The sequence below is a fragment of the Eufriesea mexicana genome, unplaced genomic scaffold (genome assembly GCF_001483705.2).
Source record: "Eufriesea mexicana isolate 0111107269 unplaced genomic scaffold, ASM148370v2 scaffold13818, whole genome shotgun sequence".
Classification (NCBI taxonomy): Eukaryota; Metazoa; Arthropoda; class Insecta; order Hymenoptera; family Apidae; genus Eufriesea; species Eufriesea mexicana.
Genome location: NW_016921322.1, coordinates 3539 through 75627, shown reverse-complemented (window position 1 = coordinate 75627; position 72089 = coordinate 3539). Strand labels below are relative to the sequence as shown.

The 72089-nt window shown below is 33.0% G+C and overlaps 4 protein-coding genes and 1 long non-coding RNA gene across 11 annotated transcripts in view; 3 read left to right on the top strand and 2 right to left on the bottom strand.

The window, feature by feature from the left end:
* Positions 1-9121, bottom strand: part of LOC108553844 (trichohyalin) — a 12324-nt gene extending 3203 nt beyond the window's left edge. The window contains exons 1-20 of one of the 5 annotated variants that reach the window (XM_017908888.1): positions 8744-9121; positions 7816-8006; positions 7311-7409; positions 7102-7191; positions 6173-6324; positions 5997-6085; positions 5342-5425; positions 4986-5151; positions 4503-4728; positions 2759-2912; positions 2572-2701; positions 2113-2337; positions 1825-1998; positions 1587-1747; positions 1222-1504; positions 1033-1162; positions 848-962; positions 648-770; positions 226-573; positions 1-155 (exon numbers count right to left, since the gene is read on the bottom strand). The exon at positions 1-155 is cut by the window's left edge and continues 16 nt beyond it. In XM_017908888.1, the coding sequence (XP_017764377.1) occupies positions 1-155; positions 226-573; positions 648-770; positions 848-962; positions 1033-1162; positions 1222-1504; positions 1587-1747; positions 1825-1998; positions 2113-2337; positions 2572-2701; positions 2759-2912; positions 4503-4728; positions 4986-5151; positions 5342-5425; positions 5997-6085; positions 6173-6324; positions 7102-7191; positions 7311-7408 (2903 nt within the window). In that variant the 5' untranslated portion in view covers position 7409; positions 7816-8006; positions 8744-9121. Of the gene's footprint in view, positions 156-225; positions 574-647; positions 771-847; positions 963-1032; positions 1163-1221; positions 1505-1586; positions 1748-1824; positions 1999-2112; positions 2338-2571; positions 2702-2758; positions 2913-4502; positions 4729-4985; positions 5152-5341; positions 5426-5486; positions 5686-5996; positions 6086-6172; positions 6325-7101; positions 7192-7310; positions 7410-7815; positions 8007-8743 lie in introns of those variants that run through there. The other 4 variants (XM_017908890.1, XM_017908891.1, XM_017908889.1 and 1 more) reach the window with 4 other exon arrangements.
* A 1789-nt stretch (positions 9122-10910) lies between these two features.
* Positions 10911-12813, bottom strand: ScpX (Sterol carrier protein X-related thiolase). Its single transcript, XM_017908894.1, is given in 4 exon segments — positions 10911-11852; positions 11940-12065; positions 12067-12307; positions 12384-12813. Coding segments are annotated over 4 exon segments (1614 nt in total). The 3' UTR covers positions 10911-11035.
* A 1300-nt stretch (positions 12814-14113) lies between these two features.
* Positions 14114-18773, top strand: LOC108553826 (uncharacterized). Its single transcript, XM_017908868.1, has 9 exons — positions 14114-14378; positions 14693-15061; positions 15114-15190; positions 15277-15606; positions 15683-15751; positions 15822-16377; positions 16460-16718; positions 16827-17009; positions 17111-18773. Exons 1-9 carry the CDS (start codon positions 14222-14224, stop codon positions 18771-18773), a joined length of 3663 nt encoding a protein of 1220 aa, XP_017764357.1. The 5' UTR covers positions 14114-14221.
* An 8449-nt stretch (positions 18774-27222) lies between these two features.
* Positions 27223-55411, top strand: Mctp (multiple C2 domain and transmembrane region protein). Of its 3 annotated transcripts, XM_017908881.1 has the most exons (15): positions 27223-27524; positions 34611-34828; positions 34913-35231; positions 40843-41217; positions 42460-42735; positions 43238-43380; positions 43686-43877; positions 50829-50977; positions 51246-51651; positions 51813-51955; positions 52047-52406; positions 52663-52792; positions 53597-53716; positions 54007-54332; positions 54476-55411. In XM_017908881.1, exons 3-15 carry the CDS (start codon positions 35174-35176, stop codon positions 54585-54587), a joined length of 2790 nt encoding a protein of 929 aa, XP_017764370.1. In that variant the 5' UTR covers positions 27223-27524; positions 34611-34828; positions 34913-35173; the 3' UTR covers positions 54588-55411. The 3 variants fall into 3 exon arrangements, with proteins under 3 accessions (XP_017764370.1, XP_017764368.1, XP_017764369.1); XM_017908879.1 differs by lacking the exon at positions 34611-34828; XM_017908880.1 differs by having other exon boundaries at positions 34611-35231.
* Positions 47029-48956, top strand: LOC108553839 (uncharacterized). The gene is made up of 3 exons (XR_001890664.1): positions 47029-47527; positions 48219-48510; positions 48598-48956. It is a non-coding gene; the product is annotated as an uncharacterized LOC108553839 (long non-coding RNA).
* Positions 55412-72089: the final 16678 nt, after the last annotated feature.

Here is a 72089-nt window from a genome sequence, read left to right as displayed (position 1 = left end):
TGCAATTCAGATACTTTAACATGACTTGCTGATTTTTCAGATACTAATTCAGCTTTCAATCTAGATGTCTCTAATCTTGTTTCAGAAAGCTCATCCTCCAAGCTATTAATTTGTCTTTCTAGAACTAATACACTGGCACCAGATACTTCCTCATTCTAAAAGAGACGAATGTTTCATAAATAATAATGTAACAATTATTTTTAAACGAGATTAAGAATAACCAACCTCATCAGTCTTCCCAGATAATGTTGTCGACTGTTTACCTCTAACAGATTTTAACTCTGTGATAGTTTTTTGAGCACCTTCTAGCATATGTTTGTATGTATCGCGTTCGCGTTTGTATCTAGATAACTGATTTTGAATAGCTTGAATTTCATCATTAATAGCAGTGATTCTATGCTCGTATCGCATTTTGCACTGAGCTAAGTCTGCTTTCTTTGCCTTTTCCATATTTTCAAGGGCATTTTTTAATTTTCGTATTTCTGATTCCAAAGCTGTGGTGTCTGGCGTCAAAACTTGATGGATTTTTGATACTGCTTCGTAGTCTTTTAATTTGTCAGAAAGGTCATCATTCTGTGAAGTATACATTTTTAAATACGTTTATTGTATAACTATATTTACAAATAAATATCACTTAGTTTCCTTACCGCTTTTCTCAAATCTTCTAATCGTGTTACTAGTGTATTGTTTTCCTTTTTTAAATTGCTTATATCATTGTTTAAATCTGTTATTAGTGCTTTATTTGGTAACTCACTTTCTCGTATACGATGCTGGAAAATTTATATATCTTTCACCATTCTATATTTTAAAATATATAGTATAATATCATGCATTAATATATACTCACTTCTAAAGCTGACTTTTCTGATCGCCATTCGCTTTCTTTTAATTTTGTGGACTGACGCATTGATTCTAGTTCTTTGCGAATACTTATCAGTTCACCGTTTTGTTCTCGTAATTTACTATAAATAAATTTCATATAAAAATACTATATTATTTTATTGTAATTAAATATATAGCATTATTAATTACCTATTTAATGTTTCATTATCCGATTCAAACTGCTTGTTTAAATTCGTCAGTTCTTTGAATTTTTCGTTCAGTTTGTCATACTCCAATTGACCTTTCTTTAGTTCATTCTCCAAGTCTAAAATATAATATACTGTTACCATATGTAGACCTTTCTGTGACGCTTTTCGCCGCCATAATGAAGCAACTTACTCAAAATTTTTTCACTATACGTTTGTCTCATTTCATTCATGCGTTTTGTACTCAATCCAGTTTTCTCCAATGAATTAATCTTCTTTTTCAACGTAGATACTTCAGTTTCTTTCGATTGTTTCTCTTGATCAATTTGAGACAACAAATTTTCCTTTTCTTTTTTGAGTTCCGAAATCTCTGTAGTTAAATCATTTATTTTTGTAGAATTGGAAGATTTTGTATTTTCTAATTCCTTTTTTAAACGTTTTACTTCAGTATCGAGCTTAGTCTTCGTTTGTTCGACCTATATTAAAAAGGAAGAGAAAACAACTTTTAATCATTGTATTAATGGTAATACTTTAATTTTCATATAAAATAATAATCACTGATGTCATTGACTGTTTCATTTTTGATTCTCGTTCCATATATGCTGATAAATCATCTTGCTGCTTCTTGAATTTTTCTCGTTCTTGAGACAATTCTTTTTTCAATTCATTTATAGTTTTTTCCATCTTTGTGCCTTCATTTTCCGATGATTTTGCCGTTTCTGGGTAAAATAAGGAGAAAAGAAGCGAATGTTTCTTAGAAAAAGATCAAGTATTTTGTTTAAGATAATTTGTATACCTAAATCTTTTTTTAATTGTACAACTTCGTTATATACTTTAAGTTTTTCTGCAGATAGAGAGAGCAGCTTCGATTTTAGTTTCTCTTTTTCTTCGAATAGCGCTGTTTTCTCCTGGTCCCACACCTTCCGTTCCGTTTCTCTTAATGTCGTTACCTCGTCCAATTTCTTTTTCACTAAAGTATTTTATAATGAAATAAATTTACGAGAAATAATACAATTAGAATATTACAATTTTCTTTGAAAAAGATTTTAAAAATTCAGTTAACAAATCTAAAATATTTACTTACTGCTTTGCAAATCCGTATTTTTATTGTCTATTTTGATATTAGATTGCGTCTTCTTTTTTTCTTTTTCATCTGATAATTCCTTCGACACAGAATCGAGCTTTTCTTTAAGTAATTCATATTCCTTTAAAAATTTGTCATACTTCACGTGGTTATCTTTCAATTTCATATTTTGAATATCCACATCTTTATTATCAGAAATATTAGTGAAGACAGTCATCATATCTCCTAAAGAATAATTGTATTATTTCCTACATTTCACTGATATTTAAAAAAAATTTTAAAATGCACTTTATTGAATTTTGTAATTAAAAACGGAAGTTCTAAGGAATCTTTTCCCTATTATATAGTTTTTGTCGAATCGTTCAATTTGATTTACACTTTTATATGTTATCAAAGATTATTTTTAATGTCTGTATATCTTTAGATAATCAGAAAAAAGAAATGATACTTATAACAGACCTATTTCCTTTTCCATTTCATCTACCATTTTTTTTAATTGCACTTTAGTTGTAAACTCAGTTGCTTTTCTTAGAGGTCTATTTTGGAATTCCCCTTTAATTTTCTGCAATGTTTCTTCTATCTTTTTCACCTAAAATAAGATATTTCTATTATTAATTTTTCGATTTGAGTTTAACCAAACACTTGCCTCTTCGTATTTTTTTTCCAAAGTAGTCTTGTCAATCTCTAGCTCCTCTACCTTTCGTTCGACTTTCCTTAATTTAAACGATAAGATTCGACAGTTCTTATTTGACTGTTCCAAACTTTTTCGCAAACGAACATGCTCGTCTGCTTGTTCATCCCTTAACAATACAAAACATTCTTAAGACTTTAAACAAAACTCTTATTTGAGAACTATACCACATTGGAACGGGATAAAATCATTTCATTAACCAGAAATTCATAATATAATTTCAATTAGTCGATGATCACATATGTATAAGCTTCAAAAGTCAACAAACATCTGAACATTTTCCACAATAATATATTCAAGACATTACAAATTACATATATTTGTGTTTCTTTTATAAATTATCCTGTTCCGCAAGGTTCAGCTGCGTGTTATAATTACCTCAGTTAATCGGTCACGTACACATTCAATTAAACGGAAGCCGAAATGCCATTCGGGATAGGCGGAAGCAAGAGGAAGCGTATGCGTAAAAAGTGTACAAAGATCGAAAGGGTTCGATGACAGTATAACGTTCCACATACTGCTGTCTGTATTAAAAATGCTATTTTACTCTATGCCTTGTTTCTCTGCCCTTAAGATTCAAAACGTGGGACTCGCGATTATTCTTTTAAACACCTTCCTTGAATATAAAAAACGATAAGAGATAAATGTCGGTGATAGTACTTGTTTTACCAAGCAATGAAACGTCCATATTCGATCCAGTTTTGGCGAAAAGCAGTGCCTTTCTCGTGTTGGAATCTTCCGTCCAAATCGATGTCCTGCAACAATTCAGATAGCTCATTTTGCTAAACATTTTTGGGCTGAGTGTCCTTTCTTTGTAGACACTATGTGGCAGAGGTGACAGTTTTATTAATCTTTTTGATTTTTGCTTAAACGTTCCTCCCGAGTATGAATTATGAAAAAAATTCGATTTACTTCTCTGAGTATTTCATTTTTATATGATTTATTTGATAATTTTCTTTAAGAGATTACTCCAAAGTAAAGTTCTTTTTTCTGCTTCTATTCCCGCTGCAGTAAGTGGAAATCCACTGTATTCGAGCCCCTTCAAAATACTTCATATTTAAACGATTTTATGTTTCTTCCAGGTTGATAACTTTTCTGCGATGGCACGATATTTGTACAAAAATACTTAGCGTTATATAGTGTCAAAATCGGTCGCGTTTATTAATACAAACAGACATATATGTTATTGATAAACACGAAAAAATCACAAGAGAGCGAGTCATAATACGCTTTTGTGACAATCATTTTCCATACTGATTGGTTAATCAATTTGAATTCAAACAAATCAGTTAGTAAAATGGGTTGAACTCTTCTTCTCCTTAGAATAATCGTTGTATTTTGTTTTATTCCAATTGTCAATTCTCCTTGTCATAACTGTTTCATTTACGAGATTTTTATTAAAATATTACAAAAATTGCACTGTACATGAAATTACAGGGCGTTAAATCGAATTTTTTTGTTCAAAGGTTTGTCTTCATAGACTACGATTGCTTATGGAATTTTACTTTAAGGGATAACATGTACAATAAAAAGCAGTTAAACTATAAATATTTACCTTAATAATACATAGGTTTAAAATATAGTAAAAAAGGCATTATGAACTGAAAAAGGCCAAGGTAAACATGCGTGAGTGGAAAGAAAATTTAGATTTTTACACGTAAAAAAATATATTTATAGTAAATAGAAAACGTAACATTACCTAAAAGTGTCTTGCAATTCGTATATCTCTTCTTCCAATTGTCTAATTTCCTTCTTCATATCTTCATTTTCATCCATTAAATTCTCACATAAATTCTCTGCTGCTTTTAGTTTTGAACGTAACTCATCTTTTTCTCGGTCTCGTTCTCCTCTGAATGTTTTAGAGTTTACTTCTTTCTCAAGTTCTCTTATCTTAGTCAAGAAATTTGACTTTTCTTGCATAAGCACTAAATTTAATTAATATTATTTTTAACCATTATTTTTTAAGTACTTTAATTTTATTAAATTAAAAGAAATAATTTATTTGTATTTAAAATTCGTAAAATAAAATAATACCAAAAAAATATTAACAATAATTTATTGCTTATTAAAAAATAGCTCGTCTGAAGAATCTTTATAATTAATCTTTGTTAACAGCTGTTTTATTCGAATTGGATAGATTTATTTTCGATTCTTTATGGTTTATTATTTTTTTCGTAAATACCTTCATTCTTCTTCTGTAATTTCTGTACTTCATTCGGTGAAGCTTTACTTGATATGGTTTCCATAGTCGTTAACCGTCTCATTAGGATCTCGCTCTTCTCCTTTTCCGCCTTCTCGCATCGTGCTTGCAATTCCTTTATTTGTTCCTTTAACTGTTCCAGCTCGTTCTAACGATAAGAGATTCTATCATTATTTCTTTCATTTTCATGTACATAGAGGATTCTTTAATAATCTAGAGCACTATAATTATTATTGCTACAAGCGTACTATATACGAAATAATTAGTAAAATTCACGAGGAAACAGACAATGAAAGAAGAAATATTAGAAATGAAATGAAGAATGCTGGTATGGTTACTTTTTCCGTCCACTCTTCTTTTCTCGTTCGTCTTTCTCCATTTTTTTCGCTGCTTTTCGAAGAACCAATCTTCGACTTCTTCACCTGAATAGAAAAAGCAATGTACAACAAAAAATTTTCTGTATGCGATTGCATACTTCTTTACCATAAATATATTGCTCGAGCAGTACTAGAAGATAAAGAGTGTCAGAACAATGACAGATACCGAAACAGTTAAAAATTATCGAAAGAAGACTGTTTCATAGTCACGTGTATTTCAGCCAATATTGAGTTCAACGAGCAAAGTTTGTAATACGAAGTTCACATATCCTTGAACTTGATGTCGTAATTGGAACATATATAATTAACACAAAACATCCGAGCAGTTTAAGTTCGAATTGAATGAAAATTGTTCTGTCGGAAAGCTCAAATTTGTCGCTTCAGTTCGTGTTTTAAATATTATTCCAGATACTGATATGAATAACTCGTATAGATTTTAATTATTATAAAGTCATAATTCGAAATAAATTCATTTCAAATACTGAGTATATATATTCAATTCGAACAAAACTAGCTTAAATTTATATACAGTAACAAAACTCTATTACAAATAGGAGTTATAACATCGCAATAAGCAACAACTAAAATAAAAAGATCACGATAATCTCGAGTTTACCTGAATTATGAACTCAACATCATTCTCTGAGGCGCTTTCATTGCTGTTATCTATAACCTCCTTAATCTGCAGCTTTGTTGGCCTCCTAGCTGTAATAATGGAACGAATTTGATAACAAAGAAGAGACATTTGTTAAAAATTTAAATGGAAATGAATATTTAATTGTATGTAAGTACCTTCCAATCTTTCTTCTTCTTTATCGATCGCAGTAAGATCCATGAGCGAAGTCCAACCGGCAGACGCATACGATGTCTCCGAGCTTCCTTTAAAGTCATCTTTTGCTAAATTAGTTGCCGAGGACCAACCGCGTTTTCCATTTTCAGCAGATCTATCAATTAAAATTGTTTTACAAAATTTGTTTGCGATTTCAATAATATTTATCTTAGAAAATCCGAAAGATTAGAGTCCCTGAAAATAAAACTGAGATGATCCTAAGCTAGAATTAATTCAAAGTCGTAAAACTATAAAATTGAAACAGTCCTCAACTACTCCAGGGTTTCGATGCTTCGAAATTCATTTTGGGATGATTGTGCTCCAGTTTTTCATACCAGGATCATACTGTACACGTTGAATCTCTTAAATTCAGGATGATTCTTGGTTCTTTTTGGTCTCTCGAGACTAAGATAGTTCTAGTTAAGACTTTCGACGTTATTGTCTTGACCATTAAGATTTTACAATTTCGTGGTGAGACCAAAGACTCGTTGTGGATACCATAGTTCTATGTTTCAGGTCGTAATATGGTTACAACTTTGATATTCTGACATTTCAACAATTTCGCGATCTTCGAAATTAATTTTCATAATTTTGAAGTTATTGTTGCCCATACTTACTTATTTGATATTTCGATATATCGAATCGATCTTTTTTGTGTAAGTTTTAATACGTGTATAATTTTCAAGAGATATGTACATTACACATGTATTAATTTTAAGAATTTTGTATAATGATCAACTTGTCCAATTTACCTTTATAATGCTACATGTAGTTATAAGATTATTAGAATATAGTTTCATAGCTAAAAAGTTTGAATTAGTAACCAATATACATTTAATGTGACATTTCAATATCATATTTCAGATAACGCGAGGGTTGTTTAATTGCTTACCGGCCTGAGGATTGATCAAACGTAAGGCTGGGTGACGACGATGTAATATCTCTCAAGCTATCTCTCTTGCCGCCATGTTCCTTGTAATCTCTAAACATATTTTTACTTTAAATACTCAATTCGTATATCTTTAAATCAGATTTAATATCTTTATTCTAGTACTTTTAAGTTAGTCATTTTCAGTGAAAAAAAATATGACAAAATAATACCTGAAACATCTTTTGCAACGGGTCGGCCATCGCACTTGGGGATGGAAACCGAGAGGACAGAGGGGATCTCCTTTTTTTGAGGAATACATGTGGTGCATTCTATATATAAAAACAAGAGATAAGATATTGTCATAAACATACTGCAACTTATATTTCTGAACGTATTAGCACACATTAAGTATTCTGTTGTAAACATATAAACGCCTCCGTATGTCATACTTCAAAACGTGCGCATGCGCACATGGGTTAAATCGACACTTGGTCGCCGGTGTCAGTTTACATCGTACCAGTAACGTGCGAGTAGAAATGACTGTTCAAAGAAACAAAAACATTCACGCTTATCTTGAGAGGGATCACGATATCTCATTATTTACAATCAATAGACTGTTATTACATCAGTCATTAGATTTAATTGGATTAGAACGTAAATGTATGGCGTATATAAAATATTAGATATTGTTAATGTAAACACGACACATCACGAAAGTCCTGTTAAATTCCGTACCACCATAAACGCGTTACGTGAGAAATGTACGAAGTTGGAAATCGAAAATGCCAACGATTTCCGACAGAGCATATTTCGTAAGAGCGTCACATGGGGCGCAGATATATCGATCAATCTTTCACGAATCTAACAGCTAAAGGATTGGATCGAAAGCTCGAAGTTCGACCGATAACAATCAGAGTAGAATCTACCTAAAAACGAAACCTTGAATTAATAAAGGAGTACGAGTTTCGCAAGCTGAAAAGACGAGATTTAAGGCGAGGCTTGGCTTTCGGTAGATCGTGAAATACTTGGCAAGGGATAAATGAAATTCAGCTTGAATCTCTGTTTTATAGATCAAGTATCTATAACATGCATTTGGAAACCTTGATGGAATCTACATTCTGTACATCGACACGGTTCCAAATGTTCTTTTGTCTATTGGCGATGACGTAAATTGGTCTGGTTTCTGATGAATTTGTTGAGGAAAGTAAATAAATATTTCTGTATTTATAACGAATACAAAATGTGTTATGTGGAATATTTTACGTGAAACTAAGAATTTTTTTATTTTTTTAGGTATCGATTTTGGAAAATTCAATGTGATTTAAAAATATGATTTCATTAGATTCGATTGAGTTTAAAGCACAATATTAATGTCAAATTGAAAGAAATCATTCAGATAAAGTGGTAAGGCAATTTTTATATCAAAATCATTTAACCCACGCCAAATTCATATTAATTTTATAATATTATTTTTTATTTTATAAAAATGTAACAGCTTAATGGATCATATTTTTTAATTTCATATAAAAAATCAATTACGTTTTTATGCATCGAAAATAATCGTTAAACGACATTCGATTGCTAAATAGTCATTCTTCTTATCAATCAGAAAAATTTTTTCTGTTGATCTTACGCAATTCCATGTCGATCGTTGTGTACTTACTTGATCGATGTTCATTCAAATGCACCAGACGGCTGCGATTAGATTTGCCTTAACCACCGTTAAGAATACTTAAAGGCGACGTTTGTGAACACATCTTCCATTTCAAGAATACAAAATAAGGATAAACCCCCCGATCTCATAACAATGAATACAAAAGATAAACGTAGAATAATCGAACTATAGTCTATCACTACATACGACGAGTGCACTTCTTCAAAGTGTTTCTCTACCGGTAACTCATGAAATTCGTAAACCATTACATCTTTCGATGTTTTTCACGCACAATCTGTTTTATCTTTTTTTCGCTATTTGCGATGATCGCAACGTCGATAGACGTCACTAATAGCACTGACACGCTGCTGCTATTACAAGGGTTAGGCCGTTACTCGCTTCGGACCTGAACGTATGATAATTTGGACTATTGCCAGAATGTATATTTATCTCTAGCTATAAATATAGTACGTTTCTTTACAAGTATTTTGTGCATACATATGTACACGTGGGGTTAAAGTTATCCTAGAAAATCTGTTCGATAGTAGACAAATTCGAAGCAAAAACTGGCGGAATGATTCGATATATTACGAATTTGATATATTTCCATCTGTAACATATACTTTTTCACGTCGATATAACTTTATTGCTGATAATTTCGTAGATGACAGTCATCGTGATTAAATATACATCGAATGGCACATTACTCATATACATATTCTCAATTTATGCATATTTTTTTGTTAAATAATTTCAAGAAATGGATATATTTTCTATATTTATGATGTTATAAAAAGAGATTTATTGTCAAAAAAATAAATATTATTTTCCTTTTAAGAATATTACTTTATGAATTACATTTTGAATCGTAATTAAATTATTTACTATAAAATTATTAGACCTAAATTTAATAACCTTCACTAATGCTTTTCTTTCAAACAATGAAAGTTTCATCAAAGTATTCCATCTTTTAACTTCAAATAAAATATCAAATCGAATAAATTTCGTTATTCAGGATGTTTTTAATATGAAATTTGTAATATTCGTTATATTAAATTGTAATTTATATGTTAAAATTATTTTTCTTATTCACTTTGCAACTTCCTTACGAATTCTATCTCAATAATAAAATAAAAAAGAATTATTTGCAAATAAAATGATGTGTCAGTAATTCAGGTATAAAGAATTTATTTTCTACAAGTTATATGCATTGAATAATATTTCCGCGATGGAAGTAAATTGGTTTCGGTGAAAATTGATTAGCTTAAATAAGCAATCGCTATTCAATGGGCAATAAATATTTTTATGGAATTAAGGAATAAGAATCAACGTTTTAAGAAATACATTTCAATATTTTCATTTCATTTATTTTGTAATAAAAAATAATTTGTTAATAAATTGGAAACCCTACACCTTTTGTATAAAAATTTTTATATAATATATTTCATTATACCCTGTTCCGAAGTATTATGCTACAATACATATAACAATGTTTTTTTTAATCACTTGTAACAAATACTCTTAAAGAGTCAAATTTTTAAATACATTTTCAGTCAATTTAGTTAATAATTAGAGAAATATTACTCTAACTTTTATATATAAATTTAATTATATTTTTATAAAAAGTATTGAGTCTCAATAATTTTTATGAAGTATTTCTATAAAAAAAACAATATTTATTTACCATTTTGAAACGGATGGCTCTTTTAAATGAAAAAATTATAATATGATAATATAATATAACAATACAATCTTTTTTTAAAAGATAACCAAATATTATTTTCGGTGTCTAATTGTATTAATCTATTTAATAACTTGATAAGGCTGATAAAAATACAGATAATTAGCATCAAATAAAGGAATCACTGATAGTAATTTTTATTTTTTATCATTTGTTTATCATGTTATATCTTCATATTTTTTTTATTAGATTTACTTTTTTCAAAAGAAATAGTTTTTATAAAAATAGAATTTTAAGACAAAATAGTAACTATTAATATATCTCATACAAAATTTCTAAAACTCTTTTCTTTTTATTATATAATAACGTTAATGTCTTTCAAATAATTAAATTTCTTGCACGTATGCATAACAATAATTAAAAAAGATGTATTTTGTACAACAATTTTAGATAGTAGAATGAATGTACAGATTTTGAGTAAATTTCAATCTCGAGTATGGTGATATTTTGATTCTATGAGTATATAATATATAATTCTCTGCTCTTTAAAGCTTATTTACGTTATTTTCGGTAGCGAAACATAACTTTCCTTGAATTGAAGATTTATAGATCTTTGTTTTTTATAATTTAGATTGAAGACTAACGATCTTTTTGGCAGCATACTTTTGTAACTCAATCAATTTCAGTGCCAGTCCCATATTACCTTGGATCTTAATCTTTCCTTGGAAAAATGCATTCTGTGGATTCAATTTTCCAGAAATAAAATCGACGATATCCGCATCACTAATAGTGATAACTACATCGGGTTTGGTTTTTCCATAATATTCTACTTTTCCTTTTCCCGTTTTAGCATCTACAACCCAATAACCTTCTGCACCGGCTGGTCCGTTAGTTACTTTAAATCCGTATATTCCACGAACTTTTTCAATTAGATTATCTTCATCTTCTTCCATTGCAATTTCTAATAACTTAAATAATGAATTTGCTTTGAAATGCTCTGGATCTGCAGTTCCATTTACATTCCTCTTAGTTATAGATTGCTGAGGGAAGCCCATACGATACAAAGCAACAACAACTGCTCCACCTAAACCTATATTATGCTGTAAAGCAAGTTTTGCTTTTGGTACTTGTCGTTTTCCAGCCTGTCCTCGAAGTTGCCAACAAAGTTCAGTACATTGTGCCAATCCTGTTGCTCCTAAAGGATGTCCCTTTGAGATCAAGCCACCACTAGGATTTATTACATATTTGCCTCCATATGTATTATCTCCAGCATCAACTAACTTTCCACCCTGACCTGGAGGACAAAGACCTAATGCTTCATATGTGACAAGTTCATTAGTTGAAAAGCAATCATGTAATTCTATAACATCCACATCAGTTGGTTTATAAGGAGTTTGAGTAAACACCTTTTCAGCAGCATTTTTTGTCATATCATAGCTAAAAAAACAAAAATATAGTAATATTATTCACCTTTATCCTTAATAACTAAAGCAATTATTTATGGCATTAATTTATGTTTTTTACCCAATAAGTTTTATAGAACTCTTTTCTTTAAATGTTGAAGCTGAATCTGTGGCCATTTCCATAGCTAAAATTTCTACTGCCTGAGATTCAAGTTTGTGCTTATGAACAAATCCTTCATTAGCTAATTGCTGAACCATCAGATGTTGGACAGCACTGAAGTTTTGTAAGTGGTCCAAATATTGTTGGAGCATTCATTATCTGTTCCAAAGAATATTTCTCTTGGAATTGTGAATATGGATTATTAACAGAATGTAAATGATTCTTATAAGCAATTTTTGCAAAGTGCTCAGGTTTGGTACCATATTTTTTCATATGTTCCAATCCAGCATTTCCAAACAATTGAGCAGTGATTGGGCTTTCATTTATGCCTGACATTAAAAGTATAAAAAGATAATAAAAAAAATAAGTTTTTTAAGCATGTTGAAATAATTTATAATAGCTCACCAGCAATATTAGACATAAGTTCAATATGTTTATCCATTGGATTGGTACGATCCAAGAATTTAGACATTAAAGAACCCTTTTCCATTTTTTCAAAACCAAGAGCCAAGACACAATCAGCAGAACCAGTTTCAACAATTTGTTTAGCCATTAATAAGGCAGTTGAACCAGTTGAACAATTATTGTTCACATTGTATATGGGACAACCAGTAAGACCAACTTCATATAATGCTCGTTGACCACAAGTAGAGTCCCCATAAACATATCCAACACAGGCAGCTTTTACAGTATCATAGGTAATATTTGCATCTTGTAAAGCTTTCATAACTGCTTCTTTCGCCATATCTGGATAATCAAAATCATTCCGTTTTCCTGGCTTTTCGAATTTTGTCATCCCAACACCAATAACATAAACTTTCATTCTCGGTAACATTTTAATACTTTCTTAATAGTAAAACACACGAAATTCCGACAAATAATAAGTGGAACTATACAGCACTTCGTGAACAATTGATCGAAACGAGATGCTACAACTTATTGGAAAGTACTGAACATTGAACTTTAGTCTTCTGTATAAATATCTAATTGCAAAAAACTGCAAATAAAATATCCGAATGACGAGGCTACTTTACACTAGAATTGACATATTCATATGTTAGCGTGAATGATTACAAGCAGATTGGAGACTCTGTAGAAGAATCAAATATTATCAGATTGGTGTTCATGAACTTTCGATTCGAGATGTCGCTTTCTAAATATCATTAAATTTGGTTTCTTTGATAAATTATGCAGTTAAATGCTAAATAATTGCAATTATATTATGTTAAATTAATCAAATTGATAGCAAATCTACAGTAAATCTGATAATGTTGGAAGTAACTTGAATTTAATTAATTCAAGTTTTAAAAATATAAAAATGTTATATAAACATATGCATTTATTTATGAGTAACTCCTAAATAAATAATCAATTGTGTACTAAGTCGTAAAATAATTGTTTTTATAAATATGTTTAATGTTCTTCATTTTCACATCTTACTGTCAATGCTCTAGTTTTCGATTTTATTTAATAAATAACAAAATTTTACAATTAGAAACCATCATAATATTATTAAAATGCGATATCAAAAGTGACTATAAATAATTTATTTATTATCAATCGTGGATGAACTAACGTAGAAACGGGAAAAATCATCGTTTAATAGAGAGATCAATCGAGAAGTTTTAAAGCGAAACGCGGTATATCCTATGAAAATGTTGTTCCCGAATTTTGTCTCAAGCTATATATACTAGAAAATCGCGCCGGCCATTGCGCGCTCGTGTTTTGGTTCTGAAAAGATGGCGGATACTTGTTTTCAAGATCAGTCACATAGAAATACGATAGTTCTAAAATATCCAACAAAAGTTGACATGTTATGTGTACAGTAATATCAAGTGAATAAAATTATTGTTGCGACGAATTACCTTATGGTATTGAAGAAGATTCTTTGAGAACCATAAGCTACATAAAAGCGGTGTCTTTAGCGTGTGGATTACGCGAACTCTAATTCAAGTGATTTTTAGAAATTTTTGTCATTTTCTGTGCGAAACAGCGTTTGAAGAACTGGAAAACATTATTGTGATACAAAGGATAAAATGGTTTGACCCGAATGAAAGTTTATGAGGTTTAAATTTCCGGCGATTGACATAGTAGGTATACTACTTGGTTAGGTTGATTGGCTAGGTAGACATACCTATGATACCAGAGCAACGTTCCACGTGTACCTCTCGGTGGTTCACGTTAAATCGTGACATTGAATCAAGCTTATAAACAGCACATTAAATGAATTGTTCTAATCCATAATGGCGACAAGTGATTTTGATGTGGAGCTCTTCGAGCGAAGACTTCACACATTGAAGGATTCGCAGGAGTCAATACAAGGTCTTTCTGCTTGGTGTTTGGAAAGGCGACAACATCATAAGAAAATTGTTGCTACCTGGTTGCAGGTTTTAAAGAAAGGTAAATTCATACTTTTTTCAATATAAAGTTATATAGCCTTATACATTAATATTAATTGTAATTTTTTTTCTTTACATTTAAAAATCTTTACAATATTGACATTATTGTATTAAAAATTAGTATGATTTATACAAAATTTTATTAATAAAGTTAAAAAATATAATTAGTAAAATATTTAATTTTGCTATTATAAATCATTATGTAGGTACTTATAATTGCTTATCTAAATGAATCTATTATTCATGGTTCATGTTTATTTTTTATTATCTGGTAACTGGTTGGATGACAATGGTGTTTTTTTTTATATATAACAGTAAAAGTTGAACATCGTCTTACTCTCTTTTATCTGGCAAATGATGTTATTCAATACTCCAAAAGAAAAAATTTTGAATTTGTGGAATCTTGGGGTACAACTTTACAACGGGCAACAACTATGGTTAGAGATGAAAAGGTCAAACATCGTATATTAAGGATTTTTAAAATATGGGATCAAAGACAAGTGTACGACGAAGAATTTCTCGCAGATTTATCAGGATTAATTTCGGCAGCTCCAAAAAAAAAATTAGAGCCTCAACCTACAGCACCACCAGAGGAATTTCAAGCTGCTTTGCTTATATCTACTATGAGATCATGTGCAACATTAGAACAAGCAACTGATGCACGATTAAGAGATTTACGTGAAAGTAATATAGACATAGAAAATGCAGAAGAATTATGTGCTTCTTTGAAGGATAGAAGAAGGGTTGAAGATGCATGAACAGGCTGATCAGTTTTATGAAACTCAAAGAGGTGAAGTGAAAATAGTTACTAATGTAAGTACATTAAAAAGAGAAATAATGAATATTATCTGTTATAGTTGTTAATATTTTGTAAAATTTTTAACGTTTTTTATTAATAGGCATATAGAAATTTTGGAAGTCGTGTAAAAAATTTAAAAAAGAAATTAGATGAGCTCTTACCAACACTAGTTTCACCAATTCCATCACCAGATATAAATGCTCCATCTCCAAGTCCTGATAGTGATATAGAACTTCCAGGAGAAGAAAATCAATCTCAAAATCAATTAGGGATGATAGATGTAGCACCACCATCTATGTATGGTTCATATTCACATGACTATGATCCAGTACCTGTACCAGCTCCAGAAATGGGTCAGGGTAATGATTCTGGTGATTTCACTAATAATTTTTCATCTTTTATGGGAGGAAATGTGGACTTTGGTAATATGGTAAGGCACTGTGATTAAAAGAATATGCTAATTTTGGGTGAATATTATAATAAATTATTTACTTTTCATTTTAAAGAGAAACATATTTAACGAAAGATCGTCAACGCCGACTGGAATGTCACAACAGTATAATGATTCGATAGAGGTATAATTAATTGAAATAAATATTTATCACCTAGTAAAATAGTATACAAATATTACATTTGTTTTATTAGGCTAAACCAATAGAAGTAATCAACTTGAGGCCCTCCAAGAGTGAAAATAGTAGTGCAGATTTTAATATCTCTAGTTTTTTAAAGACTGTTCTTCCTTCATCTGATGGAACACAAGATCCTGGTGGTATTCCTGGTCTTGGTCTAGATATTCCAGAATCGCAAGTGGAATCTCCACAGCGTTCGAATTATAGACATTCGCCGGTGCTAGTGCAGCATCCTGTAACTCCCGTGATCTCAAGAATGATGGGTAATCAGAACACACCTATAGGCGTGAATAATTGCCCAATAACTCACAGTACTCCATTACCTGTTCGAAACTTGTCCGGCGAATCGCATACTCCTTCGCCATATTCCAGTCAAAACAGTCAGAGTAATATTACCGTACCTTTCGATGGTCCTACTAATAATAATACTGTTAATCCTTTACCACCTCCACCATTACCTCCACCTATTTTTCTCGATGATGAAAATTGTTATAATAAATTACCACCTAAGTTTCCTACATGGACGCCTCCAACTGAAACTATGAAGGAAGCAGCTAAATGGGAAGAGAAGGGTATGAATTTATGTCCAAACATAAGATATAACAGTTTGACATTAGCATTATAAATTTGTAACATATTAAATAATATTTGTAGGAAAAAATAGCATGAATCCAACCTGGCCTGGTGAATGCGACGAAAAAACAAAAACATGGATGGATGGCGATACAGATAGATGGGATTCCAATAATGATTCTACATGGACAAACACTGTTAGAGGAAAAAGTGAAATTCTATCTGAAACACCAGAATCACCACCCATGTACGAGAAAACAGGATTTACAGATCCAGTTGAATATGATGACTCCCAACCACAAGAATCTCTTTTGAATGCTGCTGGAGACGTAGACCATAGGTGAAAAATTAAATAAAAATTCAGATGAACTCACGTTATCTATCTCAAAAGAGAAAAACAGAAAAAAAGAAAAAGTAAAAATGTTTCTAATTAAATACAATTTTTTAGAGTAATACCTATTCCGATGACAGTAGAAAATCAATTACCATATCGTTTAATGAAAGCAGCGGATGTTGACCATCGCAACTTAATCAGTTTAACAGGAAGTCCGGCAAATCATAATGTCAACGATACTTTGAATGCGATAACTAATAGTAATAGTTTGTGGTCTACTGGCGATCAGGATTACCGGTAAGACATTGAAATCTTGTCAATGACTAAAATCTCATAGTATTATATTATAACAATCTGTTTTTATGTAACAACTTTAATGCTTTATAACGCGCAATCAGGCAACATATGCAACCGGGTGATATTGTGGAAAGCGTCGATATGGAAATGTCAGATGATGAAACTGACAGTAAACCAAAGGGAAGGGTACTGGTTGATGTGCGATCGCAAGACAGAGACATGAGAGTTGGTAATCAAGCAGCATCTTCACAACATATGGATATGGACATGCGAATGATTCCACTTCCCACGGGGCAAATGCCGGGATCGCACGGGCAAATAATGCAAGATGTGCACATGATGCATTCAGGGCCTCCACCACCTCCACCTCCACCACCACAGTTTCATCCTGGTCAACCGTCTTTTCATCAAGACCAATCAGATTTTCGACACAATTCTGCAACAGAATTTCATCCGGCTCAGTCAAATTTCCATCAAAATAGGCCACCACCAAACTTCATCCAAAATCAACAAGATTTTGGACCAGAATTCCATCACATGCACCAAACTCAATCAGATTTTCCGAAACAAGACTTTGAATATCGTGAGAATCACGCATTACGACCTAATCAGGAGTTCCTCGGTGAGCCACAAATGCGCAGCAGATACTCCCAGTCGACAGAACATCAACACCGAGACATGGCCTTCCATCGAAATGATAGGGGAAGTCGTGGTAGCCGTGGATTCCAGAGGAACCGACGGGATAGATACTCGGATGATCACAAACAAAGAAACATTCAAAACAATCGCAAACCCCGAACACAAGAGCAACATCAAAGATCTTCACCGGAGATCTTGCCGAATAGTCGACCTTTATTAGTACCAGCTCCTGATACTGTTGTCATTCTCGATGAAGAGGGTATGCCAATAGGGCTGCTGAACGAAAAAGAAACACCAGCGAATACAGAGCATGCGCCGGATACCGAACAAGAAGAACGCTGTCAAGATCGTAGATTATCACATGGTACTCCAAACTCTCAGGATCTCGATCAACAATCTGTTTACTCAAGTGGATCGAATCTTGTTCACGATCATGAATCCGAGCCTCCCACTACGGATCCGGACGAACAACAATCGATAAATGAAGTGACTGTTGTGTCCGTAATAACGGATACCAAAGACTCACAACACAATCAATATGTTCCTATCTCAGAGTATGAGGAACATATTGAATCGGAAGCCGTTCTATCAGAAAAGACCTGTGACAGTAGCGAATCGGTCGAAAATCCAGGACCAGAAACAAATTTTTCTGAGCAATCACAACAGCAACAACATATGTCAGATCAATTAGACGATCTTGGAAATTCGACGCCAAGCAACGAATTGAAGAGACCGTCGACGAATGGTAGTTTTGACGAGAACGATATTAGTTCTAGTAAAAAGAGAATTGCTTTGTCAAACGGTCCTCAGACACCAACAGAGTCTGATCCCGGACTGAATGGGCCGATACCACAGGTTTCTGCGGAATCGCATCCAGGAATATATGACTTTGATGTCCCGGTTGGGCCGAATTTTCGACCGCGTCTCGGAGGCCCTGTTCCATTCCCTCCATGGAGAGGGGGTCCACCAAGAGGTAGAGGTTTCAGAGGTGGACCCAGGGCTCCTTGGATGGATAGAGGGCCTCGTGGTCCTGTGATCGGCAATTTCATGCCAAGGGGATTGAAACGCGGTGGACAATTCAGGGGTAATGGTTTTAGAGGTCGAGGACGCGGTAATAATTGGTAGAAAGTGCATGAATTCTTACTTACTGAAAGGAAAGGATAAGAAAACAAAAAATTTTCGCTGCAATTTTTACTAAGAAAAAGATTTGCACTGCTTTTAAAAAAAAAAGAATCGTTTTTTGTATTATGTACATACATATTATTACTAAATGAAAAAAAAAAAAAACTCTTCAAACTGTCACAGAAGAGATTATCTTTTCGTGCATTTCTCGATATAAATCGAGGAAGGGGGCAAAACTGGTGTGATCCAAGATGAGGTAATCTTCCTCGTCGAAGATTCATGCTCTTGTGCGATTGATTCGCCTATATACATATATAAATAAAACTATATAGATATATAGATATAAAGGATATACACTTACACATAAACGCATTCTCTCTTTCTCTCTCTCTTTCTATCTCTATCTGTTCTCTGTTTGGAGAAATTCAATTCAATTCTCACATACATATACACACGTTTGTTAAAATTTAGATGTATTATTGAAGCGGCACCTGATTTCTCTGATACAACGTTATCATGGATATTTCCAATCAATGGTGATAAACATTGATGGAAAAAGGGATTATAATGGTGTATCGTCAATGGCTGTCGCTTCGATAATGATCACTATTACTTTTTAGGATTTATGTAAGACAAACGCAACTTCTGTTTTACGTATGCGTTATTACAAGTACAAGCAAGATAAAGAATATTTATCTGTCAGGTGAATTACCCTGTGGAAATTATTTCTTTGGCGTGATTCTTATCTTTGTATACAGGAATCAGTCTGAATTAAGAGTGTAAAACAAAAGCAAGAAAAGAAAAAAAGAGAAAGAGAGCCGCTCGAGATTTTTAGAATTCGTTTCACGGGTCGCTTCTTTATTCACTTGCCTTTACCGTATAAATGCCGATTGCCTGTTTTCTCGTCCATTTGTCCACGTTTCTATCGTTTCATCGAGGCTCTTTATAAACAGGCATGTCAATGAATCTTCAAAGTGTATTAATAAAAATGCAATGTTTATGTTCTGGTCCACTTCGTACATTTCCCCTATTTTTTCTGATGTTATATAATATATACGTCGTACATACGGTTATTTCGTTTTACGGGATTGAACGATGAAAGCTCGATCGAACGAAAGGAAAGGAAAAAGAACGGAAAAATATATCCGTCAAGCGAGATCGCGTAATCGAAGCAAATAATAGCGATATACAATTTGTTCCCGATGTACGATGATTTCTATTTTGTTCTTGCTTTTTCCATTGCGAAAGAACAAAAACCATCGAAAAAATAAAAATTTGACAAACGAGTTCCGTTGACGATGATTCGTTTACTCAATTAACTCGTTTTTTTTTCTTTTCTCTCTCTCTCTCTCTCTCTCTCTCTCTCTCTCTCTCTCTCTCTCTCTCTCCTCTCGCTCTCTCTCTCTTTCCCCCTCTCTCTTTCTCTCTCCACTGCGACGATCAAACGAACGTTTTTAAATGTTTCACCTGCAACAACAGAAAGGAAAATAAAAAAATTGATAGAGTATTTTTCACAGAAAATTGTGAGTTGTGTGTGTGTGCGCGCGCGCGCGTGTTTGTGTATACACATTGTAATTGTAAAGACACGCAATATCAGCGATACAATAGTAGTTCCTTTATTGTTTAAGTTTGATTATGTATGTATCTTGATTATTGATATCGTCTCATGGTACGAGTCTCATCATAGATGGGATCTCAATGAATCTTTTGATAAATAGGTAACAATGTTAAGATTTCGGTAGCAAGCAAACGAATCATTGTCACGAATGAAACAAAATATGTAATATCGATAGTGAAACGCACAGGAAATAAGTGTAGCAAGATAAATCCTTGGAAAAACAATTGATTGTTTAATAAAACATTGCAATCTACCGAGGACCTTGCCAGCCGCTCGATCGACAAACCGTAATCCTGTTTAATATACATTGTATTTTTTTCGTACCCATTTGTTTAACCCTTTAAAGCATTCCATGATCAAAAACGTTTTATTTTCTCTACTCGCGATGAGACCACGTAGAGGAACTAAAGCAAAGTTTTCATTATTTTCTTTGCACCCGTAGGCGTGATCGCGACAATCGTTATTCCATAGATCCAGTTTTCTCGTTTCTTTCTTTTCTGTATTCGATCGATTTTTTAATTAATTTTTGTATTTTAATCATTCACATGTTTGTCCATTTAAATGCTTTTATTTTATTTACAGACTCGGGGTATTTATGGACATACAGACCACTCCATCTATAAATACTCCGTTTCTTTGCACGGTTCTTTTTTTTTCTAGTGAGTTAAGGACGAAGGAATACATCTCTGTTCATAAATTGCAAAGTATGTCGATATTTCTTTTACATTCTTCAGATCTAAAGAATAAGGCTGCTTTGTTTTATTCTAAGATTTTTGTCTATTTTATCGTATTTCTACTCACTGTGTCACATAGAAATGCTTAGATTTTTATACAATTATAAAGATGTTTCGAAGTACAATTACCGAAGTATTTTACTGATTATAACATGGCGAATAACGTAGAGAGACTAAGTTTATCGTAGATGAAGTTCAATGGCCAAATTCGATCGACACTCTCGTTCACTGTTTCCATTTTTGAATGCTTTAAAGGGCAAACCCCGGTGGATTTCAAAGAATGTGAAGCGTGTATCGATTTGTATATAGCAACGCGTGATAGATACGAATATACTTGTAACATTAGCACGTACAGCGGCCTGAATGGAATGTATAAAATACATATTGTACAGTTTCTAGCGTTATCATTACCTTTTTCTTCGCACACGACAGAAGCAGAGGAAAAAATCTCCCATTAATGGTCCTTTATTCTACCGTTATTACTGTCGCTACTTTCCGCCTCTTTTACTCTTCTCTAATTCCTGTAACCGAATCATCGGAAGAAATTGAATAAAATATAATCGTGTACAAATGTATCTCTGCTTGAAGTTATGCGAAGTGGATTGCGTTTCACAACAAAATTCTCAATTTCCACCCTTTGTGGAAAAAAATAGTAGTAGTTGCCCTTGTCAGAAAGAATAATAACTCTCTACGTTATTTCCATCATTTTTCTTTCGAATATTCTTCTCTGAAATTGCCATTCGCTTCGTCGTTAGCGTAATCTACCGAAAAATCGAATTATTGATCGTTTGAATAGATCAGATCACAAGGGACCGATGAATCTACTGAAAATCGTAGAGTATACGCAAGGTATTAACGAACACAGAATACAGCTATGTTAAAAATTAAATGCTGCGTGTGCAAAAGTGTAAATAATCCGTGAAAAATAGTTTGGCAGTTCGAGTAATTCTTTTCGTCTATCAATGTTGCTGTTGTGTTACTTGCTTCCAAAGTAATTCGTAAAGTTGGAAATTTATCCATTGAATTCTTTCTTTGCAAGGCTGCGTGTGGTCGTATCGATTTTGGTTACCAAGCCACGCGATACATCATGTGTGCGTGATTTAAGTGTTCTGCCTGTTTGGCGCCGAGGACTTTCGTGTTGTTTCACTGACGATGAATGCGAACGTGTGTGCAAGAACGCGCACGCGCGCGTGTGTGGCTTCGGTGGTGAACGATGTAAAGATCGAGATGCAAAGCCGATCTATGAAGCAATATCGTATGACACGTTGTAAATATTTTTGCGAAGCGAATCTGTAAATATATGATAACCGCTTTAAGAAAATGCAATTTGTTTCCCGATAAAATTTTGCATGAAACTCGACTAACAGCACACGACTTATACATCTCGACTTCCTCTTTCATTTTTTACATCTAATACAGCGATAATCCTTTATCTTTGGCACTGTTTTTTATTTTCTGATCTTTGATATTTATGGTATTTTATGACTCACGATTTTAGTTTACTGTTCTTATTTTTCAGAACATATTGAACATATGTTCCAACGAAATCGAGTAAACCTTAGAGGTAGAATGGAGATGAAGCGAGAAAGCTGTAGTGGCAATTGGAAAATCGAAACATTCGTTATTACACTTGATCGTGTGTTAGTCGAGTTCCATTCGAATGATTTTATCGCGACACAAAGAAACGACATTTTAAACGTATGAGTTAATGTTGGAGCGAAATACAGAGCAGAACGTAGATCGATCGTGCGATCTTACGAGTGCGTGTAATGAAAAGTGCGAACCGGTAAAGTGCCTTCACTCGGAGTAACGAATTTCACATTATTATGCGGAGTTAATTACCGTTGTCCCGATGATTAAGTTACTTTTTCCTCGAAATTGTTCATTCGCCTGTCGAGTATACGTTTTTATTCTATAATTAGTTTACTTGCTCGATTTTTATCTTCTGACCTGAAAATATTCGATATTGATTAAATAATCTTTTTTATATGCGAGTTCATTGCACTGTTCTCAAAAGGATAGGAAGAAAATGAAAGAAACACCGACAGGCGGGTGCATAGGGAAGAAAATACAAAAAGAACAGCTCTTTGTAGTTTTTTAACATAGCATTTCAAAACTTCTAATATAGTAAGCGCAAAGGCAATCGATCTGAGGTTCTATTAATAAGTCAGACTTGATTATCCCGGACGATAATCTCATAAAGTAGGCTATTCTTTAATTATTTAATAATAGATTGTCAATGAGTTTTATATTCCAACGTAAAACCACATTCTGCATACCGTGTATGCTGACAATATTTTTTGTAAATTGTGAAAATAAAATGCGGTCGATTTTTAGCGTGATTATCGTTTACATACACTCGTGATTTCCTGTGATCTCATAGGAATTTTTCATAGGAATTTAGTTCTGCGTCCTGCGGGAACATTTTCTTTATTATGTTCGTAGGGAGAGGAAAAAAGCAAAGCTGTAACGATATAAATATAATGTATATATTATATATTATATTTGTATGTATGTAAATAATAAACTTAACATAAGTATGTAGATACTTAAAGAATATCGAAATTCGATGAACTATACATATATATATTTGTATTTCACAATCGTTTTATGATCGTTGCTGTCCTTATCTTAAGGCACGTTACACAGGAGAAGCAGAAAAAGATGGAAAAATTCTTTTGCATTACAAGTTTAATTGTTATGCTGTGTAATATACGTTACGTTTATATTACATTTATAAAACGATATATCATAATATTACGGTGATAAAGTGTAAACGCTTCAACCCTGAGGGCTTCACAGAAATACCTTTGACCCTTTGGCTGACAGGCGCTTCTTAATCGGTGCTTCCGGTCGCCGCGTCTCTGTTATGTAATTGGCGGTATTAAATGCAAAGAGGGTGCAGGTTATGCCTTACTAAACAGTTTTATGTTCAAATTATTTCCAAAAGCGTAAGTCGAATTATGAAAATTTCTTACGGTACTTCGATCATCTATAGTAAATTTGCAATGCACTTGTCTCTGTTCGAAATTTCACCATATTTCCTCGTATCTTTGCATTTAATACCATCAAACTTTTTTATCCTATGTAATTCTGTTGTTTCTGTCATTTTTTTTAGTAGATATTCTGAAAAATTATACATTGTTTATATAATGGTTCAATTACAAAATGAAGCGTACTTCTGCATTATTTATTGTGTCAAAACAATTGCATTCCTGTTCTTTGATGCACTCTCTTTAGGACAAATTTCGCAGTCAAACGTTTCGAATCTCCAGAGCATATCGTTTCACAAGATTTAGGTTATTCGTGTCGTTGCTTAATGATGTAGTGCAGTAATTGACTCACACTATGTAACAAAGTTATGCAATGTATAAATCATGACTATCGGCATTGCATTGTGTATTACGATAATCAAACATTATTATGTCATAATTGGCTCACATTCACACTGTCCAACCGTATGGCTGCTTGCCAAACATAGTTGCCAACATTAGAAACATTGTTGCAAATTTCATTTGCTACTTAAAAAGAGTTCTGATGGAAAAACTCTAAGTGGGAAGGTTTACAATGCACGATTACGACCGTATACATATTTAATCAAACTTTCCAAGAAAGTTAGGTTTAACTGTTAGATTTTAGTACGTAACCTTAGGTTATGAATGTCGCAGAGTGCGCTGACTTACGGTTGTTTTATCTTTGTCGGTAATTCAGATTTACATATATTAACTGCTATCTGAAAAAATGTTGCAAACGATTATTGAAATTTGAAAACAATGCAATATTTTCAAATTTTAAAGACGAAATTCAAAAATTTGGTGAATTAAGTGATTCGTCATTAATTCGATCATGGTAATAGGTTACTTTTGACGAACATTAAACCTAATTAAAAAGGTATGGATTTTATTTACTAAATGATAAATCTCTCGAAATCATAATCACTTTTAGGTCTGTTCTTTTTATATACCGTGTAATTGATATCTTATAAATGGGAAAACAAATGAAACGAATGAGATGAACAAATATGTACATCTGTAAGTATAGTCGATAACTCTGTCGATATATATAATAATTTATAATTTGTAATTTGTCGGAAAATTGCAGGGGAGTAAAATAAATATGAATATCGTTTTGAAACGTATTTTATTTTAATTGTTATACGATATTTTTTCACGTTAAACATGTTAACATAATTTTTAAAACAGGTGAAATATTTTCACATACGACGTTGCGTGAAATATATAAGGCCAAGTATTTTTTAGCCAGATGCTTGAAAAAGATAACCACGGGTAAAGTAAGGAAAATATGACAGCTGTAAATGGACTATAAACATGAAAGGGAAGCTACGTCGTAATAGTGTGCTAACGTACGTGTAATTCTTTCGACGCAATAGCTTTTAATAAATCGAGTGTTTAAATAAGAAGAAATACATAATGGATAAACGAATAAAAACGAAACCTTTATTAATACAGGTAGAATTTAAATCTGAATAAATTTTTTATACCTCATATCGATAAATCTTAGATGTTTTTAATTTAACTTTTGTTTTAATACCAGAAAATTAGAGGAGTTGTGTGCAAAAGATATCACAGGTGTGGTTCATTCTTCTAATCATCTTAATGTACTTTCCTCGATTAATAAAAATTTCATATTCAGTTCCGTACAACACGTTACTAAAATAGAACTCTCTTTTTCTTTTCGTAGATCGAGGATCCTCCAAAAATTGTTTCTTCAACACAGTGGAATATCTGGGTAAAGTCATATAAGATATTTTAAGCTTAATAATATTGTGACCAACGAAATTAATTAATTTAATTCCTTTTTAGTCATAAACACTAAAGTTATATTTGTTAGAATGGCTGAATCAATAAACGAGGATCAGTGATCACTGAAGGAGATAAAAAAATTGTCAAGGAGAGTACACAATTATAGTGATATCGTTATTGTTAGACACATCATCACCACGAAGTTACGGCAAAAAAAAACAAAAAAAAAGAAATTAATGAAATTTAAGAATCTACGGAACATTCAAAATCAAAATTATGTCATTAATCAAGCAATATCGTTATGAGATGTAGCAAGCTATTTCTAGTAAGTTTTTTCATTTTCCAATCTTTGTTAATAACGTATTAAAAAACATTTATCGTATACACAAATGGGATCATGAGAAATGTTCGAATTAATTTTCTAAAGTGTCCATAAATTTCGCGTAATCGAAGGGATATTTGAAACAAAAAATCGATATAATCTAATGAATTTCATACACTTGATCTTCTGGAAAAGAATTGACCTTCAGATGAAGTGGATAGCACTCGAATCGCCCTTCTATGTGTAATGCTTATCTATGAGTGTTTGCTTCACTGTCTTTTCTTCAATTGTTCATTCTGCGCAGCCCCTCTTAAAAGCGTCAAAATTTTGAAAGGCGTTATTGCACTGCTGGAGACCACGTTGGCGCCGTTTTGTCGTACATCAACGTCGTCCGCGGAAACGTGCATGTGCATAGTGATGGCATTGATCCTCTCCTTCACTTGGCGTTAATAGCCTCAGGAAAAAATGTAACCACTTTGTGAGCATTTAACAACTTGTTGATACGCAGCATTTTTTAACACTTTTCTCATGCCTCTTAAGCGACTTGTTTCAAAAGAAATTTGGAAAATCATGTTTTTAACGTGGAAACATTTTTTGTAAGTACAATGGTTAGAAAAGAATTTTAGGATTCGAAATTAAAAATTATGAATGAAAAAGTCAATTATATACGTATTTCAATATTGTATGCAACTATCAAATATCTTTCTACTATGTCATATGTTACAACGATGTAATTAAAATACTATATTTGCCATTTTCGCGTATTAATAGGTACTTAAATCTATTTTTCTTTCACCGCGTATGTCATTGTTGATAACATTTGGGTAACGATGAGAAAAATCTTTAAATAGTGAAAACTGTGCTAAAATGAAAATAGGAATACAGTGAATAATTGTATCATATTATAACAGCTAATTTAGATAACTAAAAACCTCGCGGTACATCGAAACAGTTTTGTCAAACCCATCGCTACCAGTGTATCTCCTTTTGCACGATGATGGTTCGGTTGGGTCGATAGAGCCTCATTCCTCCTCTGTCGCTACCACTGTGTACCGTATTTCCTTTCCTTGTCATGCTACTCTCCCTTCCAGTGATACGGTACTGAGTGGGGGAAAGAGTATTCGAACAAGATGGGAAATCGCGAGTTCTGTCAGTGGCCTCTCGGACATGAAAGTGTCGGGTTAGTGAAGTTTAGTGCGCTCGTTGCTTTTTCTCGTCAGTTTACCATAATTTCATGCAGTTATAGAATTAGTTTTTCGAGTTATATCATTCTATAAGTGCAACATTCATCAAGGTGTTCCGCGAGCCAATCATAAGGTAATGTGTTCGATAATTAATTGCATGCTGCCCTTACACAATGATAAGTAGTGATGTTTTGTGACAAAAATACACGCACCCTGGGTAGGATACATTTGTATTTGAAACGAAATATTTTTTGCGTTCTAAGTCAATTTATTAGTTAGCTATCGATGAGAATGATGGTCAAAGACAATGAAAGGGGTTAAGAAATTTGATTGCTGGGTAAGCTCAGAGACGAAGTGTAATATAATACATGACATGATATAAGTGTTTCAATTGATAAATATCAATTGTGATTTTAACGATGCGGAAAATAAGAAAGATTGCGGCAATTACCGACATTTCGTATAAATTTTGTCGGAAAAGTTCCACAATCGATCGGGAAACTTGAAAGAAAATTCGGTCGAGGCTTAAAGCACTTGGTATTGTGCGGAGAATCTTATTAATGCTATATTTTTTTTCCAAAAAGAATAACGCCTTTTTTTATGAAGGCCAAAGAAGGAAATTGCGGCACGAATGTGAACCTCGTTAAAGAATATAATCGGGTTGATAACAACATGTTACGCGATTACTCTTTGTCGCATTAACGCATCATTCAATTATAAATAAATCTTATTCTCTCTAATTTTATATGTATGTTACCATCAAAATTTTGCATCACTCCTTGTCTCTCTTCTTCTCCCTTCTTTATCAAAGATAGAGAAATTAATCCTCTAAGTTATTTTGAAACAAAATTTAAATCATTTCAAAGTCTATAATCGGAAAAAATTTTGTTAGATTGATTTAAACGGAGAAAGGAAATTTATAACAATGTAAAAAAAGAAGAAACTTCTTTTAACAATAACTTTTCGTTTTTCCTAACCTCACTATTCGGTATAAGATGCAAAACACATTATTTATGAGTAACGAAATGTTGTTTTTTTAATCAGACTATTCTTTAGCGACGGAAAACAGAATTTTCATTGAAATTCTAATTTTGTTTAATAAATTATGCAAAACTTGGGAAGTTGAACAAAGTGTCAAGAATATCAAGTATAGCATTTGAAGAACTCCATTGTCGGTAAATTTAATATGGTAAATGGTGAAATAAGTTTGCTAGACGAAAGTTTGAGATCATGTTCTTTCAACATGAGAAACTACTATCGCGTGTAAGGAAACGAACTATGTTATCACGTACCTGAGCAATTCATAGGAACGAATAGAATTTCAGGCTTCGTAGGAACGTTGTGCATTTGAGGTATAGATGGAGTTGATTAGAAGTAGTGAAAAACATGTATACGAACTATGAGTGGCCTTTCAAAATCGAATTTTTTTCATTTTAATTATTAAATTATGTTGTTAAAGTACTTATTTTCAAATTGTCTGATCTCAATTGTATAGATTTAATACTATAGAAGAGACCACTTAAATGATGAATGTTAAATAAAGATTATTTTTTATTTTAAATTTTATTAAAATTTATCAAGTAATAGCGATACTATTATTGGCAAGATGCTCATCTTGGGAAAAACTGTTATATTATTTAATCATAAATTATTGCAATTATGAGATAATTTTTTCTTGTTTTCATATTTATTTTTATAACTATATCATGGATAAATATTATGGGATGTAGGTGATCTATGTGACGCTAAATATCTCACATTCCCTTCACTTCACGGAGACCTAACTCAAAACCCTATTATTGTTTGTAGATCACAAAGAGCATCCTTAATAGAAGGACAAGTATGTATATTCTTACGTTAAGAGAGAGGATTGTTTCCCTTATACGCCACGCACATTGATGGCGGCGTGATTCGTTTACCGATAAAAGGGGTTAGCGGATGTCGCTAGTAGCCTAATTATGAGATAAGCGCGAGCAACAATGCAACATAATTTATCGCAGCTTTTCTTCATTGGTCAAGGGTGTTATGCCTATACCGTGGATTATATGGCATCGTATAACAAAACAATGCAAAGTTGAGCACAATAGAATGATATTAATAGAATTATTAGCATGAGATTATAGTGCAATAAAATTATTATGTCAGCGTATATTATTAAAAATCTAAAAGTGAGGTATTAGTAGTATGGAAGTTGAACGAAATGTACGAAGCATCAGTTTCGCTTCTGAGTTGGCCCTCTATGATATATGCAGTCAGTGGCGATACGTATTAGGCATGTTATTTATCGTCCGCCGAAGCATTCGAATTTTAACGGATTTCAGTTTCAGTTACTGTCCCCTTAAGTTTTCTTGGAACTAGGTTTCCGAAGTGTTGTCATTGCCAATGTCATCGATACGTATATTTGTTACTTCTTCGCTATCGCGAATTCTCGGAACATCTGGGTTTCAACGCGTGGTAGACGATACCATTATATATCATGTTACAAGGAGAATTGCGTGTGTCAACACAGAAACTTCGTTTAAAGACGTATATTGGTCGAATTTATTCGTTATCCTTGACTATGGTGTTGCTCTGGGGTTGAAGGGTATTTAGGTCAGCCGTACATTTGCTGATGAGTTTTGTCATCCTCGTAATATCCTTGGAAGTTACAGAAATAATTGCCGTTTTAATCAACACGCTGTTAACGCTGTATGTATCTATTTATTGTAAATTTTGAATATAAGAAATACTTCTTCTGAAATAATATTCAATTATTCATTCTGCATCCTTGTAAAATTGTTCTAGCTAAAATGAAATCTTGATTATAATTTTAGATTCAAGTACTACAATTCTTTTTAAAAATTATTAAAGAGGAACAGCGGAGAAAAAAAGGATTCAAGTACCACTTCATCCTACAAAAATTAAAAAAATATGTGCTAGGAGAGAATAGGATCAAAAACTAGTGAAAAATTAACAAATGTTAAAAAAAAATACACTGAATTTAAAAAATGAAGAATTTTTCTTTTCATAGAAATTATAAAAATAGAAAGATTACAAATCAAAAATACCGAAAAGAAGTATTTGCTTTTATGAAAATTGTAAAAAGTTACGCTGTTGAAAAGTGTAAAAGAAATTCGAAGAATTACTCGGACTAGTTCTTCGCGGGTAAGATTTCCGCGAAGGCTTTTAATAATCGTTAAACGAGTTAATTGGAGTATCCTTTAGTCGCCGTCCCGCGATAACGTAGAAATTAACCAAGTTAAAAACGAAATCGAGTAGATTACCAATGACGAGTGTTCTATAAGCGTTTCCTTCTGACAGTCCTGGATGTTTACCGAGTGGTATTAGCTATTCCTTTGCGTCGTTCCTCAACATTCCGCCACGAGGCGCTTTTCCGATTTAACAAAACACGGGGGCAAGGATCGTACTTTCCCAGCTCTTCGAATTCACCCAATTGGACTTTCGATTTAATGAAGTTACTCTTCTTTACCCATTAAGCAATATCGTTGCATATGGAACGTATTTGTGTCAGTAAAAACTAGTCACATCAGGTCACGAAGTTTTAAGGGATTAATTTACGAAAGAAGTCCGATGTGAAGTTGACTGTTCATGGCATTTACACGAAACTGTATCGGGTAACCTTTGATCGATTGTAATAGTGCGTTATTTGACAATTTCTGACTGGTTTGATGGATTTCTTTGAAATTTTAGGTGAGATTTGAAGCGTTTTCAAAAATAATTATTAATGACTGATATACTAAAATAGTTATTCCGAAATGATTATGAAACATCGAGGTATTGTTATGTCTGTTATGACGAAGGAATTCTTTATCTATATCGATTCCAGTTACGGTTCTAGTGGCTTTTGAAATATCGGCTCTATTTATACATACGTGTATATATATTTCTTTTTCTTGATACACCTTCTAAACTTACGAAATTTTTCATAAAATTCTTGGTATTTTATTATTACTACTGATGTTAACAAATTAAATTGTAAAACAGTAGCAACTGGTATTAACCTCAAAAGGATATTAATTTAATCAACTCAGCAAAAATCGATCCAGAAAAGAGTATATAATGTACGGAGATATATATATTACATAGAACTGAACAACAATCAATATTATCGAAAATTTTGTTTTTGTATAAAAGTTACAGAAAATAACGATTCCTCTTCCCGGAAACTGTTTCAACCGGAATCGATATTGTAAGTTCTCAACTTTTGCCTACGGTATTATATCGATAAGGTCTTACAAAGTAAAATCGAACACCGAACTTATAACTAGTTTGATCTATCTCAATATACGTCTTAATATAACGATTATTATACATTCTACATATTTTAAATTTAAAAGAACTTTTAAAATATGAGACGAGTATAGTATAGCATATAGTATGGTAAATTTTATTGATTAGATTGTACGAGAGATATGAAGCGTAGATTTCACTAGTGTAATTTTTATTTTTTGTACAAAATCAAAAATGAAATTGATAAAGATTCCATATCTTGACTAGTTTCTTTTTACGATGGTTCTAGAAAATAACTATGAAGTAGATTTGAATTAAACTTCGAGCTTCAGTTTAAATACAAATTTAAAATTAAATATAATTTTTCTTTTAATTTTGGCAGAAATTTTCAATAAAACTGAAACATGCGGAAACTCTAAAATGATTCAAGCGTTCCATCAATACGGGATCGGCTATCATCCGAAGGCCATCTAAAACACTCCTCTGTGAACTCTTTAATTGATGAAAACCAACTCAACTGAAACCATCTTTATTAACTCGGTGATTCAATTAAAAGTTACGTTCGAACTTAAATAAAAATGAAACGTAAACGTGCAGCCAGAAATTTATATTATTAATTAGATTCGTATGCTGTCTTCATTATTTATTTATCAATTGCTACTTCCTCGTAAGTAAATCTCAGATTTATTTTTCACGTTTCTGCAATTCAGCTATTTCCCCGTGCTTGTAAAGTTTCTAACATTTTCATTTTAATTAGTGAATATCCACACGAGTTTCGTTAAAATTAACCTAAAATTCACGAAAGTAATCAAAATGGCGGCTTTGTAACTTTTAATGTTTCGTGAAAGTCGTTGAAATTTATAACAATACATTTTCTGAGATTTCTTATTATAGTCTGACTTATGTTCTTTCCGCGCATTGTACATTTCTTGGAATCAGAAGAATTCTCTGTTTTCTTGTACTTACACATTTTTGAGAAAATCGATGATTTAACAATTTATTCCACATATACGATATTTATATTTCTTTATTTTCTCTTTTCTCCTAGTCATTGTTTATACTCACTAAAAAGTTGAAAAATAATTTTTTATTAGTTAAATTGAAAAATAAGTTTTTAAATATTCATTGTCGAAAATAATAATATTATAATAGAAAGTGTGTAATAGAAATAAAGGCTGATTTTCATCAATAACTTATAGTTCTCTATGGATCAACATGCTTGTTCTGTTTAACTTGGCAAATAGAGTAACCACGCAAGCGTGATCGATGTTTGTCTTCTACTAATCGTGTAACCTTTGACCAAGGGAATTTATGAAACCATATGGTGATTTACTAACCACTGAGGTGTGTAAAAACCTCATGACTCACTTTAGAGTACTATTTCTTCATTGTAGAATACCTAATATTATAATATAATAATTAATTTTTTGCAAAAAATTTGATATAAGAATATATGAAAATACAACCTTTTTCTTGTATTTTCTATTAATCCTTGGTCCATTACATGAATTGTACGAATGTTATGTGTTTCGGATTGAGGTCCTGCATAGCGACGTTTCAGTTTGGGGCCATTTATTAGCCTTTGTTACTGATGGTGTATTCAATTTTCGCTAGTGTTATCAACGGGCCCTGTTAATTAACATTTCACAGTTATTAATAAATCATTTACAAAACTAACTTTAAATGCAATAGTGTCATAATGTGTATTACATTCAACTATCTTGACATTACGTAATAACGCACGTTTTGAGGCTACCGGACGTTTTTCAATAATACTAAACAGTTCAGCGCTAACCGACAAGCGTAACAAAGAGATATCACCCATGAATATGTGCATAATTTGGCGTTTATTAGTTTGTTAGAAAATCGTTGGAAATTCGTGCTTTTGAAGCGGAAGTAATTTGCACAATATTCATGCGATCTTGAATCATTTTGGACAGTTTCAGGTGGTGGACAGTAGGTCATAAATTAAACAGAAATTTATAGAATATTTATCTGGTGTAAAAGATGAAGAAAAATATTTTTTTACTCGTGAAACGTGTAAATTTTACAGTAGAAATTAATCCCGAGTTGGTAATCCGATTGTTGGAAGATTTATAAAAATGTAAAAATATCCCGCAAGCCTTTACGAGTAAAATCATTTTGGATTGAAACTGTAAATACGTTTGCTATCGATGGGTTCATTTTCGGGAAAATTATTTTGTAGAAAATTTGATTTTCGTACTATGTTTAACGGTGTGTAGGTTATTCGTATAATGTAGGATGTTACTGTGGCGTGTTACACTATTACACTGTATTAACATTACACGAGGCACTCAACACATTATATCACTGTACCTTCTTGAGCTCAAAGCCGGTGCACATTCTATACTATTTACTAATCAATGGCAGTCTTGTATATGCATGTATTATTATCCCTTTTTACCGTTTCATCGTTAGTCACGAAACTTTTCTGACTCCCTGCTGTCTAGTATGAAATGTTTTAGATTGTCTTATAAATCATTTCTATTTCTAACATAAATCTTCTCTGTACAAATTCTTCTGTAAATACAAATTATTCCTAGAAGATTAACTCATTCTTCGATTGATTATAATCACAGCCACCATCAGAAATCGTTTTTTTTTTTTTCATAAATTATTAATGCACCCATACTTATCAATCTTCGCATAATCATTCATCAAACTGACATTTATAGAAAAACCTTGCACAAAAGTTCTGCGTACATATGCAATTAATTACATGTGCAAATTTTGTTATTGTTCATATAATAAGATATGCCAATGCATTTAGTCTGTACCTCAGTTCGAAAGATAACATGTACCAAGTTGCGTCGAATTGTGCGCATACCTTAAATATTAATGTACAACGGAAAGTGCGTGTTATTACAATACACGTATATTAATTACTGACACACATAGAGAGGTTAATCTTTGCTGTGCTGCTCGCTTACATCACCTATTTATTCTTCCTCACTCTTATATTTTAAAGGATGACATTGACCAATCAATATATGGAAACTAGAGTATAACACGAATGAACAGTACACGATTCATCTTTCTAATTTACACACCATGGATCAGCTGCAAATAAGAATGATACTGTTGCGCCATCTTGCGCTAGTTTGCGCAATTTTGTACGATTTTGCGCCGCGTGTTTATGTGGCTTGAGATTTTATCATACTTATTCGATCATAGAGTGGAAATACGGTATGTGTACCCGAACTTTAAAGTGGTAATGTAAATGAAAATTCATGTATCGCATTCTCACGATTGTTTCATCTATCATGGCAGTTGATCACATCGGCTCGAATCACGAAAAGTATGGAGCAGCCGGCGAAGCATTGAAGGGATCCAGGATCTTCCGTGCGAGGGATTCGCGGGTGGTTCCCGTGGAAACTCGGGATATGCGGCCGGTGGCCGATGCTCCTTAGGTTCGTTGCTCTGCTGACGAAATCATGCTGTCGGTATGCGGCAGATTGGCGCACTTCAAGAAGAGATTAAAGGCTCGCGAGCTGGAGCTTCGAAATACAAACCGCGTATTTGGTGGATAAGATGAGCAAGAACGTCGAACTACTCGCTGGGTCGGAGGACAGTGAACAGATACAAGTGGGTGAGTGCGCTAATCGTCCCAAGGAATGTTTACCTCTATCGTACTATTAATTACACATGTACATAGGATTTACGCCAGATATTATACATTGTCTTAGGTAATGGTTTGTAAATGGTTGGAGAATTGGAAGATATTTATCGTTGAAATATTTGATTATATAGGAAGTATCAGTTGGTACTTTGCTCGTTTCTGTTGTTACTGTCCTTGTATTATTCCTTATATTGGATTAGAATTTTGTTTGTGTTCTTACAGCATTTATCTTTATTGTTGAAATCCTTTTTTCATATCTCTCTGTTATTTGTCTTTATGTGTACTAACCATTCCTTTTTCAATATTCTTGCATCGGTTTTATTTATTGATAGAATTTCCCTTTATTGCTTTCTATGGCTGAAATTTCCTCTTTGGTTACTAGGATTTCCTTCATGACCCTCCATGAGGAAATTGCTTCTTCAAATGCGGAAATTTTTCTAAGTTCCAATCTCATCAGAGTGTAACCCAGGAAGGTATTGATCTAATGAAGCTCATGGGTTGATAGATTATTTCCTATCACCGATTTGGTAGTGTCTACGGAGGTAATTGGAACCGGAAGAGAACCCCCAAGGCCGTCACAGTAGCTCAATAACCGGGAAAGATTTTGAAGAAAGTGATCACTAGTGATTACTGGTTGACCATTCGGTGAACATTGTCCGTGACAGGTAATCAACCAAGGAGTAGTTCACAATGTAAAACCCACATTGATATTTGTGGCAATTAAGAGGGTAGGAAGTAAATATTAAATAATACACTAAATATTACACAGTGAATTCAATTTTCCCAATTTACCATCTCACAAAGTATTAACACCGATATCCAACATATCATGTGATTCTTTTATAACTCATAGGCTAATAAAACCTCGCCATATCTGACTTTTTTAACGAATACTGCCAACTTCGCTTTTTACCCATTTAAATCACTTAAAGACTATTAAATAAAATCTGAATTCGAGTGGTCGCGGTCAACAAGGTTCAACGAGGTAGGTTGCATTGTCGATGATTGCTGTTGAATCTGCTTTCATGCGATTACATAACCATTTAATCACGTTTCGTAGTGGTTACTACCTGGTTATTAGACTAAAACCTTGTTTTATATCACTGTATACTACATTACTGAGATATATGTATATATTCAACTTATCCCAGCTTCTGGCCTATACATTGATGCATAACTCAAACGTAAACCTAAAGAAAAAAGAAAGATTTATTAAGAATTAAATGATTTAGTCTATTATAACGTTTAGAAACTTGTCCGATGTTATAGAACAATTCACCATCTTGATCTCCTATAATATCATTTGACTTATTGTTAGAGGTTATAGTCTGTGAAAAAAAGTATAACGACAAAGTTGTCGCTAAGTAGCGATATCTAGCGTTGCACATAGAGTTCTATGTTTCCTGATGAGTGTTGTATCAGAGCTAAGGCTTAGTGAATTTCATAACATAGAGGAATTCTAGATTAATATACTTCATTCAGCTTGGATTACTGGTGAAGAAATATAACAGTTATGATGTTATTTGTCATTGTTTTCTCGATCCTACATTTAGTCTGATAGTATTATTTTCGCCTACCCGTATCAATTAGGTTAGAGTAATATCCTATAATGGCACGATCGCATATCACATTCGTTTCCTCTCGTGGATCGACGTATTAAGGTTGTTTCCGGCGAATCTAACCAAAATCTAATCACGTTGAATCTAATTTCTCCTTCCTTTGAGTACTCCTTCTCCCATTAAATCATCTTATACGATTTCACAGAAAAGTAATATCGAATGACTTAATAAACAAAGTTTGACCAATAAAAAATCATAAAATGTTATTACTATATATTATAATAATGATAGTAAATGCAATTTTTCTTGAAAATTTCGTTTTCTTTTTATTAAACATAAATATTAGATCAAAATAGATCTAGCTAAATTTAATTTGGCTTCGTTAACTTTGAATTCCATGATTACAGAAATTTTCTCCTAAGATATTCACAATTAGCAGCTGAAAAATATACATAGATAAAATGTCAGAAATATAATTTTTCAAGAAATATTCTATGTATATTTTTAAATATTTTTTAACAAAGTATATTTGTTTATTAAACTTAAATATACCTTTTTAGGTAATGAAAAGTTTGTTTTGACACAGATTCATCTAAAAAAGTGCATGTAGTTCATTAATCTATTAACTTAACCGCTTTTTAATTACTTACTTCCCTTGGTTTGGTAAACAAAGATAGACAAATATATAGGGGTATATTTCCTGAGTATCTGGATATTCATATGTGGTTCCATAACCTTTCTCCCACACGCCAATCACTTTTTTATTCAACGTTACTTCCGTATCCATACATGCCATGAAATGTCACTTAGGTATCTGCAACACCATCCCCATTTGGTCCCCATAGAACATGGAAGTAGGTGTTTCCCTACAAAGGGTCTCGTACATCAATAACCTTTTAACTGAAGTTTCAAGTGTCTCTAATTCCCTATGTTATTTCCAATTTACTCCAAGCTTTGTGGCAGTTTTGCAGCTTAGTTAAATGTCGTTGTTTGTCCTCCTCCCCTCGTATTTTTAGAACGAGTCACGCGTGTACAATTTATATTCGCAGAGAAGAACGGTAGAGTAACTTCATAAATTTCCTATTAACACGTTCGCTATGTATATATAAATACACCTAGGACTTGGCTGACCGCTACTTTTGATTGGCTGAATTTCGATGACGTATTGAAGATCTGCCAATCAGCGGAACGCAGCTGTTACCGGCTGATGTGTATAAAACCCGATCAGTGGCAATCGTCTCGTTCGACTGTGCCATGTGTTTGTTCCTTTAGGTACAAAGAACATTTTTAATATCAAAATACAATATATATTTATACTGTTATGTTACTTATCTGTAGAGGCAGTTTTTATTTAATTTCAAATAATTTAATTGTATTTTATTCGGGAGAAAATAAAAGGTAAATTTTCTTGAGGAAATAGAAGATATAAAAATTTTAATTCACTACATTTGTTTTAGCCTGATCTGTTTCTGGAAAACGATAGTTTCTTGCATGAACTATGGTTGAAGATTTTATGAATAACGAAATTAATATTAACGAAACCTTCTCAATAAATATTGACGTGGAATTATTATGCATCGCATTAGTGGAGTTCTTACATGCAGAAATATACGGCCCTGAGTGTTGCTGCATCTAGCAGTGTTATCACAATTCTTTAATCTACAGACGCACCATATTTGTTCCACCGACTACACCATTCTTCGTGGTTATACCGTTAATTACATTAAAATGTGTATAACAATATACCAGATGCAAACCATTAACAGTTCTACCTGGAAGGATGCTAACATCGGTGCAAACCAAGTTATCTTGCATGCAATTTCAATTAAATTTCTTATTCGAAACGCAATTACGCCTGCTTAATAAGTCGGTTGCATGAACACCCGAGTAATGTAGATATAATACGTATGGCGTATTGTTAAAGCGAAATGGTATCTCCAACTTAGCATTTTACGTGATTTAAAATACTTGGAGAACAATGATTAGGATTGTATCTTGCTCTTGAGCATTATCTCATATATATTTTAGCTCTTGACCAATGAATAATTTTCTTTGTGAACGATAAAGCCAGTAATAATAACAATAATAATTATCATAATTATTAGTATAGTATTGTATACCAGAAAGGGAGATTAGCATACATGAATTAATCTTCCTATATATTTATTGAGAATATAGTAGCGTACAGTAATTACTATTCCTTAACATATGTCTTTATGAACGTAATAAAGAGATTACTCGGTGAAAAATTACATTTGCATAATAATTTCTTAGATGTATATATACGTATGATAGATTGACAGGTTGATAGGTCGTGTTCTAGATACGTGGGTAGCAGCTTTGTCAAATGTCCTAGTTTTATCCTGACTTTTTGTTCTAGAATACATTTGTGAATTATTTGAAGTCGATGCAATAGTTTCATATATAGCTAAAAATTTGTATGACAAAGCTGCTATCAACGATAGCAAAAACTTCTGGTAAATATAATGGCTATGTTTGCCAGACATTTTGATAATTGTGTTAGATAGTTTAGTCACCGAAAATAAAGCATAAAATGCAATATAGATTAACTGTTTTCCTTGCATAATGTTGCGGTATAACTGCCCTCTCGCTATTAGTAATTAAACTCCTTTGTGAACGTGATTGTAATGACCTCATTGGAGGAATCAAAGGCTCAGATGGTTTTCTCGTGCTCTTGGAAATCGATCGTGTTAGTAACGATATTGTATACGTGTCGAATACGAAAAGCTTTCAGTTCTTTCAGTGGAACATATGAATATTTTATATCAATTTTTTGAAATACGATCTTTTCCCTATGGTTTTTATCTTCACTTGGTAAATTAATTTGTTAACTGGATTGTTTCAGAATCACAGGTCCTGTAATAACAGTATTGAAAATTAACAGATTAATTTTAGATAGCTTATTGTCTGCAATTGTAAAAATACTTACATATGTACTTACATAAATTAGATTAAATTAAGCTAAATTACAATTACTTAAATTATTGTTTTCTGTATATTAGCATTTTAATTATTATATGTCATTGTGTTATTATCTTAAAAATTTAGAATTCATGTAAATAGAAGAATTGTGTATTTAAATTAACTTTCGTTTAATCTATATGTAGGAAGACTATAACTAAATTAAAAATATCAATGATACTTAAACGTAGTGTGAAATGATTAAGAAAATAGATCTCCACTCGCATTCGTTTACCCAGTTTTATTTCTGGTATCACATGTTCCGACACTTGATATCGTGCAGTAAATGTCACGTTTCTGACTTTGTTCCTTTCTCCTTCTCCCCTAGCAATCTTTCGTCCACTTTTGTACTTGTCAGTTACAGCCGATCAATCGTATGTTTTAAATCACTTTGTGCAAACATTTATCATAATTTGCTCTTCTTTTTCTCCTATCTTCAAATTTGTTATATCAACCTTTCCACTATTTTTGTAATTTACTACTGAAATGGGTTCCATGTATAACGTTACGTCATATATGTTAATATTAGATATTCACGCTTTTTGTTTTCTGTCAAGTGCAAAAAGGTTAAAATATAACATACAATTGCTACACGGAAATATTTATGAAACTGAAATTGAGGTTAGAAGTAACGTGTTGACTACGTAGTAAATATCCTATCCGATTTATGGTACAAGATCACGATTCCATTATTTGGTTGAAATCCTTTAGATAATGCTTGGATATCTTGCTTGTTACCATTGACAAATGTAATGCCGGTAACCAGCGACTTCCATTGTGCCATTCGCATCGTAGTTCCGATCGCCGGTACCCCTTATGGCGCCACTGTCAAGTGCAACGGACACATATACGGGTGACATCTATGGTACCCTTCGTCATTTACGAATTAATAACCGTTTACGAATAATCCTTATGGCAGTGAATGTATTAAAATGAAACTTTATTACAAGCACGGTCTATTTATATTGAACATGAATCCATAATCCCCGGGACTTGCTGTTACGAGTATAAAATGATTAAGTATTACAAACAATTTGCAGATAATAGTCGCGTGGAAGAGAGATCGCGACTGAACTTGAACGGGAGCCGTCAGCTCTCGAAAAGCGCCACGGAGCTCCGGAACAACGACACCAGTTCGCCGTCACGACGCGGTGAACAAGCCGAATCCAGTGTCATACATCATCATCGGCATCATCGACAAGCCACCTCGGTGGCGCAACGAACGCACATATTCTTCGCGACCTTGAAGAGCCGGTGGGCTCGCAATAGAAGTAAAGAAAGAAAAAAATCGAAGGATGCCGGAAACGTACTATCGCAGGGTATCGAGTCCGATTATGCTGCCGATTACTCTTCTGAACACAGTAAAAGTTCGTCGGCTACCCAGAGTCCGGCTAGACACTGTCTCAATCACCCAGGTACTTTTCCTTCAATCGTTATTCCGCTATTTTTCATAAAATTTTGAATGTTTGAGTAATTTATATTTAAAATAAAATATAGTTATTTCTGATTATATGGATGTTTCTAATTATTGGTAAGGAGAGTAATTACTGGATTCTTGATGAAGATTGTTTCGTGATTTTATAAATTGTTTTTAATTTTTTCTTTGGAGAGGTTAGTACCAATTTTTAAAATGCAAAATTTAAAAACTTGTTTACTGTTCTACAAAGTATTAAAATTTTTATAATAATATTCCTATATCTTACAGGATGCAATCAGCTAGTTGATTAAATAGTAATACATTTTACACCGCGTGTATCATTATCGGTTTTTGATTACCTTGTAAAGAAACAAGTTAAGGTATAAACTGATAAATCTGAAATGTAAACAGTCAAATCAAATATGCGAAGAGATAAATCAGGAATGTAAATAGATAGGATATGAACGAAGATATAAACAATTTAAGTGGAAAATAAGCAGATGTAAACAATCAAAATATAAACATATGCACAAGATATTATTCGAATCTAGGAAAATTAAATTTCGATTATTTGAAATATGATTGAAGGAAAAGCAATAAAAGGACCGTGGTAATGCGCTTTCATAAGAGATGCTCACCTTCAAATAAGGTATTAACAGAGTTTAATGAACTTTGAAATTTGCTGCGCAGTAGGGATAAATTTTTGCTCTATTTTTGACTCATTGCGAAAAAAGAAAAACTTTGCAAGTGTAAAATGCGAGGTCACACACGGTTAATGCAAGGAAATCGATACGAGCAACCCGTTTATCTCTCATTATGTTGATTACTCTGAAAAACCCGCGCTGTTCAAGGTACTATTTATGATGGTTGGACTGATATTAACCTGAAAAGCTTCCGTGTATAACCGCTATCGAGTTAATTATTTACAAACTCAGTTGAATCTAAGTTTTTTATAATGTCCCTACAATTAAAATAAATTATTGGATCAAGCTAAAAGCTAAGATTAAAATTTATTAAAAATATGATCATGAAATTAACGTATGTAGAGATGCATTCAAGTGGAAAAGCTTTTGTGTATGGAAAATGTTATAATGCCTATATTGTATATCTTAAAAACTTAGTATGGCATATTACTAATTACTTTTAAACTTTCAATCTCATAAAAGTTATTACTCAACGTTCCTATATATTTAAATAACTGACATTACATTTAACACGGTTCACGTTCCTCTACGTGCAGAGTCGCCGTTGGTATATGCAGGAAGGCAGAATGTCGTGACGAGACCGGAAGACAGCCCTGGAAAATCCAGCGAAACTCATTCGAAAGGATCCTTGAGCTTCCAACCATCAAAGGACTCAAACGAAGATGCTCGAGGATCGATCAGCCAGGATGACAGTGCATTCCTTCAGGAGGAACTTACACGTAGGAGAGAATTGGCATTGAGGCAGCATGCTTTCTTTCAGCTTCGTTTGCACATCAGAAGAGGGGCGAATCTCGTTGCTATGGATAGATGTGGTGAGACAAAGTTTCGTTTTCCTTCTTTTTCTTCTTTTCCTTGATTCTTTATTACATAGGGAAGTGTGCAAATTAGTCTTGAAGTAATTTTTTTCTGATTATTCGAAATCAATTTTTTATAATATTGAAGTAATCTTCTATAATTGTACAACTTTTTGAACATTCTGCTAATAAAAATGTTAAAGTAAATTGCTTGAAAAACAGTTTGAAGTTTTTAAATGATATTTTTCAAACACTTTCTTAATGACCTTTCTTTATCATATGCAGAATATTCAGAGAAATTAATCTAGAAGTTGTACTATCCACAAAGAAAGCAAGAATGTATTACATGTGTATGCATCTTGTACCGGTCAATTGAAAAATACAACCTGTTCCAGTTCCTTGTAAACCTTCTTTTAAAGAACACTACCGAAAATTGCAATACGCAATCGTAGTAGCTATTGAGCAAATAACAATTCTTTAGAATAGAATTTAAAAACAGGGCATCAATTGTGTGTTCTAGGCGCCAGCGATCCTTACGTGAAAGTGAAAAGCGGAGGTCGATTGTTGCACAAGTCACGGACCGTTCACCGCGACCTAAATCCAGTTTGGGACGAAAGTGTGACCCTGCCAATAGAGGATCCTTTCCAGCCTCTCACATTCAAGGTAAGTTCTTTATTGTTCTTTTTATTGAAATATTATCATCTATCAAATATTTCACGAAAGCAGTATTGATCGCTGTAAAGGAGTTGCGCACATACATTATAGAGCGAATAAATACTTTTTAAAGGAGTCAATTTATCCTAAATAAATTTGCTTAAGAACACAGCAAGATTATATTTTTTCTATAACTCGTGTGCTTTTTGTTCGTTCGTTAATTCGTAACAGAATGTCTCGAGATGATCGCCGGGATTTTTATCAGTTTCTTACTCTTTCTTCCGACTAGCAAAAGACCTTGGTCGTTTCGACAGGTCTTCGACTACGACTGGGGCCTGCAGGATGATTTCATGGGCGCGGCACAATTGGATCTCACTCAACTGGATCTAGGTCAACCACAGGATATTTTGTTGGAATTGAAGGACCACAACAGACCCAAACAACATCTGGGGGAGATATGTTTGACTGTTACACTTTGGCCAAAGAATCAACAGGAAAAAGAACAGGTATTTTAACTGATTGTTTTGTGATTTTGTAGTTACTTATTAGATAACTGCTCTTTTAAGCTTTCTATTTGTTAATTCTTTTTTTAGTAGATTTTATATTCACTAACAATCTTTATTGAATTTTTGAATTAATTTATTAATATAAATATGCCGCTGCTTTATAATTTGCATATAATATATTATATTTAACTTACTCCGAATTATGTGAATTTAATTTTATAAATTCATATTTTCATCAAATATGATACTTCATTTCGATTTTAAGAAGAGCACGCTTAAATCGTATAACGCGTCGTCGATTCTACTATTTATATTATGGTATTATCTAATGCCCACTACGTTGTCATGTTCGACTTATGCTCAGATTCATAACCATAACAAGTTAATCAGTGGAAGTAGTGAAAGTTTGAGCTTCTTATTTTTTTCTAATATTTCAACCAGGAAACTTCAGCTGTAAGAGGATCTTAAATGAACAATTATGTTCTGTAAAGTTTGTCGGCACTATCGGAGCTAAACAGCACCTGGTTCTGCATCCATAAACATAGATAATGTCAAAGAATTTGCATGTTATGACGCTGATAATACGCATACTGTTGTGTCATTTCGTTGAATGTTATCTTTCCGGTACGAGCTGTAAATAGAATTTTAACGAGTTGAAGTGATTGCATGTGTATGAATGTATAATCTGCAGTTAATAAAAGCACACCAATCCAACATGTGATGTCACGGCCAATGTGTCAAAATCAATTTAAATGGATTGAGGAAGCGTTGAAGTACTTTAATGGAAAATCAGAGCTTGTCAGGCAAGTTTTAGGACTGATACTATGTTTCGGAGTATCCTTTTGAGTTTTACTCGTTAGATGCCTTGAACTCTTCTCCATGACAAACGTTAAATGCTGTCCAACGAACTATTCTATGTTCTGATGAGCAGGATGCCTCCCACGCAGCGAAATATCGATAAACGATAAGTCTCTCGACTATGAACTTTGACAGGCAGCAATTGAAATATAGACAGTATACATGAACTGCCAAAATGTTTGGTATAAAAGGACATCTATCAACAAATTGGTCATTCTGTTCTTAATTCTGTAAAAGAATAAAAGAATAATACATTAATTATTTTAAGATTTTTTCTGTTGCAGACTAGTTTTGCAAATGTCACCTGTAATTAAATAATAATTCAAAATTTCCAGTTTATAAACATTTATAAACATTTAGTTCTAGATTCTCTAAAATGATGTGTTTAAAAATATCCGAAAGAAACATTCCGAAAAATTGTCATTAAATTCACTTGTATTAGAAATTAATCAAACTATTGTTCAATAAAACTATAGGTAGTAGCTATAAACACTCTAAACAAGATGTCAACGCATAAATGTATAGGCCTTACAATGTACAGTAGTTATCACATTAAATGACTAATCTTTTCCGGTTAAGATTTCATACTCTAATCTTATATAATCAATCAGCAACGGAACAAAGGGATCATTTTAAGTATCCGATTAGTGATCAAAATTGTGATTACCTTGTAACAAATCAATCGACATTTAAAAATATCTTATACATATCTGTTTTCCACTTTTAAATCTAAATTTCTTTCGGAAGCTTCACTCATCCGGTACGGTTATATATATTAATCTTGGTTGCCATATAACAAAATATAATAGCAATTCTCGTTTAATTCAGTGTGGTTTATCCAGTATCGTTTTGTCATGTGTCAGTTAGTCGAGTGCATCTCTGAATTGTTCGCGGTTAAAATAACCAAATTCAATCAAAATGAAGAAAATTCAACGTAAACATGATTTTTAACACGCTAATGTAACATATCTCGTTATATATCAAGTTAAGCCTGTTATCTGATTACTGTTTCTAATTACCGATAAAGCATACTTTTGCGTATTTAGCGTTATAATTGGAACGATGTTTGTCTTCAATCCTTCACAGAATTTACTCTAACCTTCTCAAAGTAATTCAATATCTTGCAAAGTGATGGCGTGCATTTCGTACCCGTCGATCTGTTTTTACCCGGGCAATTTAAAAAATATTTGTAAGGACAAAGAGATGTAGAGGTTTGGCTTAACCGATGACTAGCTCATCAGACACACGCCAGATGGATCTGTGTATCATGTTAACATCACGATCAATATTGCCGATAGGTGACCAGAAAGATCACTGCTCGACGATGGCTTATAGAGAACACACGCTTCGTAATTCATTTTTGATTCAAATTAATGGAAATCGATTTAAAAGCAATCTGTTCCATAATGTATTGGCTTTAAAAGTTTATATCCGATATAAATTAAATTTTTTTTTTCAGTTAAACTTTAAGGTTAAGGCACTTAAAGGCTTTATCGATAATCGAAATCGATGTTTCATTGGTAATTTGATAGATGCGAGTGCGATTTACGCTTGCTTATGTAACATCGATTTATCGATACGATAAAAGAAATCCGTTCAAGGAAACGTTTACTAACGCGAATAGCAACTGTGAATTAATAGAGTTCTTTCATGTGATGTTAACATGTATCAATCAGCACCGACGCATGGATTTTAAAAGAAGTTAAATAAACAAAATTGAATAACGTTTGTGTAAGCATCTTATGCTATCAAATACATGAACTGTAATTTAATTCAATGAAAATAACATTCTTTTTATTGTATTATTTTTTAGATATCAGAAGTAAGAAACAAAAAGTTATTTCGAAACGTCACGAAGGAGATTTCTTTAAAAATCATAACAAGATTTAAATAACCATTTTGGAACAATTTACATCTGAATATTCCCCACTCACATAGGTCATTACGTATTACATTGACAAAAAAATTTCGCACAATTCGTAATAAATACTTTGAATTTAAAACTTCTTTTCTTATGTACTTTTTAATTCAAAATATTAGTTTTTAAAAAAAGGTCGGAAGAAGAGTTTCAGATACTTGCCTACTCTAATATGAGGACCGGCTCACATTCAAGTTATGTATATGTATATATGATATCATAATGTTTACCTTCTGTCAGGAATTGCGCGGAGAAGGGGAAAGAGAAGTTGGTGTCGAGTTAAGCTATATCGTTAGGCAGTCACACACCGTTAGTCCAACGGGTATGGTCTTTGTGATTTTATTGCTGATATTTTCTTCTGTTCTTATTATTACATAATCTATTATTTTTAATCTACCTTCACAAAGCTTAACGAACAGCTAGCTTTGCAACAAAAACATAACCAACGTTCTACTTTTGAAGCCAATTTGTACAGAAGAGAATAATTCATTGAAGATTCTCCAAATCAAGTTCGAAGATAATCAATTATTTGGAAAAATTCAGGAAAAATTCGCGTGGAACGGATGAAAACAAGCCACTAAAAATAACGTTTCTTTTATCGGTGTATCTCCTTTGTTTTCACCGCATATTGCTAACGTGTTCTCCGACAGTTTCTCTACCATTGCAACAGTGTATAATCGCAATACGCGGTGTATGTAGAAAGTGAACAGGCTAGACGTTTTTGAAAGGAAGAAACGCGAAATAGAAATCATTCTGAGCGGTTAAATGGCAAAATACTGCTACGTATAGCTTGCAAGGTGGTGAAGTTAAATCACGACTTCGACGAGCCCACGTGACCGGAGACATTTAGATGACTCACAATCAGTGACACTAAGTACATATATCGATAATTTACACTCGAGCATTTTGTTTGCTGTAATATTGTTTGATAAAATGATTTTCGGTTCGATTTGATAAATGATGGTGTCGAATAAGAAATTTCGACTTTGTTCGTTACATTTAATCCGAACGGTGATTCTACGTTTCAGTTTGGGTTAGGAGAAGTGGTCACGCGACCATCTGTATGGGATCAGAGTTTGCTTGCCTTGGCGGGATCGATTTGAGCGGTATGAGGGTTATTTAGAGACGCTATTGTGATTTCGTTTGCGTTTTTGAGGTGTTAGTGGTGCGAGTTCGTAGAAATTTAGCGAAATTGGAAAACCGATTTTCTTGATAGAATCTTTTTTATCTCTCGGCTTGGAAATATATTTCGTCGAAATATAATAGCAATTATTTTGAAAATTTTTATCGATAATTTTTTTAATTAATGTCGTTACTATTGTACGTTAACAAACATTTTATTGATATGTGAGAAAGCTTTGAACTATACAACAAACATTTTTAAAAATACGTGAGAAAGAAATTGCCGAATTCGAAATATTACACGATGATTTCTGATCTTTATAAAATATGAAAAATTGAGAATTTTTTTATACGTTACCTGAAATTCTTTACTGTATTGTTTAATTAATTTACATTTTTATACATTATTTAATTACATTCAATAATTTTTTTTTATTGTACAGAAGGAAACGAAGAATGAAATAGAAATTTGCAAACTACGACCGAACTTTTAATGGCATAAAAAACAGAGGACTATGCTGAAGATTCATTAGTATTATTAGTTTTGATAGTCAAAACTTAATCAAACAGAATATTTCACTGAACTTCAACAATAGAAGAATAACAACGATATGCTAACGAAATTAAGAATTGAAGAAATATTCAAGAGAAATCTGGATGCTAATGAACGCCATTTTGCAAAATGAAATTTGGATTTCTTCTTGATTCAAACTGTTGTCAGTGTACCGCGAAAATGTGATTATACATTCTTTTTTATTTACATTATAATTTTTTAAAATTTTGTACTCGCATTCTTTTTGTATTTTTGAATATTTATTACAGAGAAATTACAAAAAGTATCTTATTAACCGGATGATGAATCCTTCAACAAAGTAAAAGAAAAACTTCGTGGGATGTGAAGCATCCTATAATAAAACTATAAGACAGGAGGAGCAACTTTACAAGAAGAGAAAGTTAGCAGGTTAAAGGGAACTTTCTTGCGATCCCTCCATTGAACCCATACTTTCAGAGAGAACAACGATGATCGTAACTTCGGTATCATCGAGTACTGGAAACAAGAAAAATCCACGAAGTCACGTTACGTCGTACCAATTAGGCGTCTGTTCTCATGCAAACGCCAGCGGCGAGCGTTTATCGGTCACGTAAGAGTTTCAAAAGAATAGCATCATAATCGTTCACAACAACCGATCAAAGAATCTAAAAAGTTTTATTTCTTGGTTCATCGCTTTATTATAAGACGCTTATTTGTAGAGTGAAGAAGATGGAAATAGATCTTGGAAGACATAATAAACAAAGAATCTCCGAGGACGAGAAAAATATTCCTTCAAAATTCTTTGAAGGAAATCAATCGTCAGATCTCGAATCCGAATTCCACATGACTGATCAAGATCCAACGGTAACTCCACGAAGCGGAAGTAGCTTCTTAAAGCACGATAAAGTGAGCGACATAACTGCAAAGCAGTTATCAGTGGATTCAAAAAACATATCTACAAAATCCTCTCCAAAATTCGTCAAAGCAGTGTCCAACGAGATAACCCACGAGAGAAAATGGAAAAAATTTTGGGACCAACATCGGGACCGATTTCGGCACAAATTCGAAGAGGATTCCACAGCGAAAAACCGATCATTAGAGGAAGTAACATCGGAAGTGGATGCAGTGTTCCGGAAAGCGATACGAAGCATGCGATTTGATCGATCTGACAATGATCGTCGGTCTTCTGGCACGAACGAGAATTTTTCGGAGAAAGATAGTAGTAAAAATGATAAAAATATCTCGGAAACATCTCAGACTATCGAGGCACCACCTCGACGATCAAAATTACACACGGCTCATTTTAAAGACCACAAGTTCGTTGAGACATCAACAAATAATCAAAATACGATAAAAAAAACATTCCAGGAAAATGATCTTAAAAATGATCCCACGATCGCTAAAAACAGTGAAGTAAAACATGGAGAAAATATGTCCAATACATCTGTTGATATTTTTGATAATAATTTCTCCGTAGAAATTAGTGGTGAAGAGAAAAATCGATTGGAAGAACAGATTAGAGCAGACCCTATCACTAGGAGGTGGAGTTCACTGGAGAGCCTGCATGGTAAGATGGAAAATGTTGGAGAAGCTTCTTCTAAGAGGAGGATAGATGGTCTGTTGATTGAAAGACCAGCTAGGAGAAAAGAAAAGAGTACGATTGGGTCTCTGAGATCTTCCTTCGAAAGAAAGATGGGTTCAGTGGAGAGGATCTTGGAGGATCAGGTGGAGAAAATATGGATGGAGAACGTGGAGAAGCATCCGTGGTTATTACCTATAGAAAGTTGGATTGTTGAACATCGTAGGCCTTCTGGAACATATTCTGTTGTTCAGAACGAACAAGACGCTGGTTCAAAGTTAGAGAAAGGAAAATTCAACGAGAAAAAACGATTTGAAGAGAACTTCGATTTTAAATTCACCGCACCGGAAAGAGAAGATGAAGAGGGAAGAATAGAAATTAAGTTGGAGCATTTGAAGAAACCAGAAAGATCGGGATTTGAGAATGTAAATTTGATTTCAAAGTTGAGGAAGCCTGAACATTCGAAAGTGGAAGAAGAAGAGATTTTGGAAATAAAAGATATGAAGCATCACGATCTGTTCGATAAGCTGAAGGACAATGTTAAAGAGAAACTTGAGGATATTCATAGGGTAGATTTGAGTATTTTGGTGTTACGTTAATAAAGAAAAATCACCATTTATATAGAAAAGTAATGCAAAAAATGATGTAGGATATTAACGAATCTTTTATTTTTTGAGTGTCAATTACGGTTATTTTAATTAACTTCAATTTCCAACATTTCTCGTAATACATAACATTTGTAAAAGTGAAACTAACATGGCAGTTATATCTGAAACCATTTAATCTCATAAAAGATTAATATCGGAATCGATATATTATCTAATCTTTTCTCCAATACGTATGTTCATCTCAAATTATTTCCAACAGTAAAATTATTTCTTTTTTTTTCTTTTTACAGCAACAGGCAACTCGATTTCATGTGACATATTTTTACGTTTGCAGTACTTCCAAAGGACCAATCGATTGGCAGACGTAAATAGACGGCTGAAGTCGCAAATATGGAGCTCCGTAGTAACGATTGTTCTTGTGGAGGCGAAGAATCTATTACCGATGGATATAGATGGTCTGTCGGATCCCTATGTCAAATTTCGGTATGAAGAAAGTTATTTTCAACTCCTTTACTCCCAATACCTCTCTTATTATTAAAAATAGTTATGTAAAATACTTGACTTCTTCAAATATTAAATATAGTGTACTATATTGCATTGTTTAAAGAATAATTGTGTACATTAAACATTACAACTTCTAAATTGAGATACTGCACAACTCAATAATTAGTTGATTAATAACTTTATTATCTATTAAATTGTTCAATTCCCAAGAAAATATTTTTAATAAATTAAATTGATATTATTTTAGTCTCGGGACAGAAAAGTACAAATCAAAAGTGGTACACAAAACCTTGAATCCTGTTTGGTTGGAACAGTTTGATCTTCACTTATACGAAGATCCTTATTTAAATCAAGAGTTAGAGGTTACGGTTTGGGATCGTGATAAAAGTCACCAGGACGACTTAATGGGCAGAGCGGTAATTGATTTGGCAACACTTGAACGCGAAACGACTCATCGTTTATGGCGAGATCTTGAGGATGGCTCTGGGAACATCTTTTTGCTGTTGACTATTAGTGGTTCCACCGCCAGTGAAACGATCAGCGATTTAGCTGCACACGAAGAGACCCCTCGTGAACGTGAACAAATATACCAAAGATACGCATTCATGAACACGTTGCAGAGGGTACGAGATGTTGGCTATTTAACAGTGAAGGTACATGTTTTAAAAAGAATAGAAAATTTAAATCTTGTAGAAAATTTCACAATATGACATTGTAACGGGTTGGGAGTATAAATTTAGGATTCGCAGTTTTTATGATTTCTTTTTATTATTTTCCATTTCTGGGATTCGAAAATATCTCTATGGTTATATAGGTATTCAGAGCACAAGGTCTAGCAGCAGCCGATTTGGGTGGCAAAAGCGATCCTTTTTGTGTCTTGGAGTTAGTGAACGCCAGATTGCAGACCCAGACAGAATATAAGACGCTCGCGCCAAGCTGGCAAAAAATATTCACCTTGTAAGTTATTCTGAATATATAGTGAGTTCAAGAGTAACTCAGATATGTAATTTAAGTGTATAACATTGTTATTTCTTTTTTTTTTTTTTAGCAACGTAAAAGACATTAATTCGGTGCTAGAGGTGACAGTATATGACGAGGACAGGGACCATAAAGTAGAGTTTCTCGGGAAAATCGCCATACCTCTTCTGAAAATAAGAAACGGTGAAAAGCGATGGTATGCGTTGAAGGATAAAAAATTGAGGGGCCGAGCCAAAGGAAATTCTCCGCAAATTCTCCTAGAGATGACCGTAGTGTGGAACGTTATTAGGGCGTGTATTCGAACGTTAAATCCCAAAGAGAAGAAATATATGGAGCCAGAAATAAAATTCAAAAGACAAGTATTTCTGCGCAATGTTCTTAGGCTGAAGGCAATCATCGTTATTGTCATCGACATTGGAAAATACGTGCAGTACGTAACGCCTTAACTTTCATCCCAATTTATTCAGTTTGAATAGTTATGATGTTTAGTATACGAATTGCATGATATACGTGAATTAAATGTAGTTTATAGTATACTATGAATGCAAAGATGATGATTAATAATGATTTAATTGTATTTCTTGTAATGTTATGTTTATGCATATCATTATGCATAGCTTTTTGTCCATAATTGAATTTGATATTCAGTGATTGATTTTCATTTTTCTGTTCGATGGTATTATTAGGAGTTGCTGGGAGTGGGAAAGTAAAATGAGGAGCATCGTCGCGCTGGTCATCTTTATTTTGGGTTGTTACTACTTTGAGCCTTACATGTTTCCTGGAATGGCACTCCTAATCTTGTTAAAGTATTATCTGGTATGTAAACAAATCAATCAGAAATATTCTGTTATAGTGTATTTTAGTGTTAAAGTATATTTTTGAAACACTTATCACTATTTTCATGAATTATTGACACTTACCTTACCTAGTATTTGCTAAGCCATTAACTTATATGCTTATTTTAAGTACCTGCTAAATATATAACATACTATTAATGTCAGAATTCTTATTTACTAATAACATTTGCAACATTTAATTCTATAGATTAGAAAATGTCCCATTCAACAAGGTAACCCTGCACATTGGCTAAATTTCCTATTGTTAGTGCTACTTAATAGAAATTATTATCTTCCTCCTCAAGGTAAATGAAATTAAAGTTACAAAGGAAACGAGATCAGCATGGATATGAAGTTTAGTTGACTTGTGCTTTAGATTATTTCCCTGTCAGATATTTTTATAAATTTATAAGATATTTTAGTATTTCACATAAGGTGATAAAACAATGGTGTCTCAAAATTTATGCGTATAAATTTTCAAAATTTATCATGAAAGCATTTTGCATAAACTAGAGCAATTTTTATATTTGCAAATCAATTTTTATCTTTCTTTTTTTTTAATTAGTATTTGGTAGATTTTGCATTATTGTAAAATCTCCTCAATGTTTAAGCTTGCATATAAATAATAAACGTGAAAAACCGATTACTCTTGAATATACATAATAAAATATATGAAAATCAACTGTTTGACGAACCTTACCTGCATTGCTGCATGTCCACGTTCTTTGTTATCTACCATTTTTATGGAGGCAAAAGTAAATTCAATCAATAAATTTCCGGACAGGTCGCATTAATAACTGGTACGCCTTTGTCACATCACTCGAGTTCCCACTTCCACGACGAAATCGACGAAGGCCCTACCACCCCAGGAGATGACGATGACGACGATGACGATAAAGATAAAGTAAATATTTTCTACAATTATTTTACTATTTTTAATTTTGTAAACATTTATGTTGATTAAAAAAAATTGTTAATAAAATTTTTATTTGTATAAACTAGTTTTATTCTGTAATAAAATAATTAAATCTTATAAGTTTCCTCTTCTTCAAAACTAATTTAAAGAAAAAACAAAATTATTTAATTTATTTAATATTTACTTCTTTATAATAATATTTTTAATAAACTTTCTTATTAAACTTTATTATATTAGATATTCTTATACTAATGGAGAGTGCATTGATTCTTTTTCAGGAAGAGAAAAAAAGTCTGAAAGAGCGACTGCAAGCAATTCAAGAGGTAACCCAGACTGTTCAGAATTCAATTGGTTACATAGCCAGTCTCTGTGAACGGGTGAAGAATCTCTTCAATTTCACTGTTCCCTATCTAAGTTACTTAGCCGTGATCCTGACAATCCTCGGGATCGCTGTCCTTTACTTCATTCCCCTTAGATACCTTATCTTGGTGTGGGGCGTAAATAAATTTTCCAGAAAGATCGTCCGACCTCACTCAGTTCCGAACAACGAGCTTCTTGATCTCATATCTAGAGTGCCAGATGATGAGGAGCTTCTTAATTACAGGTTTGATCAAAATTAGCCTATAACTCTTACATCATATTATCTATACGTATAGTAAACCTATTTATTGAAAACATAGTGAAAAAGAATAGATAGTAATATATCAATGAAATTTTTATAATGAACAATATCATAATCTTTTTCAGAGAGTTAAAACCACTACCAACTGCCGATTGCGAAAAGGGCAGTACTTCTGGCAGTCCAGGTGTCTCAGGTTTAACGCGAAGGGAACAGAGGAAGAGGCACAAGGCCGCGTAGCAGCATGCCCCGCGGCCAGAAGTCGCGGGTCTACGATCACCGAGCATCCTGAGGACAGTCCTGCTACGCCGGAAGATGCGTCAGCGAAAGGGATCATCGGAGAATCCGGATGTGATCGACATAGACTGAGAAACGTTTGTTTCCACTCGTAGTCATTTAGCTAGGGGGAGGACTTCATGTTTCTGGTTTCCAGTCTTTCTAATCGCGTTAAGAACACCCCGCGTGGTATGTCTTCGAAGTCAGAACTGTTTTATCTTTGGGGTAGTCTGTTTCATGTTATCGAGAGAAATAGATAAAGTAGTTAGAAAGGAGTAAAAAGAGATCAACCACCAGATGGTCGAGTTCAGTGCAACAAAATAAATATATTGTAATTACAATATTTGGAGGAACTTTCTTGTTTTTATAGCATAATAAGACATTCAAAGTTTCAACTATATACGATAATTAAATACAAGTACCAATAATACAAGTCACTAGATTCGGTAATAAACGTACTGGGAACATGTAGTAATGTTTACCAAGCGAGTATTAACAAAAAAATTTAATTTAATTAGTTAATAAATAAATATAAAAAAGTTATACATCATTGTCGACGAATTTACCGGGGCATACCACGCAAAATTGTTATTAGATATTTCAGTTCAATAGTTAGAACACGTCGACGCAGAAGTACATCAAGAATTTAATAAAAAACAGTAACTGGTGTTTTTTCATCTAGGTAATATTTCTAAAATATAAACGTGCAGTAAGAGCACATTAGTATTTGTATCGAACAACTCGGCTATAACTGTGTTGGTAAATCTGCGTGCGATGGCTCATTGACAGGGAAGTCAGAATTAAATACAACAATTTTTCACGAATTTTACAGTAATATGTAAAATTTTATTTTGAAAATGTAATGTTCACATTCTCTAAAATCAAGAAATCTTACAAATTTGCATGAAACAACTTTACAAAGGAAATAAATAGGTATTAGAGGCATTTAAAAGAAAAATAGATGTAAAAAAATCGCGTTTGACTTCCCTGTTCTAGAAAGATAAAATAAAACGCAAATAAATAAATGTTTTTGAAAGTATCCCGTTCGAACGGGAGGACCTGCGTTTCGAGCATATCACAAACTAGTGAGAAACGTGCGTTCGGTAGCGATGCGTTAGTTAACAATATCGACGGAGAAGAGATACCATAGTTATTTAAAGAAAAAAAAAAAGAAAAACGCGAGAATAATTCCTATCTACGGGTTATCCTCGTCGATCCGTTTCGTCCATCGGTGTCGTAGATATAGCTGCTACAGAATCGTTACCAATGAAAGAGAGATATTAAAAAATTGAAAAGAAAAAATTAAGAAAAAAGACAAAAAAAGAAAAAAGACAAATATAGTTGTTTGGTGGCAATCTCGTTCAGCCGAAAATTCGCTCAACGGGCTGTTTCCATTTCAAGAACGACGAATAGAGCCACTGAAATACTTACATGTTTAAACACAATTCCTGTAAGGGAAAAGTAATTATAGTTTTAATGATATAGTCTGTTTTTATTCTAATGTTCGCGCTACCTCATGAAATTCTCATGTTATAATCGTATAATTGCATAATTTTACTATTCGAAGATGGCTGATGGCTCCTCGTCGTTCATGAAATCAGATGTTATTTAATCTTACCGTTGGAACATTTCGATGTGTTCTGACGTTATTCTCTTTAAATAGTATTTAATATTATCGAATTCTTCATTCCAACGCACACTTTCTCGCGTTAACCTACCTCCTCAAGCATGAATAATATTGTTAAATGATGAGAAGCATCTTTGCGCAAAAAACTTGTAAAAACCTTAGTATTTACGATGGAATGAGAGAATTTTACTGTAATCTTCACTTTATAACTAGAAACATATCACGTCCAAAGCAAAGAAAAAAAAATAGGAAAGAAAAGAAACGAATTTCTTATAGAATTGCTTCGATAGTAAATATACGATTTCTTTTCATACAGATTATGGTAATTAAAGAAGAAACCGTAGAACAAGTTATTCGTGCGTAAAGATGCTTGAAAGAAATCGGAGGAACAAGATAGAAGGGGGTAAAAGTTTCTCCGACCAGCTACATTACTATTTTTATAACAATAATAGCTATTGCTATTCTCGTGACAATAGTTTGTAGCTCAGTCTTGCGATTAGATAACGTACCAGTCCGATTCCGTAACTTTCTTCATTGTGAATATTACGCTGTAATTTTTGTACCGGTTTCTTTCTTCCACTGTGATTGCATAATCTACTGTTTTCATAAAAACTATAGTACTTCCGTATATTGTATTAGCCCTTTTTGATAGTCACGAGTCTACGTGGTCACAAAAGCAATCATGAATATTAATGTTACAGTTATTAAATTATATGAATATGTGAAAAAAAATTGTAAAATTATGCGATGATTGTTCAAGATGTACTCGAAGATCGATTACTACAAATAATCTTTTCTTTTCTTATATATATTTTTCTTTAGAGACTAGTACGACTAGTGACATAATTATTGAGATAATGGCAAAAGAAATTTGTATTTTCGAGTACGTTTTAAAGAGCTTCCCATGGGACAAACGATTCAGTTGATTGGTAGTTTGTTATATGAAAACATGAGATATCAAAAACTGATTTTCGCTATAGCAAACATGCTCGAGGAGGGAGGTAATGTGTTGAATTAATTATTCCTAACCTCGATTTTACGGTTCGTGCTAGCCGATGAGAAAGCCGAAAGGGTAAGGAGAGATATCGCCGATCCATTTTTTCGCTTTTCTAACTTGAACATCGCCATTTTCCCCAATTTTTCGTTATTGATATCCTCGCCGTTACTTAAGTATATTTGCATGATCATGAAGTTCATGGTGTTGTGAAAGAAACTTATATTTGTTAAAATACGTTTTTATTCATATTTGACCCTTTGAAGTGTTATATGTATGTAAACGTCTTTTATGACGTATCTGAAATGTTAAATATTTTTATCTACTTTATTGTCATTACTTTTTTTATAATGAATCGTTTAAAAAATTTGTACAATATTTTTTTCTATATTCCATCATGTTTATTTCGTTTTCTATCTCCTTAAAGAGTTATAAAGATAAATTAGAATATAGGCAGTGTTAAAAAAGAACTCTACAAAACTTTATTATAACTGCCTATTATTATCTCTTACTGCTTAATTTCTGATCGTTTGTATTTCTTATTCAAACGGAAATTTCTAACGGTTAGAAGAAATTCCTGATTATTGCAGATTAACTCATGCATCTAAGTTTTTAACATTCTAAATGTATATAAGATCTACGTACTTCAATTTCAAATATGACACTTTTTAACCTAAAATTTTTTAGTGTAATGAAAAATTATTCGACGTGACTATAAAAATTACTAGAATATAACTTAAGTTCCATTATGTCATTTAGCTTACGTCTTTCGTTAGATAATATATTTTGTCAACTGTGAAACCGACAAATCGTAATCAAATTACAAACGAAATTTGTGTTACATGCACGAAAGTACTCCATGTTATATTCCATAATTCTATTATACCATAATAGAATTAATATAATCGTAAGTCATTCGCGCTTCAAAGGGTTCAAATGTATATTAATACTCTTTGTGTTCATCGCCAGTTACGGGCCTAAATCACGAGGCAAAAATACATAAATATAAAACACACTGAACACTTGTACGTAACATTGGGACGAGAGAGACATATGAAGAACGAGGGAAAGATAGGCGATCTTTTTTGTCATCTAGTTAACGAACTTCCGTAGTAAACGAGGAACTTGTGATATTGCGGATCAATTTCCTTGAGTTTTGGTCGAGAAATAGGAACGTTTGGCGTGTGATTTAAAATTCATTTACTACAGGACTTAATTGTTTTTTATCTAGAGATTTTCACTTAAATAGTTTAGTTTTAGTACCAAATGGACAATCAGAAGTATGGATCGATTAAGTTTGGTGATATTGATTTTAGGGGATTTTAAATCACACAGTTGACAAGTTGGTATGTTTCCTATATTCATTCCTTGCAACCATTCCTTTCATTGAAATTGCGTGGGTACAAAAATTATTGACTATTTATTTTGTGTATAAAACAGTAAAATTTTAAAAATTTCTTACATTCGTAGATAAATTTCTGAATAAGAAAATAATCTAAAGTTCTCATTCCTTTATGTTTCTATTAAAACTTGTTGATACATATAGTTAATAAGGAATGTACTCGTGCAATTTTATCTTTCATGCATTTAACTACATTTGTCCATATTGGAGCATCGGTTGTTAAATAATAAACAAATCCTACAAAGCACCATTGATGGTAGCAACAGTGATCATCAGAGATAGTTGTAAGTATTAGTAATAAAATATTAATAACAGTAAGGTGCTTACTGTAACTATAATGTTTGTAATATTCTTCTCAAATATTGAAATCTTTATTGTCTGATTTAAATCATTCAAAATTAAAAACTTACAAACAATTAAAAAAATTACAGATACTTAAAATAACGTAGTGTAATTTAAAAACAAACAGCCGACGCTTCAAGCAAAACCATTCGCGTTTTACAGTGTCGTTTTTCTACTCTTCCAATTTTGTACTTCCAAAGGTATGTAAGGCATCTCAAAAAATATTGCTTTCTCGATTTTAAAAACATTTTTCTTCATTTAAACACATAACATAAAAACTCGTCTACTTCTATTTCAAGCCGTTTCTTTCGGGAATACGAAACACGATTGTTCGAGCACGAACAGGGACACGCAAAGGATACGAGCGGTCATAGTCATGCGTATATTCATTATTATCTCGTGCACGCACTTTCGAGTTTGCATGCTCCAGTTTCTTCGTGTTATATGAATCTTCATTAAAGTGTTTTTAGCTATTAAGATGAGAATATGGGCGAGAGAAATAGAAAATAAACAAATTGCAGAAAAAACAGATGAGAGAAAGAGAGAGAAGAGAGGTCAGGATTAATTCGATTTCCACGAAATCACATGAAAGCACATATATTTTTCTGGATCTTGTCCTCTGGATGAATATTTTCTAACCTATTTAAAAAGAAAAAAAATATTTTACATTTCACTTCTCTGTACCTTATAAATAGTTGTACTAAAAAGGAATAATGAGTTAAATATTTGATAAAATCTTTGATTGAAAATGATTTTATTTATTTTTACGCGGTTCTTTTTGATTTAAGCAAATTGTCAACACTGATTCAGATGGCAGATCGATCGACAACGCTCCGCACATGTCTATTTACTTTCTTTGTCAATAGAGCAAACGAACATTAAATTTAAGATATTTAGGTAGAGTTCAAAACACTTGTGATTCGTTCGGCGGATTAATCGACGTCCGTTGCGATGCTTGGGCGTAAGGAACGAAATCGAAGTCATATGTGAAGTACGGACCAAGTCCAGATCCGGTGATCTTGATCGTACAAAAGCAATTAAAAAATAAATGAAAAGAAAGAAATTAAGAAAAAGACAAAACAAGTAAAAGTATAAATATAACCATTAATATATATTAAAAAATATATATATATACACACATATATATATACATATATGACTGTTGTTTAGGTCAAATTCTGGAACTTGGTCGGCATTCTCAGTGTTCCCGACAAAATGTACTTGCGACAAAAGGTGATAAGAGTCGTTATTATATTCATAAAATTAAAAATAAAAAGCTTTTAATATCCAAATAATTTGTATTTAATTTTCAGAAAGACATATTGATTACCAGAAATCTACAATTTATTTACTTTATACAGTTAAATAAAAATTTCAGTATGTTTTCTTTTTGGGCACACTTTTTGATTTTAACTTTATAAAAATGAAAATCAAAAAACTAAGACATTAAAGAACACCGTTTGAAAGGATGAAAGTGAAACTGGGACTGAAGCTGCGAGAGTTCAGGACCCATGGGATACTTACATTTACATTTTTTCTTCCTCTGTTCGAGAATACCTTTAGAACAGTATGACGCACACACATCGAGTCTGCTAACGCAATTTCCTTTGTTGCAACCGTCTGAATGTAAAACAGATAAGATTTGACCTATTTTGTCAGCCTTTTGTCAGTAAAGAAAGAAAAAACAAGTAAAGACTGTTCGTGTTAAAGGGCTTCTCCCAATTTATACAGAAAAATGGAATACAGCAAATATTGAAATTGAAACATTTTTAACATTGCAATTATACTAATTAACATAATGAATATATCTAAGGAATAACCTTTTATTTATTAAGGAATAACCTTGTATAAAGAAATACTTATTTAATTTATCTAAGGTCCTTTATGATCTTTATGATACTTTAAATATTAACATAGTAAGAATTGTTATTTGAAAAAATATTCTAACTTCCTAATGCTTTCTTTGACATTGGAGAAATCAGCATTATTTCAATTATGGTATGTCTGCTGTCAAGAAACTCCAGAGAACTTCCAAACCAGTTTCTTGATGATCATGTAGAATTCTTCATTCATAGGAAGAAGATCCGTCTTACCTAAGTGTCCTAGACCTTGCGCGAGGGTGAAAGTCGAGGTCGAGATTGTCTTATTGATTTGGGTACCATTGAAGGAACATCGATCCAACAGCCTAAAACCAAGAATTCGTCCCTATAAAAAATTACATGAATAAAGGCAGGTAATTTGTTCAATAATAAATATAATTTACCCATTGAAATTGTTATAACTCTCATATTCAACAAGATTATATAATAACTTTTTTACCTGTGCGTTCAACTTTTAAATGTACCTTTAGTACGACAAACGTCTCATTTTATAATAGCACGCTGAGAACACGAGGATCGAAAGGAACTTTCACGACAGGAAGAAATATTTTGCGAGCACGAGAACCTGCATACAATTTTTTCTTATTTCTGATACTTGGTGGCCCTGTTCAAACGCGCTAAAATTTTCATACCCTCCAATGGAAAGTTATAAGTGCGTACCAACCGTAGCCTGTCGATCCAGTTTCCATGAGCTGGATTCAGCGAATATGTCGCGACAAATCGGCCTCCGTCCCTTTCCACCGTGTCATCTGACCTCATAATCATGATTTTCTAAATCGTTGCTCTCCGGTAACGCGTCAACTTGTCTGATCGCATTCTTCTTTCTTTGCTCTTTGGTGGTACTATAAAAACTTGATCGATTTTGCGAAAGTTCTTTGCATTTCATTACCTGTCTTTTTGTTTTTCTCTTTTTACGTTTAATACGACATAAAATATTTCCTTTCATATTTTCACATAAAATAATTTTCAACTTTATGAATTACCGGGTAAAAGGAAAATCATTATAATATCGATTAAAAATCAGCATTAATTCCTGTAGGTTAACACCAATCAACAAAATATTAAGAACTATCAATCAATTATATCACCCAATAATTTCATTAAAAATACATTATAAACTTACCACTGAATTTCACGTTCAATCCAATAATTTTGTATATCTTCATTCATAATTATAATTAATGTAAACCTATTATTACCATTCTTTCTGATCCAATTTAGTTTTTCCATTTTCTGAAAACCAGCTGCTTCAGATTCTCTTAAAGGAGAGATACAAAAAAGTTCTTAAGAATCCTATAACCTCTATTGAAAGAAGTGGGTTTGGACCAACTGAAACACGAACGTGAAAGTAAGATTCCACTGCACTGGTTCGTATTTATCTTTGTATGTGCGTATGAACAACCGAGAGGCACGGTTACAATCTTTTTACTTACACGTTCCAACGAAGGAACATAACCGAGGACTGTCCTATGGAAGCGATTAGAAAACTTTCTCCATTGACCGTGACCTCGATTCGTCTGACGTTTTGGTAACGAGCTGGGAAGCTAGATAAAGCAAATTGGCGTCCGCCATTAAGCGTAACAAAGATAGCACGTACAAGGTAGTGAGGAAAGTCGTTATTGTGTAGTTCGACCGAGTTCCCTTGTCCTATTGGTAGCTCAGCAAGGATTTTCATGGGATAATCTTATTCTTGATTGGGAGATTCATGAGCATGACATTTGATCGATGGTAAGTTCTTTTTTAGTTCCAAATAATGGTAATAAAATCGTATAAATATAAAATATAAAATGTGCATTTGTAATTATAAATTTTATACATCAAATATTTCCATTTTAGATGAAACTTTAAATTACAACGAAAGAAATGAAATAGGATTCGTAAGAATTATTCAGAAACGACCATTATTTGCAATTTGTTTGGAAGACCGGTATGTTGAAAATATAGAACTTTTATTAGTAAAGAAGCATGATGAATTGTAATATAGTAAATGAATATTAATGCCTGTAATATAATGATAAATATTCAACAAGAGTCGATAATGTAGTCATCATATGCCTACGAATCTGTCACAATATAATCAAATATTCAATGCCGTGAAACGTGACTGAAATGCAGACGTTTTATTACACGTGTATTACACTGTTCGAAGAGTATTGAATAATGTTTTGAATGTACCGTAATCGCCTCATGACTAGAACCATAATACAATTCATTTCTATGCTTAGAAAAATATAGAAATATATACGTAATACTTTTAAAGAATTTGATGTTTCATTAAAATTATATTCTTAAATTTTTATCTTATATAATACAGAAAAATTAATATAGAAATATTGAAATTGCATTATTGAAATAATTTTTATCAATGATATTAATGATTTTCATTTAAAGAAATATATTTGTAACTGCATCTCGCATCACTTTTTAGCGTTATAAAGATCCTGAAACATCGAGAAGGAGTTGTGCAATTGATACTGTGTGCTGTTCCTCGATATAATCCTTATCTCCCAACAATCTATATCGTGAAATGTCGAACTATACGGGTCAAGATCTTTCCCATGAGAAATGTTTATTGATTACAGTATTCAACACGAATTTTAATTTGGAATATCCATTGGCCAATTCTTGAAGAGTTTACATTCCTGAACACGAATCCGTAATCGAAATTGCTATCAACCGTAAGTTTCCGAAAATTGTGAGTTCTAAAAAGACACAATTTTAGATTAAAATGAAATACAACATAAAAAGTAATAACGTTAGTAGTTCGTTATTGGTTGACTCATTGTAAAGTTTATAAATTATTATATTTATCATTAGCAATGACATCATTTTCAAAAATTTCATTCGCAAACTACCTCCTATAATTTTATGCTGTCCTAATACAAAATTGCAAAATTTGCCGAAAATTTATCGCTGAAGCTGTAAAAGTATTGTGCACAAAATTCTTGGAAATGTTGTAATTTCTTGGAATTCTGTCAATGAACGATCTCCTATCATGTTATGTTATCCTAATACAAAATCGCAAAATCGGCTGAAAATTTTACGGCCAAACTGTTACAAACTATTTACAATGTTTTTATAGGTGAAAAATAAGAACAAAACAAAAAAATATATTTAAAAGAATTATCAAAACTATGGACGGGAATCGAACCCCGGTCCTTCAGTATATCAAATCTCGAACGTCCATGATTTTACATCATCTCCAACAATTCTCTAAACAATACTTTTTCTACTTTGCAGTACATTTTAATAATTTTACTTACCTCATACTTACCTTGTACTTACCTTCCCTTACTTGCAATTCCTCCCCTTACTTACCTTAATCCCTCTTCATTTAAATATCATTTAAACAGATATTGCACACTATCTATTTTCAAATTTCAAAGGGAACATTGAAAATTTCCAAGAGGTAGGAAATATCCTAAACTTTGTGCGCAGCTCTTAGCTTGGTATCGATTCCCAAAAATTATTCTTTGGAAAACGATACCAATTACCAGGTCTCACCACGTGGAGGTGGCTACGCATCGAGACCCGACATGCGCCCTAGTGGCGCAGCCTGCTGGTGCTACCTGTATCAAAGGTACCCTAATCTAACTTGGAGCGAATTAAGTTAAAGTGACTCTACTGACACTTTATTTTATTTCGTGTCTTACAAAGGGAACTTCGATTCGGTATACTGAAACTCTACTGTCGCAACGCTAAGATATTTTCAAGTTCCCATAAAAATAGGGAATGAAATATCAAACACGCGAGCAAATAGAAAATCGCGACGCGCCCGAACGAGATCGCGATTATTCGAAAGACCGACTAGCCTAGGCGATGTACTCCCGTGTACAGAGATAACTTCATACCTCGGCACCCTCCCGATCGGGCCTAGCTCAATTCCAGTCACTGTCGCACTCGCCAAGACTTACACGTGGACCAAGGATAGTCCCTGAACCAATGAAACTTCTAGTGTCAACGCGAGGGCCCTGCTGGGCGGTTGCCGGCCAAGACAGACACTTCGCATCCCAGCCACACGGGGTAGAACTTAATCATCCCTGTGGTCTAACCGTAGATGGTACTAGTCCGTCAGCCAGCATGTGCCCGAGCCCCAGTCGCGTACGACTTAGGCAGCGGACCGCCCCGTCGAGGTCAGAAGACGCACTGATCCGAGGGGGTCACCCTGGAACCCGATGCATGACGAGATTGACAGTGACTGGAAATGAGTGTCGGAGACGAGTCGTGAGGATGACTTACGAAGCATGTACTTATCGAGTACACGAGAGCACGTCGCGTAGGCTAGTCGGTACTTACGAACGATCGCGATTATCGCGAGAACAATTATGTTCTATTTGCTAAACGAGGGGGATAAGAAAATGATAGAGAATTTATAAATTTCGCTCCAAATTAGGTAGCTTACCTTTGTACAGACAGCGCGCACATGATACTTAGTCTATGGATCTATCTTATGATTACTTAAAAGTAAACGCACGCATCGTTCATTGATGTGTCGCAAACAGAATCTTGAGAAACCTAAAAGCTAAAACAGAATATATTATTGTTAATATGTAGCTGAAAGGAAAGGGATTAGTACGAGGAAACCATCAAGGATAATAACCAAATGGAACGAGCAAGCCAACGACGAGACCTGAGCAACATAACTACGAGACAGAAACATTCCAACGGTGAGATATAAACATACCAACGAGGAAGCGCTCGAGTATTATACGAAATACTCGAACGCTCTAACGAAAACAAATCGAACGGAAGTCGTAAAATTTGTGAAAGGAAAGATTTAGCCAACGATGAGACATAAGTAAACCAACGACGAAGCATTCGAATATTATACGAAATACTCGAATGCTGAAACAAAGACACATAGAATGAAAAAAATAAAATCTGCAAGAAGAAATTATTGTTAAATTATTTAAGAGAGTGGACAATGGCCACTGAATAGCCATTGATCTAGCCAACGATGATATACAATACAAATAAACCAACGACGAAGCATTCGAATATTGTACGAAATACTCGAATGCACAAACAATGAAAACTAGAATGAAAGAAATAATATCTGAAAGAAGAAAGATAATTAAAACCTGAAAGAAAAAATAATTAGTACCTGAAAGAAGGAATTATTATTAAATTATTCAAGAGAGTAGACAATGGCCATTGAATAGCCATTGATCAAGCCAACGATGATATACAAATAAACCAACGACGAAGCATTCGAATATTGTACAAAATATTCGAATGCACAAACAATGAAATCTAGAATAAAAGAAATAGAATCTGAAAGAAGAAAGATAATTAAAAGCTGAAACAAAAAATAATTAGTACCTGAAAGAAAAATATTAACGCGGACCCTCCGAAGTCGAAGCGACAACTGGCTCGAGCCTGCACGCGGGCCCCTTATATAGCGGCGGCCGACCGAAGATCGGCGAAAATTTCCGAACTTTACCGATTCCTTTAAAAGTTACTTTTCCGCTGTAATAACTAATAATTTATTAATTTTCTTGACTTTTATCGTTAATATACTTTGCAAACTATTTGTTATCAATGATTTTAATTTGTTATTAACAATAAATTTATTAATTTATTAACTTCTTGTAAGTTCCGAATATATTCTAACACAAATACGTCGTTTGTTAAGTAGTAGGCAATAATTTATTAATTTTTTCACTTTTATTATAAATATACGTTGCGAGCAATTTGTTATTAACAATATTAATTTGTTATAAACAATCAGTGTAATAATTTATAAACTTTTTGCACATTATAGTTACATTTTGACACAAATTCGTTCCAAGTTCAAGTAATAGCCAGTAGTTCCTTAATGTTTTCACTTTTATTGTAAATTTACGTTGTGAACAATTTGTTATTATCATTAATAATTTGTTACTAACGATAAGTATTATAATTTACGTATAATAGTATATGTGTAATTATTACTCAAAATGTTCGAATTGATGCTGATAATACTATTAGTTTTTCATTAATTACAATCTTCTTTGCAATTAATTTACAAATTATATGCACAGATTATAAAAACAATATCCTTATGAACATTCTCATATCATTTTTGTTCTTATTTTACTTCTAATTTTGTTCATAATTAATTATTCTGTTGGACCATCGCGCCGATCGTTGTATCGAATCACGTACGTCGTCAAGTAAGTAATAATAACAAACTAATTAGCGCCAAATTATGTGCAAAAATTGTATAAGAATGCTGCGCAAGGAGTCGGCTATGCGATACAGTTATAAAAGTTCATAAATTAATCTCAGAAATTGCATAATTTGTTAATTTAAAATTATTCCCCAATAATTCCCAATCGCTAATACGGTCTTCATACCTTTTTTTATTTGGAGGTCCAGGGGGTTCAACAGCTGGTTATGAGCTTAATTTTGGATCAGTTAAATGATCATGAGCTGATTTGCTCTTACCACTAGACTTTCTATTTAATATCGCAGATTCTTCTTCATCTTCCTCTGCTTTTTCGCCAAATGATAAAAGATTGAAGTTACTGTAACAAAATTTTTCATTACAAAGAATAATACTATCATGGATAAATGCTACAAACATATATGATTTTTACTTTATTCCTGTCCTTTACTTCTTCACTTTCCTGTACTATTATTCTTGGTATAATTTCAGAAAATGGATTGTTCAATAATTCAGCTTTTATCATTTTTGGAGCATAAAGTGGTTTATCATTCTACAAAACAGAGGAAATATTATATTTATATCAATTCTTGATACATTTTCTTATAAACATTAAATTTACCTCATCTACAAGTGCTTCTTCAAGTTCAAGCATGTCATATATAGTTTCTTCAGTAACATAACCAAAAGTTGAATGTTTATTCTGCAAATCTAATTGAGAACCAAGAGTAAAGAAGAATTGGGAACCACTGTTATCTTCTCCAGCATTAGCCATAGCAATTAAACAGCGACCACAGGAACGTAATCTAAAACGAACTGAAAAAAAGTATTCAATTCAGTTAGAGAAAATTCCACTCTACACTGATGTATAGAACAAACCTAATCAAAAAGCCCAATTTCGAAGATAGATGTCAAAAATGTCTATTACGCGTACGATTTCACGGCTACTGACACATTCGGCACTATTTTTCGAAAACGCACACTCAAAACTGAAAAAAAAATATTCAATATCATTAAAGAAAATTCCACTCTACACTGATATATAGCACAAACCTAATCAAGAAGACTAATTACGGAAATAGAAAAGAAAATGCACTATTACGCAGCACGATTTCACAGCAATTAACACATTCGGCACTATTGTTCGAAAACGCACTCTCGAAACCAAAAAAAAATATCCAATCCCGTTACAGAAAATTCCACTCTACACTAATATATAAAACAAACCTAATCAAAAAGCCTAATTTCGGAAATAGAAGCCAAAAAAGTCTATTGCGCAGTACGATTTCACGGCCACTGACACATTCGGCACTATTTTTCGAAAATGGAAGCTCGAAACCGAAAAAAAATATCCAATCCCGTTATGAAAAAAACCACTCTACGCGAATTAGTGGAAAAATCCGGTTCAAAAAGCCTAATTGAAAAGATAGAAGCCAAAAAAGTAAATTGCGCAGCACGATCTGAGAGCCACTGACACTTCCGGCACTATTTCTCGAAAACCCACGCTTGAAACCGAAAAAAAATATCCAATCCCGTTAAGGAATGAATCACTCTACGCGAATCAGTGGAAAAATCCGGTGCAAAAAGCCTAATTCAAAAGATACAAGCCAAAAAAGTAAATTGCGCAGCACGATCTGAGAGCCACTGACACTTTCGGCACTATTTCTCGAAAACGCACGCTTGAAACCGAAAAAAAATATCCAATCCGATTAAGGAAAAAATCACTGTACGCGAATCAATGGAAAAATCCGATTCAAAATGCCTAATTCAAAAACTAGAGGACAAAAAAGTAAATTGCGCAGCACGATCTGACAGCCACTGACACTTCCGGCACTATTTTAGAAAAACGCACACACGAAACCGAAAAAAAATATCCAATCCCGTTAAGGAATAAATCACTCTATGCGAATCAGTGGAAAATTCCGGTTCAAAAAGCCTAATTCAAAAGATAGAAGCCAAAAAAGTAAATTGCGCAGCACGATCTGTCAGCCACTGACACATTTGGCACTATTTTAAGAAAACGCACACACGAAACCGAAAAAAAATATCCAATCCCGTTAAGGAATAAATCACTCTATGCGAATCAGTGGAAAAATCCGATTCAAAAAGCCTAATTCAAAAGAGAGAAGCCAAAAAATTAAATTGCGCAGCACGATCTGTCAGCCACTGACACATTTGGCACTATTTTACAAAAACGCACAGACGAAACCGAAAAAAAATATCCAATCCCGTTAAGGAATAAATCACTCTATGAGAATCAGAGGAAAAATCCGATTCAGAAAGCCTAATTCAAAAGATAGAAGCCAAAAAAATAAATTGCGCAGCACGATCTGTCAGCCACTGACACAGTTGACACTATTTTAGAAAAACGCACACACGAAACCGAAAAAAAATATCCAGTCCTTTTAAGGAATAAATCACTCTATGCGAATCAGTGGAAAAATCCGATTCAAAAAGCCTAATTCAAAAGATAGAAGCCAAAAAAGTAAATTGCGCAGCGCGATCTGTCAGCCACTGACACATTTGACACTATTTTAGAAAAACGCACAGACGAAACCGAAAAAAAATATCCAATCCTTTTAAGGAATAAATCACTCTATGCGAATCAGTGGAAAAATCCGGTTCAAAAAGCCTAATTCAAAAGATAGAAGCTAAAAAAAGTAAATTGCGCAGCACGATCTGTCAGCCACTGACACATTTGGCACTATTTGAGAAAAACGCACACACGAAACCGAAAAAAAATATCCAATCCCGTTAAGGAATAAATCACTCTACGCGAATCAGTGGAAAAATCCGATTCAAAAAGCCTAATTCAAAAGATAGAAGCCAAAAAAATAAATTGCGCAGCACGATCCGTCAGCCACTGACACAGTTGACACTATTTTAGAAAAACGCACACACGAAACCGAAAAAAAATATCCAATCCCGTTAAGGAATAAATCACTCTATGCGAATCAGTGGAAAAATCCGGTTCAAAAAGCCTAATTCAAAAGATAGAAGCTAAAAAAGTAAATTGCGCAGCACGATCTATCAGCCACTGACACATTTGGCACTATTTGAGGAAAACGCACACACGAAACTGAAAAAAAATATCCAATCCCGTTAAGGAATAAATCACTCTACGCGAATCAGTGGAAAAATCCGATTCAAAAAGCCTAATTCAAAAGATAGAAGCCAAAAAAATAAATTGCGCAGCACGATCCGTCAGCCACTGACACAGTTGACACTATTTTAGAAAAACGCACACACGAAACCGAAAAAAAATAACCAATCCCGTTAAGGAATAAATCACTCTATGCGAATCAGTGGAAAAATCCGATTCAAAAAGCCTAATTCAAAAGATAGAAGCCAAAAAAGTAAATTGCGCAGCGCGATCTGAGAGCCAGTGATACTTCCGGCACCATTTCTCGAAAACGCACGCTTGAAACCGAAAAAAAATATCCGGTTCCGTTAAGGGAAAAATTACTCTAAGCAGTTATACCGAAAAAATCTAACCGAGAAGCCTAATTTCAGAAATATAGGTGAATAAAGTATACTGTGTAGAGCGATTTCACAGGCAACTGCTTTTCTGTTACTTTGGTACATATATGCACCTTCAATTGTAATATAATTGCCCTACTGGTTCGAGAGCAGCCTATTCCATGCAGTAGTTATGAAATATTCTAATCTAAAATTAAAATTTAGAATGTAAAAGAGATAATACGTAACTATGTTGCAGTGGAATGTCAAGATCGAAGAAAAATTGAAAAAACTGTTTAAAAGCTGCCTATGCGGAGTAATGTCGATCAAATATTCCAACGAACTGTCGAAATCTAGAATCTTCTATAGCCGATAATAACGGACAATGCGGTAGTATCATAGGATACGGCACTCACACCACTTTATTTCCCACGTGTATCATTATACGAATTACACTATGTAACATACCTTTTTTTCACATGTAGTATATTACCACCATAGAAATGTTCACAGTTAGTAATCCTGAACTTCATAAAGTAATTAAGACGTCAATCAGCGATATCACTACTTCACGAAACGTTCTGAGATTTAATGTTTTATTTTGACGCGGGAGAATATTGCACGATGTTACTGTTATGCCCGCTTGCCACCAACTGGAAGTTGGCTGCAGCCGGATGTGCTAGGTATTTTTGTAGCGGGAAAATGTTGCATCTTTGAAATAGCTATGTGATAAAGTATCGATGTAAAATATCAAACGATGCCTCTTATATTTAATAACGTCAATGATGCAAATATAGATATATTTCTGTTGCGAAAAATTCCAAATTTCTATAATTAATTTATGAACTGAAATTATTAGCTATTCCATTATACTAATGGAAAGACAAACCATTACTATCTTCGGCAATGGTTCAAGCACTCTATGCAATAATCACCAATAATGAATTAAATAACAATGAATTCATATCCAGACTTATATTAGAAGGCTCGCTGAGGCTGTGTCTTCACGATGCAATTACAAAAGTTGTTGAATTAATTATAGACGAACATTAAGTCACAGATGAAAGCGAGTGATTTTGCTCTTGGTAAAAAGAAAATGAAACTACGATGGTTATATATTTATGTACCTTTTATTCACTTTGGAAGTTTCACATATACACGTTAATTATTAACAACATAATTCTTCGTTTCTTTTTTTATATCTCTCAATTTATTTTTTATCCTTTCCTTCATTACTTGGAAAATATAAATATAAGACAGTCAATGAAAAATTCTACCTTCTATAACATAGTTATAATGTAAACAATAAACTAACTCTTTCTCTTTATTTATAACTTCTAATTCTTCTTAAGTTTTTACTTCATCATCACTTTCCCAATCGCTATTACAGACTTTTTTCCTTTTCTTATTTGGAGGTCCAGGTGGTTCAACAGCTGGTTGTGAGCTTTATTTTGGATCAGTTAAATGATCATGATCTGATTTGCCCTTACCACTAAACTTTTTATTTAATATCACAGATTCTTCATCATCTTCCTCTGCTTCTTTACCAAATGATAAAAGATTGAAGTCTCTGTAACAAAATTTTTCATTACAAAGAATAATACTATCAGGCCT

Excerpts from the sequence above, each read along its gene's own strand:
- LOC108553826 (XM_017908868.1), top strand. The coding sequence starts at position 14,222 with ATGGCGACAAGTGATTTTGATGTGGAGCTCTTCGAGCGAAGACTTCAC. Across the intron at positions 15,062-15,113 it reads ATTAAGAGATTTACGTGAAA|AAGAAGGGTTGAAGATGCAT; the intron begins GTAATATAGACA and ends TTTGAAGGATAG. Across the intron at positions 15,752-15,821 it reads AGTATAATGATTCGATAGAG|GCTAAACCAATAGAAGTAAT; the intron begins GTATAATTAATT and ends TTGTTTTATTAG.
- Mctp (XM_017908879.1), top strand. The coding sequence starts at position 35,174 with ATGAGCAAGAACGTCGAACTACTCGCTGGGTCGGAGGACAGTGAACAG. Across the intron at positions 35,232-40,842 it reads CAGTGAACAGATACAAGTGG|ATAATAGTCGCGTGGAAGAG; the intron begins GTGAGTGCGCTA and ends AACAATTTGCAG. Across the intron at positions 43,878-50,828 it reads ATCAACAGGAAAAAGAACAG|TACTTCCAAAGGACCAATCG; the intron begins GTATTTTAACTG and ends TTACGTTTGCAG.